Consider the following 72089-nt stretch of genomic DNA (forward strand, 5'->3'; position numbering starts at 1 on the left):
ACAATATCCATCATCTTCTATGGATCTTTGTTTATTAATATTTTAATCTAATTTTTCTCTTTGCCTTGTTTTCTTGGCTGTAGAAATTAAGAAGACAAAGAAGGTGCTGTCCTGGCCCTTTCTCATGAAAAGATTTTCTCCATCATCAGATTTTTCTGGGGCTTCAGAGCCAGAATTGAAAGTGTCGCTGTTTGATCAGCCCTTGTCAATTATCTGCGGTGATGATGACACACTCCCGAGACCCATTCAGGTAGGTGTGCATTTCCTCGTAAACCTACTTTGGTTTTCTGCCAAAGGTGAAAAATCCTTGGGAAATTTAAATGTCGTTCTCATGCTAAACTTGTTGGGGTCGATCTTTCATTTTCTTCCACTTTTAGAAATGGTGTTTCCACACATGAGTACAGTCAGGAGAACACCTGGCCGCTTCCGGTCTAGAAATTAGTTGTATTTGCCAATGAGCTCAGATCGATGGTCCCTCCTCCATCCTTCTGACTTCATGGAATCAAGAATGCTGAAAACGTGTAGCTTCTGAAAAATCAACAGACAGAGATGTGGTATAGAGTATATGATCAGAAATCCAATGTTTATATGGAATGACTTGAAAGGAGGGAGACCTGAAATAATTTTAGAATGTGCAGAATCAGAGCTTTCACAATTTACTTCCTTTTGGAAAAATGGCCCAGTTGAGGGAGGCAGTTGATAGCAACTGGACTGAAAGGAAAAACTGTCATCAATAGTCTCTTGTTCAGTCCATCTTAGTGTCACAAAGAGCTAACTTTTATGGAGAGGATATTTTCTGATAGGTGAATTTAGCTACTGTTCATGTGCACAATTTTAATTCTCCTTCTCCCACCTAGACGTAGATTTTCTTATGTTGGTAGTAGCAAAGTGTGTCTTCAAGCCAAGGGTAACCATTTTCTATTCCTATACCTCCTTCCTATTATAGGATATTCTCACTATCCTGTGCGTAAAAGGTCCTTCCACGGAAGGGATATTCAGGAAAGGAGCCAACGAGAAGGCCCGCAAAGAGCTAAAGGAAGAGCTCAACTCAGGAGGCGTGGTGGATCTGCAAAGTCTCCCTGTGAACCTGCTGGCGGCGGTCTTTAAGGTGAGTTCATGGCGTTGGTGCCAAAGAACCTGCCCAGAGGCTCTGGCACGTTAACTCTCAGGAAGTAAGAAATGGGCTCCTCTCCCTACAAATCAAAGTAAACTGATCTTGGAGTTTTATGGGGTTTTGTTGAGCCTTTTATTTACTTATATAAGCATCTCTGTTTCTAAGAACTTTGACTGTCCTGTGGCCAAGTCAGTACCTCTAAACTGGGTGGCCCCTCTGATGATAGCCTTACTGTGCCTGTTGTTAGGAAGTTGCTGAGAGAGATTTCCCCAAACTAATAAAAGGCAGGGAGGAAGGGGGCACAGCCTGTGTTAGGATAAGCATAGGGTCCTTGAGATGGAACAAATAAGGTGAGGACGAAGACGCCAGCACATGATATAATACAAAGAGGCCAAATCGTCCCCCTTTCATCCTCCAGGACTTCCTCCGGAGTATCCCCCTGAAGCTCCTTTCCTGTGACCTGTTTGAGGAGTGGATGGGCGCCCTGGAGAAGCTGAATGAGGAGGACAGGATTGAGGCCCTGAAACAGTAAGTCACCAGAATCATTCCCAGAGGTCAGGCTGTCATGGGCTCCATCTTTTTGTTCTTTATATAACTATTTCACAAAAATTGTAAATGTTTAGGAAATCAGAGTGGAATTGCTCATCCACTCTCAGAATAAAAATCAGGAGGGACCCCGGAAATTTTTTAAAAGTAGTTTTAGCCAAATGAGAGGAAGCACTTCTTCAAAAGGTAGAAAATGAACTTCAATACTCACAAATCTCAAGATGTGGGGGAGCCTAAAAATAGAAGTAGTTCAAGAAGGTGTGAGGCCAATTCGTAGATGAAAACCAGTTAACCAGCCAAGCGTAGGAATTTGGGTTTTTCCTTAACCTACATAGATTGGTGTTGTGCGAGACCGCAATCCTCCGGTAAAACATCCCCTAAAGCATAGTAGAGCAATGTGGAAGTGATTGTTCTGTTCATAAAATTCCATAGCTTATTTTGTAGTCTTATAATTAACCCAAATGAAAACTATATAAAAACAAATCCCGTGACAAAGAAAATAATTACATTTGTAAATGGAAGTGTGACCTGTTAGTGACTACAGGATCTTAAACGCCTAACTTTAAAATGTCAGCACTTTTGCCAAATCCTGTGAAAGTCTGCCTACATATTATGATTGGCCCACATGGCTACATATTTTCAGTGAAAAATTTATTGAATTGAAGACATTGGAGACTGTTCCAAATTCCAAATTGAAAATGCTACATTTATCACAATAAGTTTCTACTTAAAGATATAAAGCACTTTCATAACAATAACTTCTTATGAGAAAGGAAAATGATCCCTACATTAGAGTCACCATTTCATTTTTTGAAAAAGTGCAGCTTTATAAATCTAGTTTATTATTGTTAGTACCAATGTTGCTGTTTAAATGCTGTCTTGGTCATCTTTATGAACATGCTCTTATAAACTGATTTATTCTCCATAATAGTTTCTCGGAATCGGATAAAAATGTGTCATCTTCGTTTGATGATCGAAGTTCAAAAAAAGGCAAATGCTTATATTTCAAAAAAAAACAGTCTTGCAGTATTAGAAACAGAAAGACATGCTACATGGCTAAATGATTACTCGACAAAATGATTGTCAAAATGTATTAAACTATGGAGTCTATTTCAGGAGTTAAGGCTTCATAATTTAAGATCTATGTAGATAACAAAGGGCTGTGTTATTGGTGTCCTAATTACAAAGGCGGGTTTCTGAGGTCTTCAGGATCTCGTGGTTAACCAGTTTCATTCCCTGTTAGTTGCCGCTGGAAGTGTCTGAATGAACATTTCACCATATTACTTGTGAAATGCATCTTCCTCATTTTAAAGGAAGTCTGGGTTAGACAGAAACTTTCAACTTGCTACACTGAAGCTAGAGAGACCATGAGCCGCTTCCTCTGATACTAGCTCCCCTGAACTTTATTCCAGGGTTGCCGAAAAGCTGCCCCAGCCCAATCTCCTGCTACTGAAGCACCTGGTGTCCGTGCTCTATCTGATCAGCAAGAACGCGGAGGTCACCAAGATGGACGCTAGCAATCTAGCCATCTGCGTGGGACCCAACATGCTGAGCCGAGAGAATGACCAAAACCTGTCATTGGAAGCCCAGAAAGACTTGAACAATAAGGTTTGTTCCGGTCTATTTCTGAGAAACCCCCAATTTATGATCTCACCATCTGTTTGCAAAAGCCGAGCAATGAAATGCCTCTGAATTTCTCTGACTGACTCAAGACCACGGTGAAAATCTGAAATGCAGAATGCTTTAGTCATCGTTCTGCTCCCTTAGATGTGTGCATTTGATGACACTGAATAAACCCAGGGCCGTGTCCTCCGTCATCCTACCAGACAGGCAATAAGTGCTACAGATTTTTACGTCACTGTCTCCCAGGACCGAAAAGCCCTTTCGTTTTTTTTTTTTTTTTCCTTTTGTGCATCACACTCTGTCAGTCCAACTATCAATTTGGGCAACTCCTTACTTAAATGAAAAATTTAGTCACTTTAAAGTAAAAGATTTTTTTTAATTCTCAAATTAAAAGTACACGTCTCAAAAATAACTTTAACGTAGATGATTGCTACCAATGTTCTAGATGGTCTTTCCAGAGACATAAAGATCTCTTATGCTCATTTTGGCACCTCCCTGACAGCTGACCCCCACCAGGTCCCCATTCTTTCCCCACTCCCTTTAAAAATAAATGAATAAGGATATCTTTAAGCTGACAACCTGCTAATTTTTCCTCACAGGTTAAGACGTTGGTGGAATTCCTCATCGATAACTGCCTTGAAATATTTGGGGAGAACATTCCGGTGCATTCCAGCATTGCTTCCGATGACTCCCTGGAACACACCGACAGTTCAGGTACAGAATGTAACTGCTGATTGACTATGATTTGTGGGGAAAAGTTCATGCCAGTCTGCCAGTCCATGCCAGTAACGAAAAATATCTCTGGTATTTGAAGCAGAAATTACCTTCACAAATCACCAAATCAGAGTAGACTCAAGTCCGTAGGGAAGTCTTTAAACATGAAACCCTTGCTCTTGAATTTTCCTGCAATATCTCCTCTGGCTTACGCTCTCATCGAGCTTCAGCCTGGAACTTTCCAGTTCCTGTTTTAAATCACGAAGAACTGCCAATTTTATTTACTAAGTAAATAACCAGAGGGTTGAGGTGAGAAATTTTTATTTCCACATAATGAAATGTGGGTCCGTTAAAATGGAAAACTTCCATAACAGACCTACCAAAGGGTCAATTTTTAAATTGAAGATCAATAAATTTTCAGTGAGATGCTCTTTTCTCTCTTTTCTCTCTCTCTCTCATTTCCTTTTCCTGTTTCTCTTCTCCACCTCCAAATAATAGATTTGGAAAGAAACAAAATTTTAATGTGGCAAATTCCTTTCATATCAAGCCCCAAAGTAGCTTCACCAATTACCTAGGGCCATTCTTGATATCAGTAGGGTGAACTGTCCTGAAGTTTATTTCCAGAAGTAATTGAACAAAAAATCAACTGTCCCTTCACTTCCCCCAGACATGTCGACCCTGCAGAATGACTCAGCCTATGACAGCAACGATCCTGATGTGGAATCCAGCAGTGCCATCGACTCTCCAAGCAGGCGGCCCCAGGTGCCCTCGGAGACGGCCGCTAGCTTGGAGCCCAGAGGCCCCGAGCGCACTTGGGAGTTAAGCCGGGAGCCCATCGTCAGTACTGTAGCCAGGCTGAAAAGCTCCCTGAGTCAACTCGACAGGCGGTACTCAGAACCCAACATGCCCTCCTCACAAGAATGCCTTGAGAGCCGGAAAACAACCCAAAAACTAACGCGAAGTGAGGATGACTTCACCATGGCCCGCAACAGCTCTCATTTTGAAAGTGAGGAAGCTGAGGACCCATTTCCAGAGGAGGTGTTTCCTGCAGTTGAAAGCAAAACCCAGAGGCCACAGGACCTGAAGGTGAAGTACTGGACTCAGGGTTCGGGGTTACCATCGGGGCTGGTGCCCAAAGCTTTCTCCAGTGGCTCTCTGGATGCTTCCTCTGACAGCTCCCCCATGGCATCTCCTTCCAGTCCTCAAAGAAGTTTCTTCACCAGACATCAGTCTTTCACAAAGACTGAGAAAAGCAAGCCCAACAGAGAAATTAAAAAGCATTCTATGTCATTTTCCTTTGCCTCTCACAAAAAAGTACTGAGCAAAACCTCCAGCTTTGGGTCTGGGAAACCCAAAGGGTTTCCCAGAGACCAAGCAAGGAAAGATTTGAAGAAAGAGAGCCAGCTTGCTGGCCGAATCGTCCAGGAAGACTTGTCTGAAATCCACGGCCAAACTAATCTAGACATTAGCTCAAGATGCTACGCTCTCTCGGTGGAGAATGTGTTCCAACTCGTTGATCAGAGATGCCCTGGAAGTCCGCCATCTTACGAAGAGTCCATTCGGTGCCAGGCATTGGAACTCGCGGCCTACGGGAGCCAAACAGTTGGCAGCGTGAGGGCCAAAATGCTCAGCCAGGACAGTGGACTCTCAGCCCTTCTGCCTTTTCGCCATGGAGGGGATTCCAGAAATATATGCCATCGAGAGCCACTTGATGGACACGGGACTGAGAGCTGGAAACAAAGAAGGACTGTCTGTGCTTCTGTGGAAACAATAGGGCAAGTGACTGTCCCAAGGAGGCCTGAGCTGCCCCGGCTGAGAACCGTGTCCGAGTCGAAACAGAAGACGAAATGGGACTACCTGGTGCGGCGATGTAGTCAGCCGATCTTTGAGGCCGACCAGCTCCAATTTGCTAGAGAATCCTACATTTAGGAAAGCGGGCTGGACACCATGACACAGCTGGCAGTGTCTCTGTAAATGCACGACTGTAGAGAGAACTGCTTTTAGACTCTGTTTTCAAGAAAAGTCGAGAATAAGCTCCTTTAGAAAAGTTGTGTAGGGCCCAGTTCAGAGAGCAGAGTCCCAGGGGCCACTCAGGTGGTGTCTGTGTGTACTTGAGTCTGGGTGACAGGCAGCAGATGTATAAAATATTTTCTAGACAGGGCGTCCGGTGCAAAGATGTCCACAGAAATATGTGTATATATTTGTTTGTGAACTTGCTGTCAGCTACATTGCTGTTCTCTTCCTCCTGGGGTGCTTTTCTATTGAATAGTGTTTAAAAATAATTGTTGCCTTTTTTAATGTTGCCTTAAATGTCATGACAATTTTCCCATTTTCTGGAAACTCTATGGAAGGGAAAATGTTAAAACCGCTGTTAGAAGTTTACTCGAATTAGCAGCTTTGTGATAACTGATGGCCACAGTAAAAAGACAAAGGTGGCAAGGCATAGAGTTCCGTGTTTGCAGTTATCAATGGCGTTGCAGACTCCAGTAAAAGAAAAGTATGGAAAATACTTCGATATGTCCTTTTAATCATTGAATTTTAAATTTGGGTAGATTAGTGAAAATGCATCGTGTCATTATTAACTGATTTATAGCACTTTGAGATTTTTTGTTGTTCAGTGATGTCTTCTCCGATAGTGTGGAGGAAATTACTTTGTGTGTGTTGGAGGTCACGTGTAAAACTTCAACGTAATTTCACTACAATAAATTGCCTTCCTTATTTCAAAGTGAAAATGTTCATTCTTTGCTGACAGGTTGCCTCTTCTCCCTCAGTTCACAGAAACCCACCAAGAAAACCATTCACATGTTGGTCATTCAACCAACGGTGACTGAATATACGTTCGTTATTCTAGATTAATGGGCAGGCTGGGGATCTTGTGTTTAGGAAAAAGAGACGATCCCTATTCTCTAGAAGTTTGCAAAACCATAAAGTAGAACCTGCTTTAAGCTGTTTTTTCAGCAAACAGTCACTCAGAGGCCAGAAAATGTGGTATGCAAATAAAAAGTGACATAGCAAATATAATATTTCTTGTTTTTAGTAAATTAAATTTTTCAGTACTTTTACAAATCTTATTTTTATGATGCTCAGTTTGCTTGATTATTAGCAAACCTCATGGTAAAATATTTGTCATATGTTGAAACTTTAACGTTCAATGATTAAGGTATTTATCCAGTATCTTGGAGATACTGGACTTTTATTTTCCTTATTTTATCAACCTCTTTCATAAACCACTGAGCATGTTTTCGATTTGCTAAAGAAATATTTTTGCTGGCTAGCTACCAGATGGTGGAGAGCTATTCTTTTCAGAGGTGATTTATTAATAATGTGATACAAAGTTAAAAATGTTGTAACCCAGATTGCTCAAAGCAGCATGTTCAGACCTGATAATATCATTAAAAACACTTTATTGAGCACAGCAATAATGTATAAATTTCAAGGGGCAGATACTCCTCTCCTGACTGCCAACTTAAGAAAAGCAATCTTTTTCCAGAATTGGACACTAATAGTTATAGCTACAAATTTTAGCATCTAACACACGCCAAGCACTATGCTAAGTATTTCAGGATTGAACAAAAAATCCTCTATCAAGTTTTTAGCAACTTGTTCTTGAGAATCAGAGAATTTTCTCAATAGATGACTAAGACCATAAGTTAGGAAGACTCAAATCTATTCCACTTTACTACTGACCCGACCTTCAGTGACCCTACTCAGGTCATGAAAACCCTACCCCAAATTTCTTTATTTTAAAAAAATAGGAGTGATCCCGGGAGGTAGAAACCTGTCACGTGGAAGTAGCACAGTTTGTTGACAAACATTCAGGACCTTCTCGTAGTCAAGCAAATGTCATTATTGTCATTGTCTTTGCACAGTGGAGAAAAGGCCTAGTGACTATTTCAAATATTGTACCGTGTGGTGTTCCCACTTCTAGCCACGAAGTCCTCTGGCCTTTTAAAATAGGACTGCCCAACCTGGTCACCAAGGGAATACATCAGCGAGGGCTGCCATGACAGAGCACCACCAACAAGTGGCTTCAGCAACAGAAATGTACTGTCTCACAGTTGGAAAGACGAGACAGAAATCAAGGCGTCAGCAGAGGGCCCAAGCTTGCAGTGACATTTGCATGATACTAAGATGATACAGTAGACAAGGCCCCAGGAACACCAGAGTTCCATCCTCCAGGGAACTCCTAAGGACCACGCAATCACAAATGTGCCTGACACCCCAGTGCAAAGTATGGTAAAAACAGGTTGGAAGTCAACGCCTAAGCTGGGTCTTCGACCTAAATCCAGGTCTGATCCCCAGCCTCCGAGCCACTGGGCACCCCAAGCAGCTGTGCGTCATCCCGCCTGAGCCTAGCTTATGAGGGCCCTTGGCCCTCTTATCAACTGAGAGGTGGGGAAGCACATACAGTTAACGTGCACACTAGTGAAATTCCAGCATTCACTGTCCTGGGACCTGGCTGAGCACACTAGAATGTCTTCCTCTTGGGGAAAGTAGGAAATTTTCTCTCCTCCTTTAAAGAGGGGGAGGGTAGGTTGCCACATGCTTTTGCTAGCATCCCACATGATGCACTGTGATTACCTGTGAGGACCTGCTGTGCCCACCCCACCCCTGCACCACCCAGGACTTGGTTCAGAAATGCTGACTTGTGAATGTTAATCAAGGTTGGGTTCTTGTGCTGGAATTGAGCAAATTGCCATCACCTCAGAGCTCAAGCCCAGCAAACACAATGCCTGTGTTACACTGGGGTCTCTGAGCAGTTGAAGTGGCAATGACGGGCTCGTAGTGCTAATAAAACAGATAATAGTTCATGGCCACAGTGTTTCCGTGGCCGTAGATGAGAATGTCTAAAGGACGATAAGCACCATTTATTCTAACGCACTATTAAGAATATAAATTCTAGCTGAATTTCCCTCGTTGTGATCTCACTGGAGGACCGCCAGTACATGCCTTCCTCCTGAAGGGTCAAGTAGAGGCAACCCACATCAAATGGGATCTCACATATTTCGAGTTTCTTTCTTAGTTGAATTATCTAAGATCTTAATTCTGTATCTGCAAAGGGAGAATTACTGAGCCATCAGAGCATAAACATTTTGCCACAGATGGAAGTGAATCACTTTTTGGCAATATTTTAAATGTGGACTGAGACCCTGCATTTTGTCCACTCCAGAGTACAAATGAAATGTGACTGAGCAAAAACCCATGGGACGAAGGGCTACCCTCCTCCTATGACAGGCTGTGAGACCAGCAAACCTGCGGAAGGCAAAATCTTGCCAGAACAAGGCAAAGCAGAGTGATAACATCTTTGTAGGAAAAGAAAGACGATGGGTTGGCACAAGAAAGAGTACATGACCCTAATTCACAGGGCCTAAGTCCACACCCTAAATGTCCTACCATGGACCAGGTACTAAACACATCTAAGCATCAGGTTCTCCATCTATAAAGTAAGTTTCTCCATCTGTAAAACAGGGATGATAACATCACATCCGTTGTGGAATGCATGTAACAGAAAACCCAAATAACAGAGGCTTAAACAAGAAGAGGATTGTGCTGTCTATTCAAAAAAGAACAGACAGGCAGTTCAGGGCTGGCATGAGGGCTCCATGACAACCTCGGGCCCCAGGGTCCTTCACCCCAGGTCCAGCCTCATGGGTGTGTAACTCGTGCAGTTACATAAGGCCCACACTTAGAAGGCCCAGCATTGGGTTTAATGCTCTGCTGTTGGCATTTTCATTTTGTGCTGGATCCTGCAAATTATGTACCTAGTCTGGTTCATGCTTTGTAGTTTTCTAGTCCACCATCTTTCCTGTGAGCATGGTTCTCCTCCTCCAGCCTTGCCTTCCAAATTCCAGGCAGGAACTTTCTTGTTCAGTAACTTCTACCTACACCCCGGTGACAAGAACTTAGTCAGATAGCTAGTCTCAGCTGCAGAGGAGTCCAGGAAATACGGTTTTTCATGGGCGCATTGCCTTCTCCAACAAAATCAGTTAGAAAGAAGAGGACAATGGTTATTGTGTAGGAACTATTAGCCCTTGACGCAAAAATCAAATCAAAGAGATCACAGATGCGGTACAAGACATACTAATTTAGTTGTTCTAATAAAGGAAAGAGGGATAAAGCACAGATTATCTATTTAGTACAATAAGACAACTGAAAATGTTGAATATGACTAGAGATAATAAAACGATAAGGCAGATAAACTTGGAGTATTTCAATTATTCATATGTACATTGTGAGAATTTTATAACTAGACAAGAGTAGTTTTAAGTAAAATAAATTACTAACAAATATGAATGGACCTCCTACAATATAAAAGATACTGTATTTGTGTAAGGAATTTACAATATAGTAGAGAAAGAGGACACCTTGAAGGCAAAGATACTTTCCAAATGAGCGACAACAGCATAAACTGCTGTACTAGACACGAACGATTGCTTCACGATCCAATTAATTGTAGAGTATACTTCAAATTTATTTGACTTATTCCAAAGTCAGTAATGAAACAACAAATGGACAACATTTGAAACAATCATGAAATGTTCCATGGAGGCAATCATTTATGTGATTAGACTGTATCATCTTTAAGAAAGAGATTAGACTTCTTTTTTCCATCTTTGCTGAAAAAGGCATTTCCTATCCAAAATTGTTTTGGAAAAGACAAAGCACTAGAGAAGATAACTGTAATTTATGGGCTATGCTAATATGTTCAACTTTTCAAAACGACACTTATATCTTCTTACTTTCCTAACCAGAGATCTCCAATGGCTTCTTAATACTATTTTTATCACGTCTAAAAATCCTCTACCTACCACCTACTAGTCAAGGCCGACCTTAATCTAGCTGCATTCTAGGAAACCAAACATTTCTTTTCTTAACTCTCCAGTGGCTTTCTACCATAAATAATAATAGTAACAACAGCTAATATGAAATATATATGGGTACACAATCTTTCAGTTCCTAAGACATAGATAAAGCAGCGTTCAGATGAAAATTCTTCATGCCCTTATATAATTATATTAATAAACAAAAATAAAAGTGAATGCATTCAGCATACCACTCATGAAGTTAGAAAAAGAATAATAAAATTAAAGTTGAAATTAATAATTTAGGAAACAGGAAATGAGCAGAACTGATAAATAAAACCAAAGCTAGCTCTCTGAAAACAAACTTCTGCTTAATCAAAGCCAGGAAAAGAGACAAATCACAACTACACGACATAAGAAATGATAATGGGAAATAACAACAGAGACCGAAAATGAAAAGAATTAAAGAACTCTTTTGCTCAACTCCACGCAAATGCATTTGAAAATGTGAATAAGATGATCATCTTTCTAGAAAAACATAATTTACCAACCTAACTCCAGAAGAGAGAGAAAATCTAGACAGATGTATTTCATATAAGAAACAGAGAAAGTGATAAATCAATCTTGTGAATATCGATGCAGAAATCCCAGATAAACTATTAGCAGATAAAATGTACAAAGACTGAGTGGAGTTAGTACAGGAATGCAAGTGTGATTCGATGGAGCAAAATTGCTATCCCATCATTTTAGTAAGTTACAGGGAAAATATAATCCGCTCCATAGAAACTGATAAGGCACCTGTCAAAATTCAATCTCCATTACTGAATTTTTAAAAAATCGTTAATGAAATAAAAATCAATGAATATGATTGTTTTAAAGATGTCAATCTCAGACCAAAAGGCAGTGTTAAGCTTGATGTGGAAACACCAGAAGCTCCCATGAAGTCAGGAAATAGTCAGGTTGGCACTATTTGCATTTATCCAACACTTCTGGGTACCTCCTAAAGCAACGAGACAAGGCAAAGAAATCAGAAGAACAAAAATTTTGAAGGAGAATGTAAGGCTATTACTATTGGTAGATTATATGGTTAGATTCCTGGAAAATTCAAGAGAATCAACTAAAAACAAAAACAACTAGAAATAATAAAAAAAAAACAATAAGCTAGCAAGTTGTAAAATTAACATACAGAAATCAAAAGCCTCCATATGTACGAACAATAGTTAGAAAATATAGTGAAAGAAAAGACTCCTTGTACATTAGCAACAAACAGGTAAAACACCTGGGAATAAACTTAACAAAACAGAATTGACAAAAACTTTAAAATATTCCTGCAGGACAAGGAAGTGGAGTTGAACAAAAATAGAAGAACTTCCTAGGTTCTTGGAGAGTAAGATTCAAAACTCATAAAATATGACATTTTCCTAGGTTAATTTATAAACTTAAGGTGATGGGGATAAAAGAATCAACAAGAGGTTTTCGGCGGGGGGGGGGGGGGGGTTGGGTTGTTTTTGTTGCAGACTGGAACTAAACAAACGGAATCTGAAGACCATTTAAAAAATCAGTAAATGCTAATAGGAAAGAGAATTCTGTAAAACAGGAGCAATGAGGGAAAACTAGCCTTAGGGATTTTAACCCATATTCAATACGTGTCTAGGCGGCTCCTCAGCAAACCAACAGAATAGAACAGCCCAAGAACAGAGGCAAAAGCACACAGGCCTTTAGTATGTAAAGGTGGCAGTTCCAAGTAGTGGGGACTATAAGGATAATTCAATAAATGGTATTGATATAAATGAGTGACCAAATGGAAAAAAAAAAAAAAAGATGGTGCCATATTTCGTAATATATACCAGGATAAATTCTAGATGGATCAAAGATTTAAATGTGGGGAATGAAAGAATCAAGGTTATAGAAGAAATAAGGAAAAATTCTTATACAATCTCAGAGTGGGAAAACACTTTATAACATGACTTAAAATCCAGAAGGCGTGAAGGAAAATGACAAGTTAAAAATATCAAAATCGAAAATGTCTGTATGAATAAAACATCGTAAGCAAAGTCAAAAGACAAACAACAGATGTGGGAAAATATTTGCATCTCATAGAACAGAAGAAGCGCTAATTCCCATAATATGTACAGCCCCTGTAAATTGATTAGGAAAAGAGCAAAACTCCATTTAAAAATGTGCAAAGCCTGGGGCTGGCCTGGTGGTGTAGTGACTAAGTTTGCACACTCCACTTCGGCAGCCCAGGGTTCACTGGTTTGGATCCCAGGTGTGGACCTACGCACAGCTCATCAAGCCATGCTGTGATGGCATCCCACATACAAAATAGAGGAAGACGAGCACAGATGTTAGCTCAGGGCTAATCTTCCTCAGCAAAAAAAAACAAAAAAAGAAATGAGAAAGCACTTCAGCTATTGATACAAAAACATCTCCAAGATATATTAAGTGGAAAAAAAGCAATGTGTAGGTCAATATGTACAGTATACTATAATTTATCTTTAATAAAAAGAAATTCATAACAAGAGTTTGTGTTGCAGGCGAGGAATGGGAACTGAGGTGATGGGGCCGAGAAGAAGTAGAAGACATTTCAATAATGCATTTCTATATTTTTGTTGTTTGAACTATGTATTACCTATTCAAATATTAAACATAAAACAATAATAACTAACATTAAGTGCTTATTATATGCCAAGCACACTTAAATGACCTGAGAAATACCTGTGTGGGGTTGGTGTTTCAGCCTCTGGATAAAGTTGGAAAAGTGAGTCAAAGACCGATTTTGGAGGACCTTGAATATTCTCCAAACTGGGATTCACAGAAGAACAGTGGGAGCCACCCAAGTCTTCTGATGAAAGTGTATTTAAGGTGATTGCCAGGATCACGTAGAATGGTTCGGAGCAAGAGCAATTTGCCAGTTCTGAGGTTATTACCCAAACATTAGGAAGCAATTATGCTTAGTCAATAGGAAATCAGGCAGGGCAGCAGCAGTGAGAACAGAGAAGGACAAAGAGCCAGGTGACACAGTGCGGACAGTGTATGATCAATGGAGAGGGGCGGGGGGCACTCCAGGAGGACAGAACAGGATGAGTGAGGGCAGGAACAAGCGTGGTGTTCTCACGGAACGGTGAGGACTCTGGTCCTCAGAGTATGGCCAGGAGTCCAAGGGTGCAGGCTCCACAGACAGGCTGCCTGGGCTAAAATCTTTCGCCTACCACTTGCCTTGGATAAATCTAACCTTGGACGAATTACTTAACCTCTCTGTGCCTGCATTTTCCCCTCTGCGAAATGGGGACAATATACTACCTATTCCATAGGGCTGATGGAAAGACAAAATGAGATCTTACGCACAGGGATCTTCTCCATCCCCAAAAGACATCCGGCGTTCAATGAGTGCTAGTCTTCCTTGTGGACATCAAATTAGACTATTTCCCAGAAACTCAAGGAAAGTACCCTCTAGAAATTCAGAGTCAGATTCACAGAGAAAATTTTTAAATTTCTCAAGCCATGTGATCCTTCGCCGTTTGAACACAAATGCCCTTCAGAAATGCGACACTCAGTTCAAGCCCTTAATGAACGCAGTGAGGATTAGGAACCGGAAAGACGACATGATTTAACTCCGTTTGGACAACAAAGGCTGGTTAAATAAGGGCTCTTGCCTTGAATTACCTTTCGCTTTTTCTCACAGTGGAATCTCAACACTAACGTCGGATATAGTATGACAACTTAGCACATCAATAATTTCAAGATCATAAAATGTCCTCTTAGGGAAAAATACCAAATTTCAATGAAACTATTTTTAAGCCCAAGAAAAACGTAGAAGAAATAAATGTAAAATATATAGGAAATAAAAGTATTTAAAATAATAAGCTGAAAAGAAATGTTGACAAATCTACATATTAATTCTAAAAGATGTCAACACATTCTCGGCATTTTCTGATTCTCCCTAAATTCTTTACGTACTTTTAATCTATCTACATAATTTAAGTAATTTTCAGAGAACCTTCACTCATGGTCTCAGAAACCAACAGGAAGCCATGTGTCCAAATTCCTTTACTCACATCCCTCAACGGTATACAGCGTAAGTTGCCTGAACTATTTTGACATATGTCTATATAATTCAAACTGACTCTCTTATAATTAGGGAAGAGAAAGGAAAATGAGGAATCTATTTTAAAAGACTAAAAAATTTCTCAGTTAAGAGCAGGACATCTTTTGTACTGTGGGGAAGTGTTTTGACGTCACTGCTTGGGACAAGACAAGGGTCTGGATTACGAGAAGTAAATTCTCAGGCCACTTCTTTCTCTTCTTAGTTCTTTCTCTCCTTCATTCCTGCTTTCTATGGAAGGCAGCATGATCGCACTGGAAGAGACAATAGTCTGGGTTGAGAACAAAAGTGTGACCCTAGCAACACTCACTACCTGAACATCATGTTTAGCAAGTACCTAAGCATCTTTATATCTTTGGTTCTTCATCAGGATAACAAACAATGTCATTCTTCCATTGGCTTACTTTTTTAAATCAACTTCATTGAGGTAAAATTTACATACAATAAACTGCATCCATTAAAAATGTACACTTTGGGGCTGGCCCGGTGGCTGAGTGGTTAAGTTCCAGTGCTCCACTTCAGGGGCCCAGGGTTTGCTGGGTTTGGATCCTGGGCGTGGACCAACACACCACTCCTCAAGCCATGCTGTGGTGGCATCCCACATAGAAGAGCTAGAATGACCTACAACTAGGATATACAGCTATGTACGGGGACTTTAGGGAGAAAAAAGGAAAAATAGGAAGCTTAGGGCCAATCTCTCTCACCAAAAAATATATATATACATATACATTTTGATGAATTTTGCCCAGCATATATACTCATGGAAAAACTACCACCATCAAAAAATGGAACATGTTGATAATATTTGATATTGTCAAATTTTCTTGTTTGTTTTGTCTTTTAATCCATTCTAGAGGGTATGTGGTACTATCTCACTCTGGTTTTAATTTGCATTTTCCATTGACTAGTGATGTTGAGCATCTTTTCATGTGTTTACTGACCATTTGTAAAATATCCAATCTTATGCCCATTTTTTAAAAATTGAGTTGTCTTTCTTTTAAGTATACGTGTTTTGCAATTGTTTTCTCCCAATCTGTGGTGTGTCTTTTTGTTTTTGCTTTCTTACCTATATCTTTTGGAGAGCAAATGCTTTTTATTTTGATGAAGTTCATTCTAATGTTTCTTTTCTTTGTGATTTTCATCTTCTGTTTAATACATCTTTTCCCCACTCAGTGTCACAAAAACTTTTTCCTCTGTTTTCTGCTAGAAATTTTACAGTTTGAGATTTTACGTTTAGGTTTATGACCAATTACAATTTAATTTCTGTGTGTGATATGAGGTAAGAATCAATTTACATTTTTTTCCATATGGAAAAGACCACTTCTTCTTTTTTATTGATATACAATTGACATATAACATTATATTAGTTTCAAGTGCATAACATAATGATTCAATATTTGTATATATTGTAAAATGATCACCACAATAATTCTAGTTAACATCCATCACCAAACATATTTACAAAAACTTTTCTTCTCGTGACGAGAACTTTTAAGATCTACTCTCTTGGCAACTTTCAAATAAATGTAAAGACTTTCCTTCCCCCGTTAAATCTCCCTGGTGTCTTTATCAAAGATCAATTGATTGTACATGTCTAGACCTATTTTTGGGCTCTCCATTCTGTTTGATTGATCTATCAATATACTCATCCTTTTGTTTATAGTACACTGTCTAGATTATTGTAACTTTATAATAAGCTTTGAAATTAAGTAGTGTAAGTTGTGCAACTTTGTTCTTCTTTTTGAAAATTATTTGGGCCATTCCAAGTCCTTTGCATCCATATAAATTTTAACATCCATATGTAAATTTCCAGGAATTTTGATTGGGATTGAATTGAATGTGTAGATCAATTTAGGAAGATGTATTTAAGATTTGATATCTTAAAATTATTGAATCTTCCAATCTATGAAGATATTATATCTTTTCACCCCTGTAGGCCTTTTAGAACTTTTCTTAGCCATGTCTTGTGGTTTTCAGTGTACATCTGTTATTAAATTTATTCCTAAATATTTTGATTTTTGGACTCATTATAAATGGAATTGTTTTTAAATGTCATCTCATGATTGTTTGCTGCTAAAATATAACAATAGAATTGATTTTTTTAAATTTTACCCTTATACACTATGACCTTCCATATTCACTTACTACTTCTAGTTGTTTTGTAGATTCTCAGAATTTTTGACATAGACAATCAGATTAGCTGCTGTTTAAGAAAAACCCAATCTTCCTCTTGTGTTTCTCCTTTACTCTCATACGCCTACTGTACTCAGAGAGCTTCTGACACCAGATGTTTGGGGGTTTTTCTCCATGACAAGCACCAGCTGGATGTCCTACATTTGTTTTGGGGGTTTTTTTAGGTATGCTTTTTGGTGAGAAAGATTGGCCCTGGGCTAACATCTGTTGCTAATCTTCCTCTTTCTTTTTCTCCCCAACGCCCCAGTGCATAGTTGTACATTCTAGTTCTAAGTCCTTCTAGTTCTGCTATGTGAGATGCCGCCTCAGCATGGCTTGATGAGTGGTGCATAGGTCCATGCCCAGGATCTGAACTGGTGAACCCTGGGCCACTGAAGCAGAGCGCACAAACTTAACCACTACGCCACCGGCCGGCCCCGGGATGTCCTACATTTTCATTCAGTTCTGACACTGTCTACGTGGAGATAGTGTCAGATCCCACAGATTAAGGGTTCAGTCCCATGAGACTGCTCCCCTTCCGCATTTCAGATGTCAATCACAAGTGGTAGGTCCCCAGGTTACCCCAATTCTGTCTGACTTGGCTACAAATTGGGGGTTCCCGGGACCTCTCCCCATTGGATTCGATCATTTGCTAGAACAGCTCACAGAACTCAGGGAAACACTTACTTACGTTGACCAGTATGTTAACGGATGTAATGAAGGACCCATGAACAGCCAGATGAAGGGATACACAGGGCGAGGTCTGGGAGGGTCCCCAGTGCAGGGGATTCTGTCCATGTGGAGCTGGGATGTGTTACCCTCCCAGTACATGGTGTCTTCACCACCTGAAGCTCCCTGAACCCCATACTATTGGGATGTTTAGGGGGGCTTCATCACATGGGCATCGTTGGTCATTAACTCCATTTCCAGCCCCTTTCCCTTCTCAAGAGAAGGGGGGTCAGAGCTGAAAATCCCAAGCTTCTCATCACGGCTCGGTCTTTCCCATGACCAGCCCTCACCCAGGAGCCATCGAGGAGCCCACCCGGAGTCGCCTCATTAGAACAAAGGACACTCCTATCACCCGGGACATTAAGAGGGTCTCAGGAGCTCCGTGCCAGGAACCTCAACCTCCTCCTCTCTCTCTCTCGCCCCTTCCCCATCCCCCTCCTCCCGGTTGAATACCAGAAACTCACACCCTCCCCCAAGATTCAACTCCACTCTTCCTGCTGTTGTTCACTCTCCAGGTTCCTTAGACAGTTGTTTTTTGGAGTTTGTCCAGAATTTATAATTGCAACTTGTGGGAGGGTTGGTCTGTTAGGAGCTTTCTCCATCGTACCCTGGGAATGTATCTCTTTCAACACTGTATATGCAACACCCAGTAAAGAGCTCTCAGCCATGGACTGGTGCCCCTGGTCCCCTGAAGCTTTATTAAAAGGATAAAATGTGATCACATCTTGGAAAATTCTTTTGGCATGTTAAGAATGCTGTTAAGTTTAAGGAGGCATTTAGATATACATAGAAACTGATCGATTTCCAAAGATGCAAATATGGCCCAAACAAATGTTAACGAAAACATATTAAAGCCTTAAGGAACCAGAAACATGTCAAGTGGGGGGCCCTCACTATATAGGGTGACAGGGAAGCCATCTGGTCATTTCATTCATGACCCCAATTTATTTATTTATTTTTTTGGTGAGGAAGATTTACTCTGAGCTAACATCCATTGCCAATCTTCCTCTTCTTTTTTTGCTTGAGGAAGATTAGCCCTGAGCTAACATCTGTGCCAATCTTCCTCTAGCTTGTATGTGGGTCACTGCCACAATATGGCTTGATGAGTGGTGTAGGTCCACGCCCAGGATCCAAACCTGCGAACCTGGGCTGCCAAAGCAGAGTGCACCGGACTTAACCACTATGCCACGGGGCTGGCCCCTGACCCAAATTATTTTTATCTGTAAATCGGTAGCAAAAAGTGGTGAGGTTTTCATCGTGATTGGAAATGAGAAAACGTGTAGTTTGCTTTCTGGCCAATTCGTAGGTGGGATGACGCTTGAATTGTATGCACTTACTTCCTAAGAAAAACTTCACATGGCAAGACTTAGCTGTCTAAATCTAAAGTTTTAAGGGATGGCAAACATCCACAGGCCTCAACACACATTGAGATGTGTAAATCTAAATTCATTCCTTTAAGGATTTTTAATTATAGAAAAAGTTCAATAACTCCTTTAAAGATGGGGATTGTTTGTCTATTCAACAAACTTTACAGTAGGTCCAAGTAGCAAAACAGTCTGTAAAATTGGGCATTTAGCCCCAAAGGAGATCCCCTCTCAAACTGCTAAACTGGTATTGCTAAATCTAGCAGTTCTTGCCAAGAATTTTTACAGGTGTTCATTTGCATGTGTGAAATTCCTCCTGTTACATCAGTCTTTAAACAAGTCTAGTTAGCTTTCAAGTCTAGTTTGTGGACAGTGGCATCTGACTATCCATCCCCATGGTGCAGATAGTAATTCTTCAAAATTTCCAGCCACTCCTGGAGATTAAAGAGTTAGAAAATAGAAAGGCAAATTTTAAACTACAATCTACTGGTCCAAGATCATATCATCAAACGCCCAGGTTTAGCGTATGTCTTCTTATTTAATATCCTGGCCTTGATTGTCTTCCCCCTGCAATTTAGACAGCATACAATAATTGGAAGCCTCACCTTCCAACCCCACTTCATCTTGTTTACCAAGCCCTTCAAATCCCACCCTGTTGCCTGGCCCACTAGAAGATGTGTATCTGCTCCTGGAGTCCACTCCATAGCCACTGTCATCGCTCCTGGATGTGGCCCCCCACAGCCTTGCCTCAGAAACATGGCAGGCCAGGCCCTCCATCATCTGACCCCGCCTACTTCTCCAGTTCACCATTCCAGGTGCCCCCTGCACCACATGCCCTTACCCTACCTGTGGCTCCCACATGCAGGCAAAGCTGAGCACACCTGTGCCTTTCTTCATTCCAGCTCCCCTACCTGGACCAGCTACACAGTCCCCACTCCCCCACCTCTGCTCCATGAAGACACCTGACCTCTTCCGTGAAGCACGCACTGAGACCACCTCCTCTCTTACGTAAAACTGATCCTTTCTCTTCTGTGTCCCATATTTTAATATCCTTACGTTTTTCACATTTCTCTCCCCCTAGCAGACTTATAACTTCTTTGAGGGCAAAAGTGGGTCACATTTCTCTTTGTATTCCCTCGTCCTAAAAAAACCTCCTGACATGCTTAAAATTCCTTATGTGTTTGTTGAGTTAACGAAAGAACAAACAAAGGAACATGTACCCCATAACTCGATCAGGAAAATCCGACAGTGGTTCCCTACACATCATTCATCTGCTTACAGCTCAGCTTTATATAAGACTTTCTCATACAGAATTTCTGCAAATGACAGTCACTCATCTTTCTACCACTTCCGTCAATATTCGTCAACCTCAAAGGCTCCATGATTTAATCCTTTCCCTTTGATCCTTCTTTTATGCTATATTCTAGATCCCAAACTCCTTGGGAGGAGATGTAAGGCATTATCTTTCTTCTACTTCAAACTTGGCTCCTTCTTGGTGCCAAGTATTATAACTAGATGGGGAGTTTCTTAAAAGATTTACCACTATCTCATTTAATTAATATCCATGTTCTTATAGATTAATAATTAATATCCGTGTTTTTATAGATGAGAAAATTAAGAAACTTTCCCAAGGTCACACAGCTAATGAGAGATGAAGTTGGCATTTAAACAAAGATCTATCCTATTCTGAAGACACACTCTTTTTGTTTGTTTGTTTGTTTGGAGGTGTTTTTTTTTTTTTAGGAAGATCAGCCCTGAGCTAATATTGCTGCCAATCCTCCTCTTTTTCCTGAGGAAGACTGGTCCTGAGCTAACATCCATGCCCACATTCCTCTACTTTATATGTGGGATGCATGGCTTGCCAAGCCGTGCTATGTCCGCACCCAGGATCCGAACCAGCGAACCCTGGGCCTCCGAAGCAGAACGTGCAAACTTAACCGCTGTGCCACTGGGCGGCCCCAGACACGCTCTTTTTCTCCATCCCAGAAAGGGGGAGAAGGAGCAAATATTCCAGGCTGGATACTCGTTTTATGTGCTTTCTGTAATAAATCTTTTATGTTTCACAGATGACATATTTCTAAAACCACAGAGTAGTTCCATCAACATGGGTGAAGCTTATCTTTGATCAGAGATAAAAGAAAAGAAACTCCTGGCTTTAAATTAAAACCACATATATGTGAAAGTAATCTTATTACCCAAATCTATTTTTCCTGTGTTTTTAAACGTTAAGACACCCAAACACAGTGTGTGTAGAACAAGGCCAGTTGAGGGGCTGCCCCAAGGAATGAAGTCATAGACTCACGCACATTACCACAATTTGCCAAATTCATTTCCAAAAATGTCTGCAGGTCTCAGATCCTTTGACAAAAATAACTCATTTTTAGGAACCGGAAGAGTTAGGGGGTTTTTGTATCTTCTTACAAGAAGTTTCCATCCACTGGCTTTAAATTTTACTTTTCATTCAAAAGCACAGCACGTTTTTATACTGAAACCTCCTAGGAAGCTGAGCGCCATTCTCTCACATTCTGAGTCACGGCTGTGCTCAGAATAGGTAAACAGCTCGCATCCTCAGACTCTTACTAGAGAGAGCCGCTGAGACCTTTCGGATCAAAAGGAAATGATCGGTAAAGATGCCTCTGATTCTGAGACCTTCTGTAGGAAATGGAAAAACAGAAGCTACAATTCTAAATATTAGCATCAGATTCAAATAACAACTTCGAAAAAGGACTGAGTTGAAACTTGGGCTGCTTCAAGTCAGATTCAAGTTTTTGGGGGCCTGATGCTTATATAATTTTGGAGGTCCTCCAAAAGAAAAAGAATGCAAAAATAGAAATACAGATTTAAGAATGAACACAAATATTTATATAGAATGAGAAACTCACAAATTATAAATTTAATGAAGCTGTGGTTTGACAACAAATTCCCCATTCAAAATTACACAATATTTTTATTAATCTTCTGACACATTTCACTCATGCTTCCTTTTCTATAGTTTTTGGCTGCGTACACTTTTTAATCACTTCTTCCTGTTAAGAAAGATTTTGTAATATTTTCTATAGAGAGAATAAAAGTTAATTTTTTCAGCTTACTTGATTAAAATTTGGGGTTCTCTAATACTAATAGTTTAGAATAATTTATTTCAGCTTCTCAATTCATTATTGGTAATGTCATGTGAATTTTTAAGATTGTTGTCAAATCTGGTGAAATCTCTATCAAGTTTCTTTCATATAAGGGTTGTAAAATCTGGAAAAATTTTCCACTGACTACCTTTGGCTCCACACACTTCAAATCTTGTTTCTCCTCCACTACCCACATACTTTGAGTGTTAGGCTCCGTAAAAAGCGTTCTTGTAGTGTTCTACGAGTTGAAAGCTGGGTGAGTAGGCACAGCGGTCAGTGGGACCATCTCTAGGAGCCCTTCCTCCCCAGGACAGCTATTAACAGCTTACCTATTCAAAGAAGTGATGGCAAACCACATAAATAAATCTCAGTGAACCCAAACTAAAAATATTTGTAAGTCAACTTTCTCTAAGTCCAGTCCGAAAACCCCCATGGCCACTCCAAGGAAATCCGAGTGGGGAAGGGGATGGTGGGCGTGGGGAGGAGGGCAGGGATCAGAGCAGAAAGAGACAGGAGTCTTAACTAACTGCTATCTTTTGCAAATTTTACAAAGCCACATGACCACGTGAACTCATGTTTTACCTTGACCCCTCCTGAAGTCTCAGGAGGGACCAGGGTCAGTGAGCAGCCCTTCACTGGAGTTGCCTTTGCTTCATAACAAAAGCCACCTCTGGGCTCCCTAGATTTTTATCCCCTTAGTCTCCCACTAAAATCAGTGAAATTCGTCGGTGAACTCATACATTACTTCAGTCTTCCACCCACTCTCCATAATGACAGTCATGGAGACTCAAATAAATTGTGGAGGGCGGAGGGGGAATGCTCTTTATTAGGGACAGACCTCAGGCACCGGGTTAGGTGGTTTGCATATATTCATTCACTTATTTCTCACAGCAACACTGAGAAATATTCCTCCCACGTTCAGATTAGGAAGCAGGCTCAGAGTCACCATGCAGCAGAGCAGGACCCAGGACCCGCTTCCTGAAGCTCTTACTCTCTACTTTCAGTGACCACTTCCTACAGTCTTTGTTCCCTATCATGATAAAGTAACCCACAAATTCACTATAGAAAACATCTTAAGTATAGATAAGTAGAAGGAATTGTTAAAAAGTCACCTAGAGTCCCATTACCTAGGCACAACCATAGTAAGATTTTGGTCTATTTCCATGTTAAATGGAACATAAAAACATTCCCAAAACACCAGGAGTTTATTGTCTCATAATTGTGAAGGCTAGAAGTCCAAGACCACAGTGTTAGCCAGGTTGGTTCCTTCTGAGGCTGTGAGGGAGAATCTGTTTCAGGCCTCTCTCCTAGCTTCTGGTGGTTTGCTGGCAGTCTTGGGCATCCTTTGGCTTCCAGAAGCATCACAGTGATCTCTGTCTTTACCTTCATAGGTGTTCTCCCTGTGTGTGTGGGGGGGGGGGGGGGCGGGGGGGTGAGGTCTGTTTCCAAATTTCCCCTTCTTAATAGGACACCAATCATATTGGGTTAGAGACCCACCCCACTCCAGTATGACTTCATTCTAATTTAACTAATTACATCTGCAAAGACAGTATTTCCAAACAAGGTCACATTTTGAGATACTGAGGGTTAGGACTTCAACACATGGACGGAAGGAGGAAACACAATTCAACCCATAACATCATCCCCAAATCCATGAGCCAAAGAAAACTAATGTTAGCAACTTATTATTAGGTAGCTTTTTAAAATACAGCCACAAATCCTTTGACACTCTTCCCATTGAAAGTGGGGTCTATGGCCCCTTCCCTCAGTCTGGACAAGTTGGCAACTGCTCCGTTCAGTGGTCCTAGTATTCAAGTCATCACAGCCCAGGCACCAGACAGGGGAGTGGAAGGGCTTCCAGACGTTTCAAGCCCCTAGCTATCAAGTCATCCCCAGTTTGAGTCATTCCCCAGTTTGAGCCCCAGGCCTCAGGGAGCAGACAAACCATCCCCACTGTGCCCTGTTCCAACTCCTGACCCACAGAACCTGGGAGCAGAAGAAAATGGTTATTGTCTAAGCCACCATTTCTGGGGGAGCTAGCTACACAGCAATAGTAACTAGAAATGTTATGATTCTTCGTCTTTTCTTCTGTGCCTTTAAGAACCTCTCTCTCACTGAAGTGAGTCACTAACTTCTTAGATCAAAAGGAAATGATAAATCGTTTATCTGATTCTGAGATTTTCTTTGACAGATAGAAAAATGGAGAAGCAACATCTCTAAACGTGAGCATCCTGCGTACGGAACGGATACGCTGATCCCACCATAGGAAACGCAAGGACATTCACATGTCCCAGGTGGAAGACGAGACAAAGTGAAGCTTAAGGACTCAATGGCTGCTAATACATGGTTTACTAGTTGCCCAGTTAAAAGCACCACAAATCAGGCAAACATCAGAGTTTTAAAGATGCGGAAAATATGTGAGGCTCTTGGAGATGAAAATGATCAATTTGCTGCACTATTCAGCTCTTGCTCTGAGTAAGGGGGAGTGTTTAGGTCTTCTGGTCATTGAATCTCAAGCAGGTAAACAGCCAGTATTAACAGATGCTGGACCCAAAGCAGTTTTAAGTTTTAAGGGACATTTCTTCTGAAACATGAGGTAAAACACGTGGTGGAGAAAATACATTTTCTGGATCATGCAAGTAGCCCCAAGAGAAACAGCTCAGGGAAGTTCTGCAGGCCAAGCTTCACCCCTAGGCTGGAGAACTGACCAGAACACACAAAGGCAAATCAATGCCTGCATTTTGATCCAAAGTGAATAACGTTGGTCTTATAAGTCCTTGTAGATCATAATTTCCTCATTACCAAATTTTTCATCGTGGCTGCTCTTTCGGGTAGCAGAAGTCTTCGAATATTTTTAATGAGGCACAGGATGGTCTATGGTGCTAGACTTTGCAAATCTGGAAGTATTTGCTATTGCCTTGAAAGACAACAGTCTTAGCTGGGTATGAGGTTGTTCCCAACATTTTCCCCTGAAAACTCTATTAGATTTAGTTTAACTGTCTTCTTTTTTTAAAGGTATGCTTTTTGGTGAGGAAGATTGGCCCTGAGCTAACATCTGTTGCCAATCTTCCTCTTTTTAATTTTTTTCTCCCCAAAGCCCCAGTGCATGATTGCATATCCTAGTTGTAGGTCATTCTAGTCCTTCTATGTGGGACGCCACCACAGCATGGCTTGCTCAGTGGTGTGTAGGTCCATGCCCAGGCTCCAAACCAGCGGACCCTGGGCAGCTGAAGCAGAGCGTGGGAACTTAACTGCTATGCCAGGGGGCCAGCCCCTAATTATCTTCTGATCTTGGGTGTTGCAGGAAAGCCTAAGGCCAGTGAGATTCTTATGCTTGCATAGTAACTTGCTCCTTTTTGCCTGAATGCTCATAAGATCTGTTTCTATATCCTCGTTACACAAAAATGTTGCCATTAGTTTTTATTGGAATGTGGTGTATTCAAGTACTTTTTCAACTCAGGAAACACTTGTTAAATTAAGTCTTTAGTTGTGGCTTCTATTTCCCCATAGGAACATGAGTCTTAGGTTGAATTGCTATCCCCACTCCTAGGTATCTATCATCTCCCATGCTGGGACAGTATTTTTAATCCTTCCTTCTAGATTCTGGGAACATTTCTCAGGAGGGTTCATTCCACAACTTTCCCAGAATGTGGATTTGAATTCTGTAACTGAATTCTTAATCTCCTTTTAATCACTTATTCCTTGATACGCCCTTCCCCATTCTCAGATTCAGACACATTGAGCTCTCAATTCTTCAAAGTTCTAGGCATTCTCTCACCTCTAGGGCTTCACACACAGTATTTTTCCCTCCAGAACACTTTCCCCCCTCACTCCTTGGGCAAACTCTTACAATTTCATCCAGTCTGGGTCTCAGAATCCTTTCACACAGGGAGGATGCCATGACTCCACAATATGGGTTAGGGGTCCTTGGGCTCCTAGTGTACCCTGCCCCACCTTACTGTCACACATATCACACTGGATTGTGAGTGTCTGCTCCCCTGTCTGGCACCCCACTAGACTTTCAAGGGCAAGAATCATGGTAATTTTATTTATCATTCTATTCTCAGCCCCTAGCACAATTCCTGACACTCAGGAAGTATTTTTTGTCTAGAATATCACCCCGTTTCAATCACATCTAATTGTCTTGTTTACTCTCAAGAATTCTTCTCCTTGTGGCTTTCTGCTCTAATTCATGGCTGGTGTGTGTTTTTAGGGATGACGAACAGTCTCACTTCTAGACATCTGTCTTCCACTGACTATTCAAATGCATGTTCCCTTTCTCCTGTTTGACAGCATTTGTTCATAGACATCATGTTTCTCCTCTTCCTCCCCCTGCTCCCCTTCTCTCTCCCTCATACTCAAATAAGGGAAATAGATCCAGACCTGGTATTTGCCAACAAACACAGCCTCGTAACTGCCCCTGGCCTAATTCTTTGTCTACCTGGGTGCATTTTAAATCTCCTTCTCAAGCCAGAACACAGACTGCTCTGCATAACTCTTGTTTCTCTCTCCCCTTGTTTATATCTACTGTGCTTTTCTAGACAGAAAGGGGACAGACCCTGTCCCAGCTTCCATGAGTATGTAGTCAGAACTTGGAAGAAATTCCCACTTCAGTCAATGCCATTTTAAACCAGGAGTCTCCAACTCTGTCCTTTTTAAACAAATGTCAAGGACAGGGACATTATTAGATAATTTCAGGAAGTATACTTGAACACACTTTAGAAGCCCTAGTCATGTCCTATATCTTGTGTTAGAGTTTTTTATTGAAGAGACCTAAATACTTTAGAATATTCACAAACAGTTGAGGCATATATGCAACAAAGCACAGTTCTACCAATGTTATCAGTGTTTCTAGATGCCAGGGAAGCTGTATGGAGAGGAGGGAGACACCAGCCTCCCAGGAAAGGGAATGGTCTCTGCTTTCGAGATGTTTCCTTGTGGGTAGGCAGGCAAGTTAACCCTCAGGGTCTCCATCTCCAGGATTTCAAGATAATCTCAGGGCTGGGAAGAGAGACTCCATTCATTCAACATAAGAAAGTTTATAAAAACTTGCTTCTGCTTCCTGCTAAGGGAATTCAGGTCAGGAGAATTTCTTTTCAGATAAAATCTCACTGACAACCAAAGTGACCTGTGATCGATCAATGCATATGCAGAAAAAAAAAATTCAGTAGTGGTTACATTTAAGTTTTTTGTTAAAAGCAATTAGCATACTTGTTGGGATTTAAAAGAAGTTAAATATATCATATATAACTAGCCAGTACACCTCATAATATTGTGATAAATATGTTCCTGGAGAATTATGTAAAGATAGGTTTAAAATTAACATATATTCCAGATCAGAATGGCTTTTAAAAGAATGCTATTGTGAAATGTTTTAAATGAAGACTCCTTCTGTAAAAAAAAAATTATACCTATCTTTTTTATGGTGAATTTCCATTTTTATTTAATCTTTCATTTCTTTAAATTAGGTACATCTATCCCTTTATCTTAACCCTTTATAATATCAATTTATTGAAGAAAAGGATGATAACGCAATCCTGTCTAATTTAAAAAGATAAGCACATGCAGACCCAAGGATATTCGGCTGTTTCAGAACATTTGGGTTTTACTTTTCAAAATTTGAAGGTTAGTATTAATGGACAATGGCTTACATAAATTCAAAATGCATATTCTCTTCACCAAAATCAATGTAATTCTACAGCATTTACTTCTCCAGCTCTGGCTTCCCACCTGCTCACCCTACAGGACGTTGTCATGTGGATGTCCTACAACCTTCATAACATCAAAATGTTCCCTACTAGGTGGAGGAAGCAAGTTGGAGCCAAAGAGAATAAAGACACCAGACAGAAGCAAAGAGAAAAGAAGGAGGTGAACACACTTTGCCATCATTCAGACCCCTGATTCCAGCAACGCCTGAAGCCCCCCTCTGCCATCCTGGCATTGCCACCATCCCTGAAATCACATGAACTACCCTCACCCACTTCAAAACCTTTTCTGCTTCCCAAGCAAGTTCAGACTGGGTTTCTACTATTTGCAACGAAGAGTCTTCACTAATACTTAAACTGCTTAATGTAATATCATATTGCTATAAAATGGGCATAAAGAATTTTTATAAAAATTGGGAGTTTATTTATTTCGTTATTTATTTTGCAGGGGTAAGAGTCACCCTTCACTAACATCTGTCACCAATCGTCCTCCTTGTTTCTCCCCTCGAAGCCCTGGTACATAGTTGTGTATAGTTGTAAGTTCTTCTGGTTCCTCTCTGCGAGCTGCCGCCAGAGCATGGCTACTGACAGACCAGTGGTGTGGTTCCGCGACCTGGAACAGAACCCTGGGGCCACCGAAGCAGAGCGTGCCAAACGTTAACCACTAGGCCATCAGGGCTGGCTCTAAAAATTATTTTAAACCTTGTATTTACAGAGCACTTCACAATCTTCTAAACACTGTGATACACATTATCTCTTTTGTTACGTAAAAATAATTGAGTGAGACAAGTAAAGTAGCAACTATCCCTGTTTTTTTTTAAATAACAACAAAGGACAAAGAAGCAACGAGACAAAGAATCATTTAGATGTTTGCGTGAGGTCACACAGTTAGTAACTGCAAAAATGGAGTTGAAGCAAGTCTTCTTGCTTCAACTCCAGGGCTCTGAATACAGAATTTTGGTCTGCTGATTCCCAGCCTAGTACAAAATGTGTCCATTTAGATCTATGCGCGTATGTAAAATATTCTAGGGAGGTTGGTTCTTGAAAGGAAACCTTTCCGCAATGTAAATAACTACCTTCTAATTGGTCTATTTTGAATCTGTGATTTTTTTGGATCACATATTATTTTGAATATGTGATGAAGAAAATAGCATTTTCTTCATGCAAAGTATACTTGTGCTGCCATTAGTTTACTTACTAAAAGCTAATAAGGAATTAGTGACACCTTGTGGCAGAAACTTATTAATTCACGTGCTACTACCACCCATTTTTAGTTGAGAGTCTTGTTGAAAGGCCGTATGCACTTCGCTAAGTAGTTACGACAACAGCAAAACTTCTGCAAAGAATAATCTATGGTTATAGACTACTTCTCATAACTAGATCTCTCCTCGAATTAACCTACTTGGGCTTCAGTCCCCACCACGCCACAGAAACTGCTATTATTGTCAAGTTCACAGATGACTTCCATGTTGGTAAACCTGATGGTTCCTTCTCAGTTCTCATCTTACTTAACTTCTCGTAATATTTGACCAGGTTGGCCCCACGGCTCCTGAAACCCTTGGTTTCAACAAGACCACACTGTTTCCCATTGATCTTTCAAGTCTTTCAAGACTTCTAAACGCTCATGAGTACCACATTTATATCACCAGCCCCAACCTTTCCACTGAGCTCCAGACTCGACACTCACCTCCAACTTGGCACATTCATTCCATGTCCAATAGCATCTCGAAATTAACGTGCTCAAAACAGAACTCTCGACTTCCCCCTCCTTCTACTCAGTTGACTGCATCTCAGTAAACGACACAGTTATCAGGTCATTTTGTTCAAGTCACAAACTTAGCGGTCATCCTTTATCCCTTCAGTCCTCCCCCTCCATCTAATCAATCAGTTAGTGATCAAAATTCATTCTCCAAAATATCCCAAATGCACCCCTTCTCTCCATTGTCCCTATTATCACCAAACTCAAGCCACATCATCTAACCTATAACAGCTTCCTGACTAGTTTCTTACTCTTCACTTCCTACAGTCCATTCTGCACATAAGAATTAATGATCTGGGGCCAGCCCAGTGGTGTAGTTGTTAAGTTCATGCACTCTGCTTCAGCAGCCTGGGGTTCGCCCATTTGGATCCTGGGCATGGACCTACACACCACTCAGCAAGCCATGCTGTGGCAGCATCCCACACAGAGGAACTAGAAGGACTTATACAACTGTGCACTGGGGATTTGGGGAGAAAAAAAAAGAGGAAGGTTGGCAACAGATGTTAGCTCAGGGCCAATCTTCCTCACCAAAAAAAGCATACCTTAAAAAAAAAAAAAAGAATTGGTGATCTTTTTAAAGATATCTCAGATCAAATCACCCCCCAATCTTAAAACCCTTGAATGACTCCCCATAATCCAAACTCCTCTCCATCCTACAAGGCCCTACATGATTTGACTCCTAGCTACCTCTAAAAATTCACCTCCAACCACTCCCTCTTGCTCTCCATGTCCTAGTCACACTGGCCTTCCTTCCTTCCTTTGCTTAAACATGATGACCTTGCCCCTGCCTTTGGCAAAGGGCACTAGCTCCTCCCTCTGCCTGTGCTGCGCTCCCCCAGCACCTGCTGTGGTTGGTTCCTCCTTACATCACACACGTCTCAAGTTAAGTACTACCTTCTCAGGCCTTTTCCATGACCGGATCGAAAGCAGCCTGCTCAGTCACTCCCTATCAGAATACTCTGCTTTGTTTTCATCATAGTTTTTACCATTCCCTGAAATTTTCTTTTCTTTCTTTCTTATTTGCCTATTATCTCCCCCCTCCACTAGGATGAACGCTCCCTCTCTCCCTAGCTCCTACAATAGTGCCTGGTACAAGGAAAGTGCCTAATGTTTGTTGAGTAATAAACTGTCCTAAGTTCTCTCTTGCAATCTCTCACCTAAGCTTAGAAATATTTCTGATAAGGGGAAAGCACAAATCATAGATACGGAGGTAGAAAACACCATAGTTTGTGCAGTAAGACTGTAAGGGTATGGCTTTGCTGGGGAAAAAAGTACAAGGAGAAACTAACAAGATTTGAGACCAGAAAAATAAGCAGTAACCATAGAGTGAAGGGCTTATAGCATGTTTAAGGGCAAAGTGGTTGTAGAAATATTTGAGAAGGGAACCAGCAGGGTCAGAGGTGCAGTTCAGTTAGACCATTCTGTGGTTGCACAGAAAATCCAACTTACGCTGTGTGGATCAGGTCAGAGACTGGTAAGAACAGCAAGGATGCAAAGAAGAGGACTCAGAATCAAGAAACATTTAGGAGGCAAAATGGGCAGGACTTGGTGATTCTTTGTGATATGGAGAATGAGAGAAACACAGCAAAAAGAGGTTTCGGGGTGGGAAGATAATGAGCACCACAGGCTGGTTCTTTAATGCAGAGTTTCTAGAATCAGACAGACAAGGATTTAAATCTTCCTTGCTGCATGTCTTTGGTAAATTACATTAACTCTAAGCTTCAGTTCCTTTGCAAGTTAAACAGAAAGAATCTAAGAACTGACTTTACAGGGTCACAGGAAGAACTAAATGAAATCACACATGTAAAGTGCTTAGCATAGTGTCTGCTATATCAGAAACAACCAGTAGTTACTAAGGAATTTAAAAATTATTATCAATCTGCCTGCATCTGTAGTCATATAGCTACCTTTTCTCCTGTTACTATGGACAACCTGTCCATGCTTCTAGGCAAGGCCAACCCCTCTACTTGTGTACAAGAGCCCATTCTTTCTTGTCTAGATCATTCCATCAATTCTTCGCTCTCTGTCTACTGAATCACTCCTATAAGCACATACACATACAGTCAATTCTCCCATTCAAAAATATAAAACCTTCTCTTGACCCAACTTCCCTCTAGCCACCACCCTTTCTTTCTTTTCCTTTGCAGCAAACCTCCTTGAGTCACAAATTTCTCTCCTTCCGTTCTCTTCTGAATCCATTATAGCTGATCTTTCTCCTCCATAACTCCACTGAAGGTGTCCTTTTCTAGATCACCAATGATCCAATGTTGCTAGATCCAATGGTCACATCTTGCTTGACCCATGAATAGTATTAGACACTGTTGATTAATCCCTTTGCCTTGAAACACTTTCATCACTTGACTCCCAGGGACCAGACTTTATGCATTTTCTTCCATCTCTCTGATCATTCTTCTTCAGTCTCCTTCACTGGTTATTCTTCATCTTTCCAACCTATAAATATTATGCTCAAGGGCTCATCTCTCTTCTGTCTACACTCCCTCGATAACCTCATCAAGTCTCATGGCTTTAAATACCATCTATATGCTGTTGACTCAAAAATTGCTATCTCTACCTTGAGCCAATCCCCTGAAACCCTCAACTCCCATATCCAGCTATCTACTCAGCATCTCCACTTGGATGACTAACGTGCCTCTCAAGCTTAATGTGCCCCAAACTGAGCTCTAATGCTCCCCCCAAAACCCGCTCCTCCCTAGTGGTCCCTATATCAGTAAGTGGAAACTCCATTCTTGGCATAGCTTCTAGCTTTGACTGAGCAGCTTGAATCAGACCAACCTTCCCTCAAGAATAACTACAAAAGCTGAAAAGAAAAATAAAAACAAAACAAAACAAAAACCACACAAGCTATTTGAAGGCAATGGAGAGCAACCAAACCAGTGGGGACATGAGGAATTGGGATCCCAGGGAGAAGGAAAATACACAGTGATACAGAACTTCTCCAGTGCTTCTTCTCCTGGGGCATTTGCCTAGTTTCTGAGCTGGGCATTTAGGGGCAAGCGGAAAGCAGCGACCTAGAGGTGTCAGGAGTCTTTCAGATCCAGGGAGACAAAATTAGAGTTGAGAACTGCAGACTGGACTTGAACGGACAAAGCCCCAGATAACGGGGGATCCCAGAGAAGTAACCCTGACAATTTGCTTGGCTTTTATCCTTAAGGCACTTGCTGAATTCTAAGCGGCAAGAGCACTAGAAATCAAGAAACCAAGCAGCTGCTAAGGGACTAAAAGGCTGAGTAGTCCTTTCAACGTCTCACAGAGCTGGGAATGCAAAAATTGGAGTTCAAGGTTCCCCAAAGATGGGGACCTGTTAAACACCCCAGAATTTCTGTTGAGATTTTTTTTTTTTTTGAGGAACATTAGCCCTGAGCTAACATCTGCCACCAACCCTCCTCTTTTTGCTGAGGAAGACTGGCCCTGAGCTCACATCTGTGCCCATCTTCCTCTACTTTACTTGCCAAGAGGTGCCATGTCCACACCCAGGATCCTAACCAGCAAACGCGGGGCTGCCGAAGCGGAACGTGCGCACTTAACCACCGCTCCACCGGGCCGGCCCCTCTGTTGAGATTCTTAAAGGCCTATGCTCTGGAATAAGGGCAAGCCAGAAAGCAATCAGCCCTCCCAAAGTCTGAATCCTTGATTACAGGTCATCTGCTCCCACTCTAATGCCAGCCAGAATCAAATTAATCCTCCAGAGAAAGAGAACACCAGCCAGAGCCCCTCTGTAGTTTTCCTACACAATGTCCAACATTTAATCAAAAACCTTAGAGTGATCTTTGACTCCTTTCTTTCTCTAGTGCCCCACTTCTAATCCGTTTCTACCTTCAAAATAGACCCAGGATCATCTCTCTGATCCCTCTCACCCCTCCACTGCCTGATTCCTGATCCAAGCAACTCTCAGCCAAACTTACCAAGTAAGAGCCTTCTATTTGGTCTCTCTGCTCCCGCCTGTGCCCACCTCAGTCTATTCTCAACCCAACCAGAATAGAAATGTTTTTTAAAAAGTAAAATTATGTTAAGCTTCTATTCAAAACCCTCAGGAGCTTTTTCTTTTTTCTTTTGGTGAGGAAGATTGGCCCTGAGCTAACACCTGTTGCCAATCTTCCTTTTTTTTTTTTCTCCCCAAAGCCCCAGTACATAGTTGTAGGTCCTTCCAGTTCTTCTATGTGGGATGCTGCTACAGCATGGCTTGATGAGCCATGTGTAGGTCCACGCCCAGGATCCGAATCTGTGAACCTTAGGCCACCAAAGCAGAACATGCGAACTTAACCACTGCACCACCAGGCCAGCCCTCCCTCAGGGCCTTTTAATCTCAGAGTAAAAGTTAGTTTTGGGGCTGCCCAGTGGCATAGTGGTTAAGTTCATGTGCTCTGCTTTAGCAGCCTGGGGTGTGTGGGTTCCCATCCTGGCTGTAGACCTACACACCACTCATCAAGCCATGCTGTGGCAGCATCCCACATACAAAATAGAGGAAAACTGGCACCGATATTAGCTCGGGGACAATCTTCCTCACCAAAAAAAAAGAAAAAAAAAGAAGAAGAAAGAAAAAGCAAGTCTTTACACTTACCTACAAGGCACAGTGATCTGAACTCATTACCCCCGACTTCATTTCCTAACACTCTCCTCTTTGTTCACTCGGCTCCACTCACCCTAGCCCCCTTACTCTGATCCTTGAACACACCTGGTTTGTACCTGCCTTAGTACTCTGCTCCCACCACTTCCTGGAATGTTAGTCTCAAGCTTCCTTGCTCCACTTGCTCAGGGCTTTACAAATGTCACCTTCTCAGTGAAGCCTTCCTGACCAATCTAAAATTCCTCTGTCCCCCTCGGACCTCCGAGACTTCCTACCCTTCTTCCCTGCTTTATTTTTCTCCTTAGCTCTTATAATTATCTAAATATACATTTTACCCAGTTAGACTTCTCCAAGGCTCAAAACACCTTGGGTTTTTGAGAATTTGATCAAGCCATTCTGAATGCACCTCCTCCAAGATCCTCCCCAGTCAAAACACTTTCACACATCAAACACAATTTAAATGTCACTTTCTCCTCTAGCCCTTTCATAAATTACCTCAATATTAAGTGATCAGACCTAAACCCTTCCCGCAGTGTTTTCACCTCTAGCACTGACCATACATCTGTATTTAGTGTTCTTTATACAATGCCTATGCCCGCTTTAGGCCACAAGATTCAATGCACAGAAGGGGTCTAGATCTTAATCTAATGGGTTATCATCTACCAGACACATTCAAGGTATTTTACATTTGTTAATGCTTTTCAGCCTCATGACAAACCCTAAGACATAAATCTTACTACCTTCATTTTGCAGATTAGGAAAATAAGCACAAAAGCATTAATTCGCCAGAGGTTATGGGGCGAGCAGACGGCAGCACCTGGATTCAAATCCAGACACCACTTATCTGAATTGAAAGAGAAAATGAAAATCCAAATGCAAATAATTAATGACACAGGGATACACACACTTCACGCCCACAAACTACAAAATTTTTTACATTGCTAATAACAAAACCAAATGGGGAGGGAGTGTCTGAGCGCCCCATGATGCTTCACTCTTCAGAGCCTGTGGCCTGACAGATTAAGGTCTAGGGTGCCCAGAATAAAGACTCAACTAAACGGCCCACCCCTCTCCCCAGATGAGCTGTCTGTGGGGCAGTCCTTGTCGCTCCGTGCGCCCCAGGGTCCTCTGAGGTCAGGAAACAGAGCTTTGCACACAAGGCAGGCGGGAAATGCAGACTAGGCCGCCGAGCGCGCCCGGGGCGGAAGAGGTGGCGGCGCCGGGAGACCCCAGGGAGCCCCTGCCCGGCCCTGCACGTAACAGAGCTGGGAGCCCGGGGGCCAGAGGTGAGCGATCAGAGGCGGGCAGCCCGGGGCAGCGGCGCGGCGGCAGGAGAAACAGCGCAGGACGCCCCTGAAGAGCGGGAGGACGTAGGCCTGGGAGGATGGCGCCCACACCAACCCCGCAAAGCCACGCTCCACAGTGTGGCCGGAGAACGCCGCCACGCCCTGCTGGGCCTTCCACCGAGACCGCCATGCCGGCCTCCCTGGACGGGGAGCTGCCAACGCGCAGGCGCAACGGCATGAGAGGCGCGGGTGGGTGGAGTCAAGAGCCGGAAGTGCCCCTGCGAGCTGCATTTCCCGCGAACTCCCCCCGCCGGAACTGCCCAGAGGCCACGCCCCCGGGCGGAAGTCGGGGTTGCTGGGCAACCGGCACCAGCGTCGCCGGCGGGCTCTGTGCGGCCGGCAGGGAGCATGGCGTAGCTCCCACCTCCCGTCCTGGCAACTTCGCGTCCCGCCCGCCTCCCTCCTTGCCGCCTCTCCTCGCGTCGCAGAGTCGCTGCCCTTGGCACTACGCGCACCTCCCCCGCTCCCACGACGCCTTAGCGCCCACCTGCTTCAAAGCCAAGCTCCATCGAAGGCGAGGCGGCGCGACCCCGGGCGTGGCCCCCACGTGGACGGACCGCACCTCTCCGGCCATGGGCACCTACACCTACACCTACACCAGCCGGCCGCGGCCCCCGCCCTGCCAGCGCCGCCGTTACCGAGACAGCCTGCTGCAGCCGTGAGTGAGCAGACCAGCGCCCCGTGGTCTCCCCTTGCCCCCCAGGCCCGGGCCACGGGATCTTGCCCCACCCTCCCCAGGCAAAATCTGCCTGTGCTGCTTTCCCTCCTCTACACGCCGCCGAGGTGAAATTTCTTCCCCAGAGAACTCTCCCGGGCTCTGGAGGAATGAAGCAAGAAGGGGCATGGGTGGCCTCCCTTCGTTAACCTTAGTGATCTTGAGTTGTTGGTATGGTTGATTGCATGTACGTGGAACTGGCTTATTTCACGAAGTTTGAGCCAACTCATGTTTACTGTTGGGCAGCTCTGTGCCGAGCACCTTACTAGGGGCATTCGCATACATTTTCTTACTTAGTCCGCAGTGCTGTGAAGTTGGTTTTATGACTCTTTTATGCAAATGAGGAAACAAGTACAGAGGTATCACACACAATAGCATGTCCAGAATGGGAGCCAAGTACAGCTCTTTCCACACCAGGAATGGGTTCTCCTTGGTCAGGCATCAGGTTATCCTTCCATGCTGGACCCCAAATTGCATTTTTACTTTAATGAGTATTTGCAAATATTGAAATATCCATATTTAGAAAGGACCGTAAATGTCATGGTTCTCGTGAAGTTCTTTCCATAAGCCACAGATTTAGGAATTAGCAGAACTTCCCAAGAATGCGGGCCCTAGGGAAGCAGGAACCTTTGTGTATTTTGTCCACCTAGGACCATGCCTGACACGTAGTAGGCACTCGACACAAATTGTTGAATTAATGATTGAACATCAACAATGTAACTCTTGATGGTTATTTCAGACACTGAGTCTAAATTCATAATTATCTGATTCTGACAAGACTTTTTCCTATCAGAAATGTCTGTCACTTTAAGAGAACCAAAATAGGAAATTTACATTTGAAGAGGGATTATATATATTAGGAAAGGACTAATTTAAAAAAGGGACTCCTTTCAAAAACACTTGCTGGTACCTCTAAGTGGTTGGTTACAAATCATCAGTATGAAATCAGAACAACAGAGGAAGTAAGAATCAGTGGTGCTTCATTAGGAAGGTTTACTTTTTTCGTAGAATTAGTTGATTGGTGTATTGCAGTAATCCGTTGATCCAAGCCATTAGAAGGAATGTATGTGTATGTATTTGATTTTTCAGTTTAAAATTATCCTTATTGGTGGTTTTCAATTTACAAAACTACTGTCTGCTTGTCAAAGCAAATGAAAAATACAAAATAAGGACGAATAAATGCAAAGTTAATTCTCTCCCACCTACCTCTACCCCCAACTTCCCTGTTGCACCAAATTGAGCAGTCTTAATCATTCTTCTGTACCTCCTTGCACGCACATACGTATATGGGCATATGTACATATATATGAGATGTTTATTTCCCAAATAGAATTATACTACACAGATTCATCTGCATTTGGCTTTTCCCCCCTATTTTACAAGCTCTAATTCCTTTTTTTCCTCTAATTTCTTTATGTATGCTTACACATGCATATTTAATTTTATGTAAATGGACTCACATCATTCACACTTGGGGACATTCTTAGTGCAGCCTTAGTCCCACCCCCTTCCCTCACACACCTCTCTCCTACCCTCAGGTAAACCATGTTAACGACCTCACAAGAATGCTTCTGTGCTGTTCTCCACGCTCCCATGTTTATGCACAGATGTGTGAATATATACACACATGCTAGGGCTTTGTCTACTTCATAAGAATGGTAATGCGTTATATACAATTCTCAACATCTTGCTTTTCTCACTTAATACTTTGTGGAAATTCCTCCAATTATTTTATTTATTTATTTATTTATTTATTTTGAGGAAGATTAGCCCTGAGCTAACATCTGCTGCCAATCCTCTTTTTGCTGAGGAAGATTGTCCCTAAGCTAATATCTGTGCCCATCTTCCTCTTCTTTATATGTGGGACGCCTGTCACAGCATGGCTTGAGGAGTGGTGCGTAGGTCTGAGCCTGGGAGCCGAACTGGCGAACCCCAGGTCGCCAAAGTGGAGCATGCAAACTTAACCGCTGCACTACCAGGCCCGCCCCTCCTCCAGTTATTTTTAATAGCAGCGTGATATCCTCTGGTATGGATGTACCATAATTTATTAAAATTTTCTACTATTGGTAGATATTCAGTTTGCTTCAGTTTTTACCACAAAGAAGGAGCTTTCAGTAAACAGCCTCGTGTACTGGCTTTTTCACTTCTATAAGGCAGATTCCCAGGGTGGGACTCCCAGGGCGAGGGCCTGTGTACTTTTAATACAAACAGATGGAACGACATACCTTTCCTCCAAGAGTGTTTAAACATATCTTTTCCCCCCATCCTCACCGGCAAAAGGTGTTAGAGATTTTTTTTTTCTTTTTGGATTTTGATAGTATAAAAACAAAACCAAAAATTTTCATCATTATTCGTTTAATTAGCACTAACTTTAATCAAGCAAACAGATTTTTCCATTCTAACAGATCACTGGCTACAACATATAGAACACATTGAGGGAGAAATGTTGTTCCAGACAGTCAAGGGACTTTCACAGTGGTCCAGGTAGAAGACAGTGGCGGCCGTGAGCCATGGGTGGATGTGGCAAAGATTTAGGGGGTGGCATCAATAGGACTTGCTGGCTCTAGGGATTGGGGAAGAGGCAGGAGTCATGAATGACTCCCAGGCTTCTAGACGAAGGCACTTGGGTGGCTAGTGGTAACATTAATGAATAGAGAACACTAAGGAACAAGTTGGAGAGGGAGAATGATCGTTCAATTCTGAGGTTGCCGTTCAGACATCTTAGTGAGATGTCATTGAGCATATCAATCAGACTTATATGCCTGGAGCTCAGAAGAGAGTTCTGAGCTAAAGATAAAATAAAATTGGGAGTTTTAAGTCTGTGGATCATAAGTGAAGCCTTGAGATGGGATGAGGTCAACTAAGGACAAGAGAACGCTGCGCCCTGAGGAAATGCTCCAGCACGGGAGGAGGCTGAGAATACGCAGTCAGAGAAGTCGCAGGAAAACAATCAGAACAATACGGTAGTGTCACAGAGGCCTAGAGAGCTTCAGTGAAGGAGCGACCAGCTGAGCTGAACACTGCCCCGAGGTCAAGAAAGATGAGCAGTGCAGCATCTCTGGGTTTTAAGTAATATGAGATCAGGTTATCCAATAACGATTTCAATATATGATAAATAAGCAACTTACTACCCCTCTGAAAATCATTTCTGTTAGAGTACTGTTATTGGCATAGGTCGATGTTTGGTTTCATAGCCATGAATAGGATAGCAATGAAAGAACTTAGAATGGAAATATCAACTGTGTATTTTTCACTATTGATCATGCTTATTCCCAAAATTAAAATTTTCTTAACATTTGAGACAGTATCATTTAAAAATATCTTTGAGGTTAAGGAACAATGAGAAATTTGACTGATTTTATTTTTTAAGCCTGATCCTATTAATGTAACTTTTCAATCCTTGAATCAAACTTTTGTCCATCCCTTAGGGCAGGCCCCTTTTCAACAGCCAAAATCCTTCATAAACAGATTTACAGCCAAAATCCAGCTCTGCCACTTACTAGCCAGGTGACCTGGGGCACATTCCTTTCTGAGTCTTACTTCCTCTTCTGTCAAATGGGAATCATAGTTCTCAACTTGAAGCTTATTGTGAGCAATAAATAAAATATTATGTGAAAGGCCTGGCATGTAATAAGCCTTCCATAAATGGGAGCCCTTTGGCTCCTTATATTATGGACTGTGCTAAAACAAAAATCTGTTTTCTTAAAATTCTTTTCATCTTAGCCTAAATCCTATTAAAAATGAGTTGGCTTCATAGATACCAACACTCTTAGATTGTAGTTATTTAGAATTTGCTGTCTTACAGAGCCGAAGAACCTATTCGTTACGGAAACATAATGTACGACAGAAGGGTGATCCGAGGCAACACTTATGCTCTGCAAATGGCCCCGCTGGTAAGTGTCATCTGAATGGTCTAACAGAGCTTTCAAGGTACCTGTGGTGAAGGACCAGTTGGTTCGTTTGTCTTAATTTCTAATCTGTTGCATACTAAAACATTTATAAAATGAAATCAAGATAGATTACAAGAAAAATGAAATGAAAAAAAAAGACATCCAAATACAAGCTTAACTGTAGCTGCCAGGGGCTAGGGGATAGGAGAATAGGGAGTTATTATTTAATGGAGACAGAGTTTCAGTTTTGCAAGAGGAAAAAAGTTCTGGAATTGGATGGCAGTGATGGTCATGTAACAGTGTGAATGTACTTAATGCCACTGAACTGTACGTTTAAAAATGGTTAAGATGGTAAATTTTATGTGTATTTGGCCACAATTAAAAATAATAATTAAAAAAATACAAGCCCTAATTTTTTATTAGATTAGCAGAACTCTGGAAAACTGCTCTAGAAGTTTCTAAACTTTTACTGTCAATTTCCATAATTAAATTGTTACAGACCAGTTCAAACAATTTATAGACAGCACTAGTCTGAGGACCACACTTTGAGTAGCACTGGTCTAATATATTTAGGTTTGTTTAAATTATCTCATACTCTAATACTATTATCATTATTTAGTCAAAAATTCTGAATTATGCTTCTTTTCTTTAATTCATTCAACAACTCTTTATTGAGTTTTAGGTCCTGTCCTGGGTACCTAGGATGCAGAGATGAGTAAGAGGTGGCATGATATTAAGAGTGATGATTTCTTGGTGCAGAAATGAAATACAGTTAAGATAACCTGTAAACACCATATGACAGATGAGTGCCTAACCCCACGTGGTGCTGTATGGAATAGTAGACATTCTGAAGCAGTGTAGGTAGAAACCACCTGGAAGACTCATTAAAAATATATATGCTTCAGCCGTACCCTGGATCTATTGCATGGGAACATCCAAGGGTCGGACACAGGAATACGCATTATTAATAAACTTCTCTAGGCAACTCTGGTACAGCCAGTTCAGGAGCCAGCATTTGGAAACCACAGCTCAATTGTTTGCTGTAGGCGTGTGTTTTGGCGTTTTCTGTGGCAGTAGCAGTGCACACTGGCTGTAGGCATGTGTTTCGGCGTTTTCTGTGACAAAATTGTCTACATAGAAAATCCCAGTGAATCTACCAAAAAGTACTAGAACTCTAGTGAGTTGAGCACCGTCGCAGGATGCAAGATCAACACACTAAGACCAGTCATATTTCTGTGTACTAAAAAGGAACATGTGGAAAACAAAATTTAAAACATCATACTGTCTACAATCATTCCCAAAAGACTGGAGTACCTAGGTGTAAATCTAACAAAACATATACAAGATCTGTAAGATAAAAATTACAAAATGCTGATAAAGGAAGTCAAAGACTCTGCACAGCAAGGGAAACCATCAACAAAATGAAAAGGTAGCCTGCTGAATGGGAGAAAATACTTGCAAATCGTGTATCAGAGGCTAATATCCAAAATATATAGAGAACTCATGCAACTCGATTGCAGAAAACAAATAATTCAATTAAAAAATGCACAGAAGATCTGAATAGATATTTTTCCAAAGAAGACATACAGATGACCAACAGGTACATGAAAAGATGTTCTACATCTTTAGTCATCAGGGAAATGCAAATCTAAACCATAATAAGATATCGCCTCACACCTGTTAGAATGGCTATTATCAAAAAGACAAGAAATAACAAGTGTTGTCGAGGTTGTGGAGAAAAGGGACCCCTTGTGCATTGTTGATGGGAATGTAAATTGGTGCAGCCACTATGGAAAACAGTATGGAGGTTCCTAAAAAAATTAAAATTAGAAATACCATATGATCCAGCAATTCCATGTCTGGATATATATCCAAAGAAAATGAAAACACTAATTCAAAAAGATGTATGCACTCCCATGTTCATTGCAGCATTATTTACAATAGGCAAATTATGGAAACAATCTAAGGGTCCATCAATGGATGGATGGATAAAGAAATTGTGGTGTATATATATACATGGAATATTATTCAGCCACTAAAAAGAAAGAAATCTTGCTATTTGCAACAACATGGATGGACCCTGAGTGAGTTATGCTAAGTAAAATAAGTCAGACAGATAAAGACAAATGCCATATGATCTCTTTTCTATGTGTAATCAAAAAATATATAGTAAAAAAAAAAAGCAAGTTCATAGATACAGGGAACAAAGTGGTAGTTGCCAGAGGCAAGAGGATGGGGAGTGGGAGAAAGGGATGAACTGTTTTTGTTTTTGTTTAAATAAATTGATTTTTTAAATTATATGATGGCTATTTTTAAAAAGGAAGAAATCAAAGACCATCTAAAGAAATGGGGAGACATACCATGTGCATGTATTGGAAGACTCACCATAGTAAAGATGTTAATTTTCCCCAAGTTGACCTATAAGTATAGCACAATTCCTACCAAAATTCCAGCAAGTTTATGTAGATCTAGACAAGCTTATTCTAAAATTTACATGGAAAGGCAAAAGAATAAAATAGCTAAAGCCACTTTGAAAGAGAAGAGTAAAGTGAGAGGAATTGCTATACCCAACATTAAGACTTACTATGTATGATATTAGTAATTGTGTCAAGACAGGGTGATATTGGTGGAGGAATAGATACATGGACCAATGGAACAAAATAGAGAACTCGGAAATAAACCAACACAAATACACCCAACTAATTTTTGACAAAGGGACAAAAGCAGGTCAATGAAGGAGAGATAGTGTTTTCAACAAATGGTGCTGGAGCGATTGGACATCCATAGACAAAAAAATTGAATGAACCATGACCTAAACCTTACACCATATACAAAATTTAGTTCAAATGGATCACGGGTTTAAATATGAAATGTAAAGCTATAAACTTTTAGGAGAAAACCTTCAGAATCTAGGGCTAAGCAGAGAGTTGATCCAGAGAAGAAAACATGATCAAGTGGACTTCAAAACTTAAAACTTTTGTGGTGTGAAAAACCCTTGTAAAAGGACAAAAAGACAAGCTAAGACCAGAAGAAAATATTTGCAAACCACGTATCCAACGAAGGTCTTATATTTGGAATATATAAAGAACTCTTAAAACTCAGGAGAAAAAAGTCCAGTTAGAAAATGGTCAAGGGTTAGCCCGGTGGCATAGCGGTTAAGTTTGCATGCTCCGTTTTGGCAGACTGGGGTTTACAGGTTCGGATCCTGGGTGTGGACCTACACACTGCTCATCAAGCCATGCTGTGGAGGTGTCCCACATACAAAATCAAAAAAGATTGGCACAGATGTTAGCTCAGGGCCAATCTCCCTCACCAAAAAAAAAAAAAAGAAAGAAAAAATGGTCAAAAAACATGAGCAAATATTTCACCAAAGAAAAGAAAGGGATGGCAAATAAGCACATTAAAAAAAAAAATCAACATGATTAGCCATTAGGGAAATACATACTAAAACCACAATGATATAACTATGCACCTGTTAGAAAAGCTAAAATTTTTAAATAGTGATAATAGGAAATGCTTCTGAGGATATGGAGCAACTGGAACTCTCATATTTTGCTGATAGAAGTGTAAAATGGTACATCCACCCTAGAAAATTGTTCAGTGTTATCAAAACTAACTAGCACTTACCATTCAATTCCACAGTTGTACTTGTAGACATTTATCCCAGAGAAATGGGAACTTATATTCACATATGAACCTGCACACAAGTGAACATTCATAGCAGCTTTATCATGACAGCTAAAAACTGAAAACACATCCTAAGTGTCTTTCAATAGGTAAGTGGTTAAACAAACCTGGTACATCCACACAATTAAGAACTGCTCAGGAACAAAAAAGAATGAACTATCGATACATGTAACAACGTGGATGGACTTCAAGGGCATTATACTTAGTGAAAAAAGCCAATCTCAAAAGGTTACGTACTATTGTATTCCTTGTATGTAACATTCTCGAAAAGACAAAACTATCCAGATGGAGAACAGATTAGTGGTTGCCAGGGGACAGGGATGAAGGAGAGACTTGGGAGAAATAGAAAGGAATACCCAGGGAGCTCCTTTGTTGTGATGAAACAGGTCTTACCTTCATCATAGTGGTGGTTACACGAATCTGTATATGGGGTAAAATCATGTGGAACTATATACACAGATACAAACACAAATCAATGCACGTAAAATTGTGAAAACTGAGCAACATCTGTTACAGATCACTGTCATATCATATTTTGCCAGTGTTCATTTCCTGATTTTGATATTGTGCCACAATTATATAAAATGTCACCATTGGAAGAAGCTTCCTGAGGGGTACAACAGGACTCTATCTACTATTTTTGCAACCTATTATGAATTATTTCAAAATAAACTTTCTAAAAAATAGATTTTTAACTAGACCCTGAAACAGTTAAATTGGGCAATGCGTTTTTTAACTAGACCCTGAAACAGTTAAGTTGGGCAATGCGTTTCTAAAATGAACTTGTTGTATTCATGTTACTCCAAATCTTTCAAGAGCTGACATTTGTAATTCTGTTACCTTGAGAAAATGGAGGGGCCGGGCCATGGCATAATGGTTAAGTTTGGCACACTGCTCCACATAGGTGGCCCAGGGTTTGCAAGTTTGGATCCCAGGTGCCAGACCTACACCATCCATCAGCCATGCTGTGGTGGCAACCCACATACAAAAAATAGAGGCATATTGGCATAGATGTTAGCTCAGGGCTAATCTTCCTCAGAAGAAAAAGAAAATGGAAATAAATCAAGGATGATATTTATAATAATGTAGAATATATACACAAAGAAAAAAAGCCTTCACTAAATGATCCCAAAATGACAATAGTACTTGTATTAGAAAATGGAGTGAGTTATAGGCGATTCTTTCTCTTTTTTTTTTTGTAATGTGGTTATATTATTTTGTAATAAAAGGAAATGATAACTATGTATCAGAAGAGCTATTCTGTGTCAGAGATTGTGTTAGGCTTGTTACATTATCCTCTGACCTGTTCCTTACAATCAAAACCTGAGGTAGGTGTTGTTAGTATTCCCACTGTACAGACAAGAAAGCTGAATATCTGAAAACTTAGGTTAGTAGTCCAAGCTTTACTAATCTTAGTGATTAATAAATTGAAGAGTTGGAATTTGAGCTTCAGAGCCAATGCTCTTCTTTCCATATTTAGTGCAAATATGGGGAAAGTTTATGATAGATAGTGTTAAGTTAGAAAAACTATAAAATGTATGGTACCATCACAACTTCAAAAAAAACTGCATTTATTTTTTGGGGGTTTTTTTCACTTGTTAAAAGAGTTATTGTTATTTTTTTCTTGAGGTTACTGGTTTATAATGTTATATAAATTTCATGTGTACATCATTATATTTCAATTTCTGTCTAGATTACATCATGTTCCCCACCCAAAGACTGATAAAATACTGTGTATTTAAATGACAGTAGCCCTTGTATTAGGATATGGGATTATAGGTAGTTTTCTTTTTCTTTTTGAAAAACTTTAATGTTATTACATTGTCATTTCAGTTAAAGTGTTTTTAGAAATCTAGTTTTAAATATTATAATTTTTTTCATGCAAAGTGCTTTTATATTTTCCCTTCCTTTTCGTATTTACCTTGATATAAGGCAGGTTAGCTATAGAGAATGACCATGAAGGGAGATACAGATACGAAATCGAGGACCTCCAGATGTTGCAGAACTACTGTGAATAGTTATATTTTTAATCCCTTAGCTATCATCTTGTGCACTTGGACAGACTTCATTTGGACTGAGGTGGTTTTCTTTGTGAGTTAATGTATTTTTTAAGGAAATTCCATCTGAGTGAAATTCAGATTTTTAAAAATCATAGTGCTTTGCACTTTCTTAACTACACATTAAAATTTATTGTTACTGGATGATTACATCAGTCTGCTGGGTTACTAGGCACCCGAGGAATTCATGGTGAAAATGCTGGGATAAGGAAGGACAAGGTCCTAGATAGGATTCTGCACCCGTTCCTTCCAGTTAGCCAGACGTTGAAGTTACTTTTCTGCTTTGTCAGACATCTTTATAATTGTCTAAGTTCAAATGGAATTTTCTTCAAGTCACTGATAATCAGGAAGCCTTGTATGACAGGCGCTTTTAGACTCTCCGGGAATCACTTTCGGAGTGGTAGTTCTGCATGCTGTGAGAAATATTTTCTGAATTTTAGAAGCCTTTTCTGTCACCCTTAGTCTGGGCAGCCTGATCCTCTAGAGATTCAGAGACAGCACCAGGCTAAGAGGAGGGCTCTTGCCAGAAAACGAGCCCAAGAACAGCTCCGACCACACACGCCCGAACCCGTGGAAGGCAGGCAGCACGTGGACGTGCAGACAGGTACGTGACCATGCTGTGGCAGCTCCCTGGTTTGCTCAGTTTCCTAAGTCAGTTCATTTTTATTGGGCCTTTGTATTATTTACATATCTGTTACTCTACCCGGGACTTCCCAACAAATTCATAGACTATATATTATTATTATATTGGGTATGCCTGGAACTATGAGGTGGGGTTTTTTTAAACAGTATTTATGACCAAATTCATTCACGCTCAGCCCTTTTCACATACTCTATTCTCAAACGGAGATTTTTTTCTCACTTTTTCCTTTCATAGCCCAGCGTGAGTCACTGTTGGAATTGCAGGGCAGAAGAGCAATGTAGTTCTGTTTGGGCATTTTGTGTGTCTTTTAAGAGGAGTGGGCCCATTCAGATCTGAGTCCTCCTCTCTCAGCACGGCCTCTTCTGTTCTCTGCTTTGGTTCTCCTCTCACTTTGCATGTTCCCCAGGGCCACACAGGCTGTCCCACCACAGGCCAGTGCCAGGCTTTTCCTACCTGTCCTCAGCTACAGAGGCTTACCTGGACCTGGAGGGTCTAGCTGTGTGGTTGACAGGATCTCGATAATCAGACAATACTTGGGGTTTTCCTTGGACTGATGTCACTAGTCGAGATCCACTTTGCACGCTGCCAAGATGGTGAGTGGATCCATCAGAGTTATTTCTGAGTACTAAGGGTCAATGGCAGAGAAGCATGCCACGCTTTTTCCCCTACCTTGAGGCCAAGTCTAGAGCATATGTCTGTGATTAGCCAATATAGTTATAATTCTGTGAGAGCTAAACTTTAGTGTTTATTTATGCCATCAGAATATCACGTGATACAATAGCAGCCACCTTTGGTTGAGTATTTCCTATATCTCAGACTACACCAGGTCCTTTACCTGTGTATCACCTTTATTATTACAAAGACTCCATGTGACAGATAATTATGATCCCTTTTACAGGTGAAGAAACTGAGGCCCGAACAGGGTGTAACTTGGCTAAGTCCACATCTGACTCCACTTCTCATGTTCTTTGCATGATACCACATTTCCCTTGCTTCATATAAATTATTCCTAAGATGAAATTTGTTTTCGTATATCTGTTTATAATCTAAAGGCTAGAGGGAACATCAAATAACATAGTGACATGGTGCATAATTATTTTAAATATCCAGAATTTTCAAATCTTTATCCATTTACTATCTTAGGACTCACTTATGCAGATGGATTATTAACTTTCTATGCCCTGTTATGCTTTGAATCTTATATACATCTGTGATTTCATGTTCTCCTCTAGTTCCATTTTCATATACAACGCTCAGTGCTTTCTTGACATTCAATAAATGCTCTAGCCTGACTGACTCCGTGGTCTTCCAAATATATAAAAGCACTTAGTTCAGTATGTGACCTGAGCTCACATTTGTGCGTGTTCATTCTATTTTGAAGGAGTCGAAGTTTCAAATACACATATATGCTTGAAATAGACCAGAGTTTCAAATCAATGTATATGGTGTTCTCTTAGAATTATACCTTGAAGAAATTGCCGACCGCACCATAGAAGTTGATATGGAATGCCAAACAGATGCATTTTTGGACAGACCACCAACACCACTCTTTATTCCTGCCAAAACCGGCAAAGATGTGGCCACCCAAATACTAGAAGGAGAGGTATAGTACATTATTTGGACTTCCCTCTATCTTCTTTATAAATAGATTGTTTAGTTAAAAGCTTAACGTAAGTACAAACCACAATCAGAAAGATTCTAGTTACTGGATTTCTTTCCAAATTTTTCTGTAATAGTAGTTTTATCCTGATGTACCCAGAAATGTTTTCAAATTCCATTCTCTGATTTCTCCTCTTTGCTGATCAGAAATGAACATCATTAGAAATGTTCTTAGAATATTCACAGATTTTATTTTTGTGTGTTTGCATACTTGCTTAATGTATGAATATAAGGTAGATTTGTAGCAAATAAGGAAAAATAGGATCTCTAGTATAAAAGATTCCACTATTAGTTGCTTGTAGATTATATAACTTTTATGAAGATAATCTCTCTGTTAAAAAAAAAAATCCTAAAATAACTACATTTTCCTATCAATGTGGAATGCATAGATAGGCCAGTTTATGAAATTGAAGAAAAGTCAATGCGTATGTGCATAATAACTTAAATGAGATTTAAAACTTGAAGGAACTTGAAAGAAGCATCGTTGGAACTGGGAAATAAGTCTTCATCAGCTACACAGAAGAACATGTTTGCCTCTAAATCCTGGAGATGAATCACCAGAATACCCATTGTTCTTGTTCCTTAGTTCTTTATCAAAAACAAACAGTAAAAATCGAGCAGAAAAGGCAGAGAATAGGAAAAACAAGGATATTTCTTGGGTTTCAGAGTTTGATCTTAAAGTTGTTAAGTATCAGGGTTCATTTTGATGATGCCTGGGTCTTTTTAATAACTTTGACTTAACCAATTTTTGCCTGTAAACAAAATGCTATTCTCTGTGCCTTGCAGGGCGATTTTGAGGATTGGGAACATAAATCCAGCACCCACACAGTGTCTGGCACCCAGAAGACATGAATAGTGTCTTGTTATTGCTGCTCTTCTGGCTATTTTTTCATTGAGCATTTGGTTCGTGATTAAAGTTTTAAATTTGCTTTGTTTTGTGTGTTCAAGCTCTTTGACTTTGATCTTGAAGTTAAACCAATGTTAGAAGTGTTGGTGGGAAAGACCATTGAGCAGTCTCTTCTGGAAGTAATGGAGGAGGAGGAGCTGGCTAACCTGCAGGCCAGTCAGTATGCATATGAAGAGTTACGCAACGTTGAGCTGGCTGAAGTTCAGAGACTTGAAGAGCAAGAGAGACGCCACCAAGAGGAAAAAGTATAGAGTTCTGTTTTTCTTTCTTAGACAGTCTTTTGCTTATTTAACAGATTATGCTCAAATTTACATGTGTTATGTCATAGAGCTAAAGATCTTTGGAAACATGTTAGAAAAGACCTATAGTATTTGTTGTTAGGGTCTCTCCTGTTCTCTAGATCATACATCTTTCATGGACTGAATTACTTTTTTTTACATTTGAACATATATAAATGTACCTAAATAGAGTTCCCGAAAGTTCCTAAATGCAGTAAATTGCATATGTCCCAACTGAAAGGCCTTCTTAAATATCAAGAGTCTTAGAGAAAGAAATACATCAATTTGCCATAAGTCAGTAGCAGAAGAGGTGGAAAGAAAAAGTGGAGTGTGTTGGGGATAGATGGGGGATAAGAAGCAGAGGGTCTAGATAGACTTTTGAGTCTTTTTCTCAGTGGCCAGGTCCTTCTCTGCACCCTTAGGGATATACCAGAACTACCTGGGTCATTAGAGAATATTTCTTAGATTATAGGTTTTTAGAACCTTTAATAAAAGTTTTAGAATCCAGTTTTTAAAATTTGCCAATAACCTCCAGTTAGGAAACAGTAGGCTCAGGAATCTTTAGGGTCCTTCTGAGTCTGGCAATAACTGTCACCCTATGTTGTACACTGAATGAAGAAATTATAAAGGAGTGCCTGAATACGTAAAAGAGTTAACTTCCCAAAGAGGCCAACTTACTGCACAGAATAGCTTAGTTGTTGGTATATTCTACTCAATACCTAATCAAATGGCCTTTCAATTTCCCTCCAAAATGACTAATTAATTGTGTAAAGAGCATAGGGCTTATGGTAAAGATTGTGCAAATGCACGACTATTTGTTTACAAATATAAAATGAACAATGACAAAATTAGCTTTGCTGAAATAATCAGTGAAATCTTTATCAAGGAATATTTATTTATTTACTATTTGCAAATATATTATGAAAAAATGAAGAATACAAATCATCTAGATTTATATTTGCTTAAAACTTTGAAAACAGACTTAATTAGAAAATATATTAATGCTCCCACTTCTCTACGGGAGAAGACAGTTCTTTAGCATTACAGATATGTGCTCTACAAGAAGCAACAAGAAAAGAGAGGTTTTATAATTTTCAGAACTTTATGAATTCAAAGAATCATTACAAATGAGGTAATTCATTGGCCCAAGTTCTTTAACTGAAGATGTCTGAGCACTATAATTTTCGTATCAGCAATACTTTATGATAATACTCATTAAAAATATAAGTAACTATTATTATCCTTTGATATCATCCATATAGTCAAGCACGTATATATGGAAATTATTTTCCTTGAAATGTTTTACTTTCAGGAGATGACTTTTACTTTAAGCTCCATCTCTTTTATGAGGTCAGTACCTACTAGCTGTTGAAATTCATTAAAGTCTCGATGAAAAATATGAACCTTTAATAGGTACCTTGCAGTCCATTTTTTTGATGCAAATCTAAGTCGAAATTCTTCCACTCACTGGATTCAGTATCTGGGGAGGACGGAGCGGCTAAGTAACCACCGGCGCTGGCGTCTTTCTCTGGGCAGGAGCGGCGGAAGCAGCAGCAGTGGGAAGTGGTCCACAAGCATAACGAGACTGCGCAGAAGATCGCAGCGCAGGTGTTTGCACAGCGTTACCTGGCCGACCTCCTCCCTTCTGTGTTTGACAGCCTCAGGGATGGTGGCTACTTCTATGATCCCGTTCAAAGAGGTTGGTGGAGGGTTGTATTAGCTCAACTCTGTTACAATAAGCATCCTCTTAATGGTCCACATTTATCACAAGTATCATATTTATCACATGCCCATTTTTCTTTTGAATTAGAATCTTTCCATCTCTAAAGCAAATAAAAAAGTCAGTCATAGTTGTTTTAAGTAAGTACTGTTACTAGGAAGAAGTGAATTGTAAAGATCTTGATTTTAGGACGTTACTTTGTCTTGATTAAGAAGCAACATTGAATAGTAGGAAGAAATAGGGACTTGATGTAAAAAACTTGAGTTTGGGTCCCAGCTTCCTCATTAACTTGCTTTTTGACCTTCAGTTTCCTTAGGTGTAAAATGACAATTTTTTAGGAGTTAAATGTCATCACATATATATGAAAGGTTTACGGGCTGGAAAGCACTTGTGCTTGTATATATAAATAGTTCGTAACTTTTTCTCAGCTGACTTCCAATTCTAGTCAAAAGCCCTTTGGGGGGCCGCTATTGAGGTCATTTATTCATTTAATTAGGTGTTTACACTATTCTAGGCACCATGTTAGGTGTTAGAGAGAAAAAAGAGGCAGGGACCTCGTCTCTGCGTGTCTAGAACCCGTATCTGTTAGCCAGCTGTTAGGAGCCTCTCAGAGCCACCTCTCCTTAGCTGGCCTGGCCAAGTGAAGGGTATGGGTTGCTGTGTCCTCACTGCCACCCTCCTTCTGCGGGTGCAAAAGCAGTTAAATCCACCGTGCTTTGTATACAGGCCCCATTCCAAATGCCTGATAGTATTTTGGGGCAGATGTTAGTAATATTAATTTTCACTGTTTACGTATTCAATTCAATAAACAGAGGTCAGAGTACAAACAAATATTGTTCGTTTACATTTATATTGTACTTTCCAGTAGATGTAGTGTTTTCCATACATGCTACCATTTGACCCTCCCAAGAACCCCCTGAGGTGGATAGGGCACATTAATTCCCATTCTTCAAAAGTGGAAACTGAAGCTCAGAGAGGTTAAATGCCTTGCTCACCAGCACTCAGACAGGGAGGCATTTAGGCCTCAGACTCCAGGTCCAGAGCTCTGTCCATGCTGCCTCGCCGCCTTCCTGGGGGCTAGCGAGGCCTCTTGCTGTTACTCACAGAGGCTGGGAATCTTTTCTCTCTCATGAATTGCTGAAAAAGTCAGTTATAGACCATTTAAAAGCTTGCAAATGAGATTCATGCCTCAGATAAAAGTTGTTTTTAGTAGTGAATGTAATATTCTTTCACACTCTATTGTCACCCCATTCAAAAATAACAATTAGGTGCCTGCCTGCCAGGAAAAGCCATTCTCAAACATTAAAACGTATATTGTAATGGACCATATTTTTTCAGTGCTTGCACCGTAGATTCCCATTTTAGTTTGAACAAATTTATCACTAATGGCAACACCTAGTTTCTGACCCATTTCTAGATGGCCTTCTCAGATGTCCTCTGACCTCTATCCTCAGAGTCTTGATCAGCTGTTAGACCCCAGCTTCAGGTGGGGGCATTCTATTGCTCAATCCCGGATTCGCATTGCATTTCAATTGGAGTTCAGCTCCAGATCCACCCCCACTCCCTGCCTCCTTGATCCGTCTCCTTGATCAGATTGCACCTATAAAGTCAGCTCTGAAGGCTTTGACTTCAAGGAAGCGTCAGCATTTTGAAAATACTGTTTCTACTGCAATAGAAAGGAAATGGACCAGAACGTGTATGAAAAATATGGCAAAAGTAATGCTGTATGAGTCTGTTTAACATTTTGTGTTAAGAAGACAATGTTGATGAATCTAACATTAGGGGAAAAGCACAGATTCTCCCTATATATAATGATTCATAAAAATCACTTAATGAAATGAACTTTCTTTATGACAGATATTGAGATAGGATTCCTTCCATGGCTAATGAATGAAGTTGATAAAACCATGGAATACAGCATGGTGGGAAGAGCAGTGCTTGACAGTAAGTTCTTTTATTTAAAAGTTATCTCTGAAATTTTCCAGTAGAAAGAATAAATAGGAAAAAGATTTTAATTTTACTTTTCTTCAATTTTCAGTATATCAATTATATTAACAAAGGTGCAAATTTTTACCCTCAGTATTGTTTCTATATTCTTCTATAATTTGATCAAAATTAGTCTTCTGTCTTTACTTTATAAATGATATTCTGTTAAAACAGGCATTGAATATAATTCATATTCCATACATTAAGTGGCATAGAAGTTAAGTGTACTAACTCTATATAAAATGTTATGCTACTGGGAATGGATGAGGCCTGGTAAATGTTATATGCCTTGTCCTCATCTATACATCAGCATTGTAACTACTGAGACATGAAAACATCACAGTGATTTCTGTACATGTAATTTTTCAGTGTTGATTCGCGAGGTGGTTGATAAGAGACTGATGATGTATGAGCACAAGGAGGACGAGCGCCTGTCGTTCAGACCCGGGGACAGGCTCAGTGGTCCTGGAGCAGTGAGGGATCCGCTGGTGGGTCCCGAAATCCAGGGACAAAGCACATCACAGTCACAGGGGCCACCTCCAGACAGAGAGTCCCTACCACCACTTGACGGAAGGTATTTGGAGAAACTGTCATCCCAAGAGAGGAGGCTTCTGGAGGAAGAAGAGGATGAACAAAGAGAAATGAGGAAGTCCTCAGGGAAGGAAGAACCGTCACAATAGAGGGGAACCACGAAACCAATCAGCCACGGGTCAGCATCACAAGCAATCAGGTAATGATGCGTGAGTCCCCTCAGATGATGGAAATTATGTTGTATTTAGTCAACATGTCTTTTTGTATAATGGTCTGGGCAAATCAAATATGTTGGAATAATAAAACTAATAAAAAAGGAAACAAATGCTTAATTCATTTATTTAATAGTAACATCTAGAAGCTATATTAACTCTAATGAGAATTATGCTTAATTCCGAGCTTCCCATTATCAGTATATATAACTAACAAAGATATTTTTCCTTAATCTTTCTAATTTTGTGGGTTAGTTCCTTTTTTAGTAAGTGTGATGTTTAATGTTAAATATCAGTGCTGTCAGCCATCGAGCTTTTCTTCTCAATAGGAAAATCATTTAACTTACTCTACGAAAGGATGCCTAAATGTTGTTACTGGAAGCTATAGTGTTGCCTCCTGGGCAAGACCAAGAAACATACCCTTATTTGTATAAAATTGAACAGATAGTTACCCTTTCAGCTTCAATGTTCGGGTAAGGCTCGAGGGATTCCGGGAATTAATAATACGCTCTCGTCTATTTTTTTCAGATTCCTACTGTCAAGCAATTTCAGGCAATGCCAATAACACTAAAGTCCCTCCTTGCCCTCATGCAGTTCCCTTCCCCTCCTCAGAGATAACGGCTGTTATCAGTTAGGTGTGTACCTTCTAGGCCTTTCTCGAAATACTCACATACATACGTATTTGAACACCTAGAAATATATGGGTTGATCTTTTTTATATAAATATAAATGTGTTGTTTGCATTTTTCACCTAACAATGTATCTTAGACTTTTCAACATTAGTTCATGTAAATCTCTTATCTTTTTAAAATAAGGTAAGATATTACGTAATATGATTGTGTTATATATAGGGAATTCACATTCGATCTTTTTCTTTTTTCTTTCTTCTTCTTCTCCCCAAAGCTCCCACGTACATAGTTGTCTATTCTAGTTGCAGGTCCTTCTGGTTGTGCTGTGTGGGACGCCACCTCAGCATGGCCTGATGAGCAGTGCTAGGTCCATGCCAAGGATCTGAACCGGTAAAACCCCAGGTCACTGAAGCGGAGCACACTAACTCAACCACTCAGCCACAGGGCTGACCCCAGCACCTTTGATTTTTTAATCTGAACTTGTTTGGAGATTTTACCTGCACTATTGAAAATCACAGATATTTTATCTCTAATCATGTTAATCTTAAAGAATCACTGAAGTCTGAGGCTTCAGGTAGATATAGCCTATTTTTCTCAGAATATTTATAGATATATAAGCTGTGGTGATTTGAAATAACTTGCAGTTATTAACACATTTACTTTAATTTCTTTTTAAGTTAAGTATCAAAAATATATCTGCATTTTAAAAATGGAGAAAGAACATCTTTCTCTATTTGTACAAAGAACTGGACTGTATGTCTAGATGGCATCATATGGTTCTCAAACCATTTTCCTACGTATTTTATCACTATATCATTTTAACCTCATTGCAACCCTTCTGAAGTACGCGCGGTGGTGCTTTTATTCTCGTTTTCAATCAGTCGTCAGTTGGATCAGCCCGCAAACACTGGGGGCCTGCTGTGTGTCGGGCAGCCTGCGGGAGGCTGCAGATACAGCCTAGCGGTGGCGCTGAGCAAAGTCGGGGTGCAAACGAGGCAGCACAGCCCAGGGATTCTAAGTGGTTTCCCATAGGCGATAAGCCTCGTAAGGAATGGGACGACAGCTGGAACCCAGACCTTCTTACTTCTAATCCACTGCACTTTCTTCTGAACAACGTTGAGCTCTTACGAGGTACAAAGAATAACTTTAAATAAATTATTGCATCAACAGCATTTTAAAAATTAGAATCACACCTGATTCCATTGCTGGGTTTGTTCCATCCTAGTTAAACTTATGTAGTTAAAGTTTTTATGATCATCCTAAAATTTATGTTACTAATTTTGGCAAGAAAACCAAAAACTTTTTTAACTGGGGTTGTTGTAGATCATTATTATTAGGGCTTTTCAAATACCTGCAATTTTAAGTATTCTTCCAAAATGGATTTGAGGTCGCTTGCCTTCCATTCTGACCCTCCTTTACAATAATTCAATCCTGTTACACGCTAAACATCCCCACCTGTGCTCTGTAATTCCATAAATTAATTCAATGTATTAAAATAAATGGAAACTATAGAGCCCACGCTGAAATTGGTTAAGCTTTACTCCCATCCCATTCCATCCTAGAGAGAAACAAAAACAATTGAGAGTTAGGTGTTGTCCCTGTGAGAAAACTTAGAGAAACGGGTTATATGTTATCTGGAGAAAAAACATTGCACGGAAACTTAAAATTTTCTTAAAATTTTCTTAAAGTTTATGAAGAATTTCTTTAAGCATATAAAGGATTTTATGGTAAGTCATAAGGCAATATGCTTAGCTTCCGTGTGTCTAGAAGATTTTTTGTTACTGTAAGCAACTTTGTAAATGGGTTAGATGCATACAAATAATCAAATTTGCATTGATTTTGCCCAGTTTTGCTAATACTCTTCCTAGGAGTTCTATTCCTTTCTGTTATTTCAACTAACACTAAGCTAGCACAAACTAAATAGTAATAAAATGGATGATAAATTTATAGATTGCCATCTCTGACATAAATTCTCATGTCACTAAAATAGATCAGAAAAGTGGAAGTCATTTTCTCTAGCGCCGGCGTCATGGTGGTGAAGCCCTCCTGGCTCGTGTTGGGCTGGGGGCTATTGGCACAACCCGGGAAGTCACTCAGGGCAGCAGAGGGTGGTGACAGGAAGTACAGACACGAGCCAGACTGCCTGCACTCGAGTCCTCACCTGCAAGGAATGGTCTGTCCCACGCATAATGTGGTTTGCCTTTAAGTAGGAAAAAGAACTGGCTTATCACTCTGTGTTTTATTTTAAAATTCATGGGAGGGGGGAGGACCTGCAGAAGGAAGAAGTATTTGGAGATTCCGATTCCTTTAAAAGTCAGAATAGGGATGGGAGAAGTGGCATTTTGCATTCGTATCAAAATGTTATGGTACCATAACTATCAAAATGTTAAGAGTACCCATTTCTTCTATCCTAGAAAAGTTTTATTTTCCTATCATGTTGTTAAAACATATCAACCACATCAGCTAAATTTTTATCTATAATCTTAATTTTCATATGTTTTACTTACTATGGAAAATTTGATGCATTCTCCTTTTCTGTTTTTAAGTGAATCACAGAAAATTTTTATAAATATTGTATAGCTCAATAGCCATAGCCATTTATCTCACTTATTTTATTTAGCATAAAGGCATTCTGAAGGGGCCCAGGCATGGGTTTAGTTTCCCCATAGGCCAATCAGCACCTGTTTTTTCTTAGTCGTGGTTCCTAGGTTTAACCAAAACCAGCCTTCTCCAGGCTCATTCTCAGTGAGCAAGAATGTTTCAGACAGGGTGTCACTATCATGAAAAAGTACCATTAATGGTTTTAGATTGGTGTCTATAATTCTCCCTTTGAATCAGAGCACATTTACCTTTGTGTTTTAATGATATCAAATTACAAATTGAAATTTAATAAATTGATAGTTAGATGTTATTTTTCTGTTTTTCATAAACCATGAAAATAGCATAACTGAAATATATGAGTTAAAAGATACAGTAATGGGGGCTGGCCCCGTGGCTGAGTGGTTAAGTCCGTGCGCTCCGCTGCAGGCGGCCCAGTGTTTCGTTGGTTCGAATCCTGGGCCTGGACATGGCACTGCTCATCAAACCACACTGAGGCAGCATCCCACATGCCACAACTAGAAGGACCCACAATGAAGAATATACAACTATGTACCGGGGGGCTTTGGGGAGAAAAAGGAAAAAATAAAATCTTTAAAAAAAAAAAAAGATACAGTAATGGCATTATAGGTTTGATTATAAATACAATCAATCAAGAAATTGAAGAGTTTGAAATTTCAAGATAAAAATAGCTTGAAGATAACATTTAAACAATTTTAAATCCTTTTTGAAAATAGAGTTCAAAACAATAAATTTTTATCACTATATGCGTTTATAATTTTTATAAATATTAAATATTTTTGTGATCATAATTGTGTATATTGTCTTCTAACATTTTAGATTATACTGATGTCCATATTTACCACTAGGTGTCAGTAAAACCCTAAAGTTAACTGGCCTCTAATTTCATGCATAATTTAATGACCGTAAAAAGACTTTGGTAGACAGAGTTCAAAAATATATTGTACTCCTTGGGGACTCCAGACTCACACTGAATATTTTATCTTGCCCTAAAGTTGTCTGCCAGCTCTGTAGGGGTGCCAGTCTACTCCAGCCTGTGTCTGAGACCCTTAAAATGTGGTGTTAGAATGGACCTTAGCTGTCGTGGTCTCTGGTCCACTATCCAGCACAGTTATCCCTAATGGTTGCTCATTTAGTCTTTGTTTAATGACTTTAAGGACGGGCTTTCACTTTCTGAGCTGCTCTAGAGTAGCTTCTGTCTTAGTTTTGTCTCCCCAGGCCCAGGCTGTGGTAAATGCTTAGTCAGTTACATTGTTGGACAGTTCCCATTATTAGAAATTTCTTTTACACTGAGTCAAAATCTGTCCCATTTTAACCTCTGCTCTTTGGTCATGATCATGCCACTTGGCACCATTATGGTGGGGGGAGACAGAATAATTTTGTTACTGTATCAGTCCTATCCTAAACTCCAATAAGTTTTTCCTTTTTTCTAAGTTTTTCCTTCTCCCAGTGCAGTATCACCACTCTTCCCAGTTATTCCTCATATGGCATAGTTTCAGAACTTCCTCATTCTCCATCCTGGTTACTGTTCCCTTGAGACTCATATTTGGTCAGTAATCTTAAAACGTGTTTCCCAGGATTGGGTACACTACTATAGATGTACTCTGGCTCCTCAAGGAGTATCGTGGGACTATTATCTCCCATGATTTGGCTGTCGCCACCTCACTTCATCTGAATTCAGATATCTAGAAACCTCAGTTTAGAACAAAGAAGAGAAAAAGCCAAAATGACTTCTGAGCGGTCACAAAGTCCACACACTGAGTGGACCATCCAAACCTATTGTAACGCTGCTAACCAATTTGGCTATTTGATTATTAACCTCACAGTGTATTAGAAGTAGCACATTAACAAGGAGAGAAGGACCATCATGAGAAGACCCATAGGCAAGCATTTATTAGAGAAAAGGCAGGAAAAATAGATAAGTCAAAAAGCACAGCTATCTGGGGACAAACTGGAATATTCCCCAGAAGGTCCTGAATACATCATTCTATTACAGCACAGTACAGAAATTAATGTTTATGGAGGAAGCATTTCTGGAATGGTGGACTAAGGACCTCTGAAAATTTGCTTCTCCATAAAAGCAATGAGAACACAGGCAAAAATTGTCAAAAATCAACATTTTTAGAACTCTGGAAATTAACCGAAGGCTTGCAATAATGAAGAGCATTTATTCAAGGAAAATGGCTGAATCTCAGTAAGAACAGTAAGTTTTTCGGCGTTTTAGGTTGCCCTGTTCCCATCTCATTCTTCCTAGCTCCATGATACCTTGATGCCTTGAAACCAACAGACTCAGAACCACAGGGACTGAGAAAACCAGCAGCCTCGCAGCCACTGGAAGAAGCAAAACAGGCTTGCAGCTCCCCAAAAAGCCACGTCCCCAGCAAATTGTCGCTACATGACCTGTCCAGCAGTTCCCTGGAAAAGTCCATTTACAGGGCTTATCTTTATTTGACCTGACTCAGAGTTTGCTCAGTGAGGAAAGTCGTAACACTAAGGCATTTGTGAAAAAGAAAAAACAAATCAGCAGCAACTGCTTACCACCACGACTGCCTGAGGCAGAAATACCAGTGGGATCACACAGAAGGATGGCCAGAAAACTTGAAAGGGAAATCTGGGGGATGAGATGTCCATGGAGGGCTTGAAAAGTTTCAACGTGTTCCTGGGAATGTGCATGTAGGATGCTTCATAGGGCTGTGTGCATACCCAGGAAAGGCCTGAGAAGGCCCTAATTTCTCATCTCTGGCTGACCTTGAGGATCTGCACAAGCAGGACTTGAAAGCTAAGTCAGCATTGTAAACTGTGGAAATACCAAAGGCACAACCCAACACCCAAAGGGCCTCTCAGCAAAGGGTGAAAGACTTATTGGTTCAAGACATTTACGGAAATCTCAAATCATTAGCTGACCACTAAGCTAACTGAGTAGAGACTTCAGTGGCAGCACACAACAAAGAAGATAGACTTTACAGAATTCGTTCAGGAAGGCCATTAAAGAGACAAACAGTAACAAAAATCCAGGTTGGAGGAGTGCAGCAAGAACCTGATGTCCAGAGTTACATTTTAATTCTTTAAAATGTCCAGACTTCAACCAAAAAGACACAAGACATGCAAAAAATAGGAAGGTATGGCCCATGCAGAAGAAAAAAAGCAGTCAAGAGAAATGGTTCTTGAGAAAGTCCAGCTTTTGAACTTAACGAGACTAAACAAATACATTAATCAGCTGTTATAAGTATATTCAAAAACTAAAGGAAACTATGTCTAAAGAATTAAAGTATGAGAATGATATCTTGATAGTGAATATCAAGAGAGAGAAAAAAAAGAACCAAATAGAAATTCTGGTATCGAAAAGTACAACTGAAATGAAAACTTTACTACAGGGCCTCAACAGCAGATTTGAGGTGATAGAAGAAAGAATCCATGAAATTGAAGTCAGCTCAATTGAGATTATCCACTCTGAGAATCAGAAAGAAAAAGGAATCAAGAAAAACAAACAGAGTCTCAGAGATATGTGGGACACCATAAGTATACCAGCAGACACATAATGGGAATTCCAGAAGGAGAAGAAAAAGAGAAAGGGGCAGAAAGAACACTTGAAGAAACCATGGCTGAAAACGTCCCCAATTTGATGAAAAATGTTAATATTTATTAAGAAGCTCAATGAACTCCATGTAAGATAAAGCTAAGAGATCCACAACTACACATCATAGTCAAATTGTCAAGAGAGACAGAGAATCTTGAGAGCACCAAGACAAAAATAATTCATCATGTACAAGGACTCTTCAGTAAGATTAATGGCTCACTTCTCATCAGACACCATAGAGGCCAGAAGGCAATGGGATGATATATTCAAAGTGCTAAAAGAAAAAGCTGCCATTCAAGAATTCTATATCCATCAAAACTATTCCTAAAAATGAAGGAGGAAACAGTCTGAATAGACCTATATCTATCAAAGAAATTGAATCAATAATTAATAACCTTTCAAAACAGAAAACACCAGGCCCAGATGGGTTCACTGGTAAATTCTACTGAACACTTAATGAAGAAATTACACCAGTTCTCTACAATTTCTTTCAGATGATAGAAATAGAGGGAATACTTCCTACCTCATTCTATGAGACCAACATTACCCTAATACCAAAATCAGACATGGACATTACAAGAAAAGAAGACTACAGACTATTATCTCTCATGAACATAGTTACAAAACTCTACAACAAAATATTAGCAAATTGAACCCAACGATGTATAAAAATCATGACTGAGTGGGATTTATCCCAGATATGCAAGGCTCGTTTAACATTTGAAAGTCAATTAATGTATCCATCACATCAATAGATGAAAAAAAAAAATCACACCATCATATCAATAGAAGCAGGAAAAGCATTTGACAAAGTTTAACACCCATTTGTGATTAAAAAGAAAACCCCTCCTAGTAAATTAGGTATAGAGGGGATTTCCTCAACTTAATAAAGAATATCTACAAAAAAGCCTTCAACTAACATCATGGTGATAAAATTAATGGTGAGGAACTAGAAGCTTTACCAGTAAGATCAGGTCCAAAGCAAGGATGTCCCCTTTCACCATTCCTTTTCAACATCATACTGGAAGTCCTAGCTAATGCAATTAGGCAAGAAAAGGAAATAAAAAGTATACAGATTGGGAAAGAAGAAATAAAACTGTTTTTGTTTGCAGATGACATGATTGTCTATGTAGAAAATCTGAAAGAACTGACCAAAAAAACTCCCAGAACTAATAACTGTTTATAGCAAGTTGGCAGGATACAAGGTTAATATACAAAAGTCAATCACTTGCTTATATACCAGCAATTAACAAGTGGAATTTGAAATTAAAAATACAATACCATTTACATTAGCACCCCCCAAAATTAAACACTTAGGTATAAATCTAACAAAATATGTACAAGATCTATATGGAGAAAACGACAAGATTCTGATGAATAAAATCAAAGAACTAAATTAAATGGAGAGATGTTCCATGTTTATGGATAGGAAGACGCAATATTATCAAGATGTCAGTTCTTCCCAACTTGATCTATAGATTCAATGCAATCCCCAATCAAAATCCCAGCAAATTAGTTTGTGGATATCAACAAACTCATTCTAAAGTTTATATGGGGAGGCAAATGACCCAGGACAGCCAACACAATATTGAAGGATGAGAACAAAGTTGCATTACCCAACTTCAAGACTTACTATAAAGCTATGGAAATCAAGATGGTGTGGTATCAGCAACAAAATAGACAAACAGCTCAATGGAGCAGAATAGAGAGCCCAGAAATAAAGCCACATAAGTAGAGTCAACTGATCCTGACAAAGAGCAAAGGGAGTACAATGGAGAAAGGATAGCCTTTTCAGCAAATGGTGCTGGACATCCACATGCAAAAAAATGAATCTAGACACAGACCTTATACCCTTCACAAAAATTAACTCAAAATGGATCACAGGCCTAAGTGTAAAATGAAAACAATAAAACTTTACTATATCATTGGAGAAAATCTAGCTGACCTTGGGTTTGGCGATGACTTGTTAATACAACACCAAAGGTGCAGTCCATGAGAGAAAGAATGATAAGCTGGACTTCATTAAAATTAAATATTTCTGCTCTGCAAAAGACACTGTCAAGAGAATGGAAAAACAAGCCATAGGCTGGGAGAAAATATTTGCAAAAGACATGTCTGATGTTATCCAAAATATACAAGGAAATCTTAAAACTCAACAATAAGAAACAACCCGATTAAAAAAATGGGCCAAAGACCTTAACAGACACCTCACCAAAGAAGATATACAGATGGCAAGTAAGCATATGTAAGGATGTTCCACATCATATGTCATCAGGGAAATGCAAATTAAAACAACAGTGAGGGGCTGAACCGGTGGTGCAGTGGCTAAGTGCTCACGCTCTGCTTTGGTGACCCGGGGTTCACTGGTTTGGATCCCGGGTGTGCACGTGGCACTGCTTGGCAAGCCATGCTGTGGTAGGCATCCCACATATAAAGTAGAGGAAGATGGGCATGGATATTAGCTCAGGGCCAGTCTTCCTCAGCAAAAAAAAAGAGGAGGATTGGCAGCAGATGTTAGCTCAGGGCTAATCTTCCTTACCAAAGAAAAAGATGTTAACCCCCAGAACAACCACTAAGAAAATAACTTTAAAATAGTAAGAGAAGAAATTAAAGTTGTACATTAAAAGATATCCATTCAGTGTGAAAAAAGCAGTAATGGAAGAATAAAGGCGCAAAAAGACATAAAACATGTAAAAAACCAATAGTGAACTGGCACATGAAAATACTGATAAATAATTTCATCAAAATTAAATGGTTTAAACACTACAATCAAAAGGCCAAAATTGGCAAAGCGGATTTTAAAAAAACCGTAATCCAACTATACTATTTACAAGAGATAATTTAGAGTTAAAGACATAAATGGGTTGAAAATAAAAGGGTAGAAAAAATTATGACATGCAAACAGTAACCAAAAGAAAGCTGGAGTGGCTATACTAATATCAGACGAAATGGACTTTAAGACAGAAATCGTTACAAGAGGTAAAGAAGTATATTTTATGATGATAAAAGGATCACTCATCAGGAACACATAAACACCCATGAACTTAACAACAGAGCCCCCCACATACAGGAAACTAAAACTGACAGAACTAAAGGGAGAAACAGACAATTCAAAAACAATAGTTGAAGACTTCAAAACCCCACTTTCAATAATGAATAGAACAGCTAAGCAGAAGATTAGAACAACTAGGCAGAAGATCAACAAAAAAACAGAAGATGTGAACTACATTATCAACTAACCAGCCTCAGACATCTACAGAACACTCCACCCAGCAGCAGAATACACGTTCTTCTCAAGTGTACGTGGGACATTCTACAGGGGGGGTGATATTAAACAAGCCTTAATAAGTTTAAAATTTTAAAATCACACAAAGTATGTTCTCCCACCACAATACATTTAAATTAGAAATCAATAACAAGGAAATTCGGGGAGTTCACAAATATGTGGAAATTAAACATGCTCCTAAATAAATAGGTCAAAGAAGAAATCACGTATTAGAAAGTAATTTGATGATGAAATCCAGCCATTTGTGACAACATGGATAGACCTTGGGGGTATTATCCTAAGCAAAATAAATCAGAGGGAGAAAGTCAAATACCATATGACCTCACTCATAAGTAGAAGATAAAAACAAGGACAAACAAACACATAGCAACAGAGATTGGATTGGTGGTTACCGTAGGGGAAGAGGGGAGGGAGCAGGGCAAAAGGGGTGATTAGGCACCCGTGTGGTAATGGATTATAATTAATTAGTCTTTGAGTGGTGAACATGATGTAATCTATACAGAATTTGAAATATATTATGATGTACATCTGAAAGTTATATAATGTTATAATCTAATGTTACTGCTATAAAAACAAAAAGTAAAAATAAAAAAATAAAATGGAGAAGAAGAAAAAATTCTTCTGAAAAATGAAAATAAAAAAAAATTTAAGTAATTTGAGATGAATGGAAACAAAAATAAGTACCAAAACTTATGGGATGCACCTATATTTAAAAAGAAGAAAGATCTTAAATCATAACCTAACCTTCTACCTTAAGAAACTAGAAGATCAAGAGTGAAATAAACCTAAAGCAAGCAGAAAGAAGAAAATAATAAAGGTTAGAGAAGAAAGAAATGGAAAAGAGAATAGAAAAACAATAGAATCAATAAAGCCACACGTTGGTTTTTTGCAAAGATAAAACAAATTTGACAAACTCTTAGACTGACCAAGAAAACAAGAAAAAAGACCCAAATTACTAAAATTAGGAATGAAAGAGAGGATATCACTACGAACTTTACAGTAATAAAAAGGATTATTACAGAAATATTATGAACAACTGTGTGCCAATAAATTAAATAACCTAGGTTAAATTGACAAATTCCTAGAAAGACACAAATTACCGAAATTGACTCCAGAAGAAATGGAAAACCTGAATAGACCTATACCAAACAAAGAGATTGAATTATTAATTTTGAAAACTTCTCACAAAGGAAACCCTAGACCCAGATGGCTTCACAGGTGAATTCTAACAAGCATTTAAAGAAAAATTGATACTAATCCTTCACGAACTCTTCAAAATGTAGAAGAAGAGGGAACACCTTCCAACTCCTTGTATGAAGCTAGTTTACCTTGATACCAAACCGAAGACATCAGAAAAAAAAAAAAAACTACAGACCAATGTCCCTTAAAAGCATAGATGCAAAAGTCCTTCAACAAAATACTAGCAAACTGAATCCAGCAATATATAAAAAGGATTATATATCATGACCAAGTGAGATTTATCCCAGGGATGCAAGGTTGTGAAATCTGAAAATTAATCAATGTAACACACCATATTAATAAAATAAAGAACAAAACCACATGATCATCTCAATAGATGCAGAAACAGCATTTGACAAGATTCAATACACTTTCATAACTAAAACTGCCAACAATACTAGGAATGGAAGGGAACTTCCTCAGCCCTATAAAAGGCAATTAGGAAAACGCCACAGCTAACTTCATAATTAATGTGATCCCCCTACAATCAGGAACAAGACAAAGTTGTCTACTCTTGCCACTTCTATTCAACATTGTATTGGAAGTTCTAGCCATGGCAGTTAGGCAAGAAAAAGAAATAAGTCACCCAGCATCCACATTGGAAAGGAAAGGTAAAACTATCTCTAATTGCAGAAGACATGGTCTTGTATAAAGAAGGAATCTACAATCTAAATAAAGAAGGAATTTAAAGAATCTACAAAAAGACTATTAGAACTAATAAATGAGTCCAGCAAGTTTGTAGGTTCCAAGATCAATAGTACACAAAAGTCAATTCTATTTCTCTATACTAGCAATGAACAATCTAAAAGGAAATTTTAAAAAAACAATTCTATTTATAATAGCATCAAAAGGAATAAAATACTTAAGTATAAATTTAACCAAAGGGGTGCAAAATTTACGAACTGAAAACTACAAAACTCTGATGAAAGAAATTAAAGACCTAAATAAATAGAAAGACTGCATGTTCCTGTTGGAAGACTTAATATGAAAGATGGCCATACTCCCCAAAGTAATCTAGAAATTCAAAGCAATACCAATCAAAATCTCAACAGTCTTCTTTGCAGAACTGGAAAAGCCAGTCCTACAATTCATATGGAATTGCAGGAGAACCCAAAAAGCTAAAGAATCTTGAAAAAGAAAAACAAAGCTGTAGGACTCCTACTTCCCAATTTCAAAACTTACTACAAAGCCATAGTAGTCGAAACAGTGTGGTATGGAATAAGAATAGACGTATAGATGAGTAGAATTGACAGTCTAGAAATAAACCCCCACATCTATGGTCAATTGGTTTTTGACAAGTATTCGAGACCATTCAATGGGGAAAGAGTCATCTTTTCAATAAATGGTGCTGGGACAACTGGCTATCCATGTAAGAACTCAAGTTGGACCCCTACTTCACACCATAGACAAAAATTAGCTCCAAACGGATGAACTCATTTGGATTTAGGTCATAGACCTAAACGCAAGAGCTAAAACTTTAAAGCTCTCAGAAGAAAACGTAGGAAAACTGTGTGACCACAGTTAGAAAATGGTTTCTTACGTGTGACATCAAGACCACGAATGACAAAAGAAAAAAATTAGATAAATTGGATTTCATCAAAATTTAGAATGTTAGTGCTTCAAAGGACACCATCAAGAAAATGAAAAGACAGGGGCTGGCCCCATGGCTGAGTGGTTAAGTTCGCGCGCTCCGCTGCAGGCGGCCCAGTGTTTCGTTAGTTTGAATCCTGGGTGTGGACATGGCACTGCTCATCAAACCACGCTGAGGCAGCGTCCCACATGCCACAACTAGAAGAACCCACAACGAAGAATATACAACTATGTACTGGGGGGCTTTGTGGAGAAAAAGGAAAAAAATAAAATCTTTAAAAAAAAAAAAGAAAATGAAAAGACAAACCACAGAATGGGAGAAAATATTTTCAAACCATATATCTAATAAGAGACTTACATCCAGAAGATACAAAGAATTTTACAACTCAACAATAAAATGACAAACCAATTTTAAAAATGGGCAAAGGATTTGAACAGACACTTCTCCAAAGAATTTAAGCAAATGGCCAATAAGCACGTGAAAAGTGCTCAATATCATTAGTCATCAAGGCAATTCAAATCGAAATCACATTATTATACTACTTCATACCCACGAAGTAAGCTAAAGTCAAAAAGACAGACAATAGCAAGAGTTGGCGAGGATGAGGAGCAACTGGAAATCTCGCCCAGTGCTGACGGGATTGTAAAATGGTACAGCCACTTTGGAAAACGGTTTGGCAGTGTCTTAAACTGTTAAACAAAGTTACATATGATCCCACAATTCCACTCCTAACTGTATACCCAGGAGAGATGAAAACCTGTCCACACAAAAACTTGTACATGAATGTCCATAGCAGCATTATTCATAAAAGCCAAAAGTGGAAACAATCTATCCACCAACTGATGAATGGACAAACAAAATGTAGTATATCCAAACAATGCAATGCTATTTGGCACTAAAAAGAATAAAGTAATATATGCTGTAACGTGGATGAACCTTGAAAACTCATTATACTACGTGAAAGAAGCCAGTCGTAAAGATTACGTTGTATCATTCTGTTTATATGAAATGTCCAGAATAGGCAAATCCTGAGACAGAAAGTAAATTAGTGGTTGCCAGAGGCTGTGGAGTGCATAGTAGGGAATGCCTGCTAATGCATACAGATTTAATTTTTTGAGGAATGAAAATGTTCTAAAATTAAATAGTGGTAATAGTTGCACAATTCTGTGAATATACTAAAACCCACTGAATCGTACACGTTCAAAGGGTGAATTTTATTATGTGTAAATTATGTTTCTATGAGCCTGTCACAAAAAAAGCTGATGTCTATAAAGATGACCTTGAATCATCAAAAAACTAGTGAAATTATGTTCAGTGCATTTCATTTAAGACTCTTGATATGTAATGCTTTATAGAAAAAATAATTTAAAGGAGGTCAGACAACTGCACAACTTTGCTATTCAGTAATTCATCTTTCAGTCTTCCTGGAAAGATGAAATGTTACGCTATTTTTCTGCCCAAAATATGTTAGTCCAATATTCAGTAATTGAAGCTTCCTATAGAGAAACTAGTTTTCGCTATCTCACAAAGAGAGAGCATCATATTCTCAGTCTTTTGAGTTACTGCTCCTTAAAACATTTAAGCTCTGGCTAAAGAGTGCCATAAAATGACTTCAAAAGAGCAGATTTCCACCACCTAATAAGTAACCAATAACTAATAAGTTCTCCTCTTTGAAACAACAAAATATTCATGGAAAAAAATAAACAGCAAACATACTCCTTTTAAACGTTCTTCATGTAGAACTGTTTTTTGCAAATATTCTTTCCTGCCTCAAGGAATATGACTAGATCATCATTTAGGAAATTTATAAAGCCACTAGAAAATTCCAACTATCAGAATAGTATTGTTAAAATTCCAAAAGAATAAAGACAGACACGTTAAAGTTTTAAGTACTAGAGGTGACTGGGATAGAATACCAACTTCTTTACAAATCCCTCCTTCGCCCCATATGGTGGTTTCTAACCCATTCCACTATGAGTTTGCTGTGAGTTTACCAGCAGAATTTCTGCATTTCAAGTTGAAAGAATTTTAGGGGCCACCAAAATTCAGCAAGCAAATAAAGTTAATGGTTTATGACAGGACATTGATCATGTCTGGATTCCAGGCCCTAAATGAGCTGAATTTTTTGGTCAGTACAGAAAGAGACTTGAGAACCTGCCTAATCTCATAGATCTCAAAATTTAATTCAGTCCACAAAAACTCTTCATCAATCATGGCAAAAAATAGAAAAATAAAGACAATGCTGTAAATTTTTCCCATTTAAAGAACGTTCCTTTATTCTGAGATTATATTTGGGAAGGGGCTGATGTAAGAGATTGAAATGAAGGCAATAAAGAGTAATTGTTTGGGACTCTCCCCTCTACTCGTCCATTCTTAAATTTGTTTTTGAAAAGTTATGGGTCTGCGGAATCCAAAAATGTAAGAATATTTGTCTAACCCTCCGTCATCTCTTGAGTAGGCTGCATACACTAATAATTTCTGTCATAAAATGAAGCTAGGAAAATTCTTTCCTTTGGGGGTGAGTGGAGGGGTGGAAAATCTACTTTCCAGCATATCACTTTTAAGATCACTAGACCTAAAAATAATTTTTTTGTTTTTTATTCCATCATTTTTATTGCATTGAGAATATTTGGAAGTTATTAAAAATCATTAAAAAGAAAAAAGATCACTTATAATCTCACCATTGAAAGTTAATAAGTCTTGTCACCTGTTATATTTCCTTCCAGTCCTTTTTTATGTGAACATGTGTTTATAAATCCACCAGATTGGGATCATGTTAAATACAGTTTTATTTTCCGCTTTTATCATTTAATCTGTTTTGCATTTTCCCATATTATTCAGCATTCTTTACAAACAGTACCTAAAGTACAATTATTACTTAACCATGTCCTACGGTTAGTCATCGAAGAATTTTAGGCTCTCAATACATACTGACGTTAAATGCTTTCCAGAAGGATTGTCAGTGGAATTTGGATGTTATATTTTTGCTTTCTTGTAAGAAATCATCTTTTATGCTACAAGATAGATAGGCATTTCCATCTTTATTAATGACAGAATAAGACCTGACTACAGGGCTCCCCACGGAAAACAACCATAAACCTTGCACATAATACAAAAAACAACTACCGCAGTGACCTGGAGAGTGAACAGAGCAGTCAGAATCTGGTGGAGAGGACAAGCTCAGAGGAGGGGCGCTGGAAAAAGTAAGTTCCCTGTTTTCATGGCTTCTATCGCGGGGTTGAATATAGTCCATGCAGAGTGCGTGGTCTTGGAAGGGGTGCTAATTGAAAGCAGCAGTCTCTTTGGCCAGAGAAACCCAAAACTAGAGAATCATGGCCACTGAAGAGAGTGGACAAATCTTGGAAGGGAAAGAACAAGAGAGCGTTTCACCAAATATGTCTACCCACATTCCTGAGTGACCCCTGAACCACGTATATGTGGTTCTCAGCAGTGCATCTAAAGACGAAATATCTGAACTGAGGCTGGAGCTGCCGCCCAAAAAAATAGAGTTTGCAATTAAGCACAGACAAGATAACTGCCTGCTTTAGCAAAAGAAATGATCATGAGAGAAAAATAACAGAATCCAGAATTTCCCCAATTTAACATTCCTCATGTCCAGGATACAATAAAAAACTACCCATCATATAAAGAACGAAGAAAGTGGAAAACATTCTCAAGAGAAAAGAAAATCAACTGAGTCCAATGCCAGGGTGTTCCAGATACTGGGGCTAGCAGACAATAATTTTAAACAGCTGTCAGAACTCTCCTCAGTGACGTAAAATAAAACACGCTTTCAATGAGTCAAAAATGAGAAATCTCAGGAGAGAAATAGAAATGGTTAAAGAAAAAGCCAAATGAAATTCTAGAACTGAAACATACAATATCTGAAATTTTAAAATTATTGGAGATGACCAAGGAAAGAGTATACTTGCAGAGAGATCAATAAAAATTATTCAGTGTGAAGAGCAGAAAAAAATGAAAAATCTAAGACGGTCAATGAACACCAAGCAGAATACACAGGAAAAATCTCACACCAGGACACATCATAGTCAAGCTGTTGAAAGCCAAAAATAAATAGCAAATCTTGAAAGTAGTAAGAGGGAAATGACACATTACATCCTGGGGAACAATGATTTAATTAACAAATGAGTTCACATCGGAAACTCACCAGGCCAGAGAGAAAGGACCAACATCCTTAAAGGAGAAAAGAAACAATCAACCTGGAATTCTATATCCTTCAAGAATGAAGGTGAAATAAAGACATTTTCAGATCGAAGAAGACGAGGAGAACTCATCACCAAGAAACCTACATTTCAAGAAATGCTAAAGGAAATTCTTCAGGAGGAGGGGAAATGATGCCAGCTAGAAAGTTAGGGGGCCGGCCCCGTGGCTGAGTGGTTAAGTTCCCACGCTTTGCTTCAGCACCCCAGGGTTTCGCAGGTTCCGATCCCAGGCACGGATACGGCACCACTCATGAAGCCGTGCTGAGGCGGTGTCCCCCATAGCACAACCAGAGGCACTCACAACTAGAATATACAACTATGTACTGGGGGGCTTTGGGGAGGACAAGAAGGAAAAAAAAAAGAGGGGGGAAGAAGATTGGCAACAGTTGTTAGCTCAGGTGCCAATCTTTAAAAAAAAAAGGAAAGAAAGTTGAATCCTCAAAAAATAATAGAGTAACAAAGGGTAACATGAAAAAGATGATTTTCTTCTTCTTTTTCCCCTTTTAAATTCTTTATAAGACGTTTAAAGCAAAAATTGTCCTCGAAAACTAAAAATAAAATGTTTACTGGGCAAATATGTATGAGTGCCAATGTGGACAAAATTGCATACTTACTATATGCCGGGCACCATATCAAGCCTTTTGCATGCACCAATTTAGTTATCGCAATAATCCTGTAAGATAAGAGTCCCCCTTGTACGTTAGAGGGAACTGAGACTGTGAGAACTCAGGTGACTTGTCTGTGGCTGCCCTGTTTGTGCAGAGCAGGGCCAGCACCTGATTCCAGTTCTGTCTGATCCTCAAGCCCAGGCTCTCAGCCGCCTCTGGATGAACCAATCTGTTTGGACTCTACGACCTGAGACACACCCGGCAATACCTCATGAAGTGCCAGAAGAGAGATGCAAACAAGAGCCCGCAGTGTTCGTGGGAGGAGAGGTCGATGTGGACTGCACTGGG

General features: G+C 39.8%; 2 protein-coding genes across 2 annotated transcripts in view; both read left to right on the plus strand.

Annotated features, from left to right (window-relative positions):
- TAGAP (T cell activation RhoGTPase activating protein) overlaps nucleotides 1-6725 on the plus strand; it is a 9399-nt gene extending 2674 nt beyond the window's left edge. Inside the window, exons 5-10 of the mRNA XM_014858343.3 lie at nucleotides 84-250; nucleotides 947-1108; nucleotides 1533-1642; nucleotides 3073-3268; nucleotides 3883-3997; nucleotides 4665-6725. Of these exons, the coding sequence (XP_014713829.2) occupies nucleotides 84-250; nucleotides 947-1108; nucleotides 1533-1642; nucleotides 3073-3268; nucleotides 3883-3997; nucleotides 4665-5926 (2012 nt within the window). The 3' untranslated portion in view covers nucleotides 5927-6725. The remainder of the gene's footprint in view (nucleotides 1-83; nucleotides 251-946; nucleotides 1109-1532; nucleotides 1643-3072; nucleotides 3269-3882; nucleotides 3998-4664) is intronic.
- A 28613-nt stretch (nucleotides 6726-35338) lies between these two features.
- RSPH3 (radial spoke head 3) lies at nucleotides 35339-54068 on the plus strand. The gene is made up of 8 exons (XM_014858342.3): nucleotides 35339-36342; nucleotides 40205-40292; nucleotides 46496-46637; nucleotides 48134-48279; nucleotides 49284-49487; nucleotides 51057-51219; nucleotides 53098-53184; nucleotides 53596-54068. The coding sequence occupies exons 1-8, from the start codon at nucleotides 35723-35725 to the stop codon at nucleotides 53904-53906; spliced, it is 1761 nt and encodes a 586-aa protein (XP_014713828.3). The 5' UTR covers nucleotides 35339-35722; the 3' UTR covers nucleotides 53907-54068.
- Nucleotides 54069-72089: the final 18021 nt, after the last annotated feature.

Source organism: Equus asinus, chromosome 1 (genome assembly GCF_041296235.1).
Source record: "Equus asinus isolate D_3611 breed Donkey chromosome 1, EquAss-T2T_v2, whole genome shotgun sequence".
Taxonomy (NCBI): Eukaryota; Metazoa; Chordata; class Mammalia; order Perissodactyla; family Equidae; genus Equus; species Equus asinus.

What these genes read in the sequence shown, in the direction of transcription:
- RSPH3 (XM_014858342.3), top strand. Translation starts at nt 35,723, where the DNA reads ATGGCGCCCACACCAACCCCGCAAAGCCACGCTCCACAGTGTGGCCGG. An exon ending in CGAGACAGCCTGCTGCAGCC is followed by an intron (nt 36,343 to 40,204) that starts GTGAGTGAGCAG and finishes GCTGTCTTACAG; the next exon opens with AGCCGAAGAACCTATTCGTT. An exon ending in CCCAAATACTAGAAGGAGAG is followed by an intron (nt 48,280 to 49,283) that starts GTATAGTACATT and finishes TGTGTGTTCAAG; the next exon opens with CTCTTTGACTTTGATCTTGA.